Source organism: Lissotriton vulgaris, chromosome 8, assembly GCF_964263255.1.
Source record: "Lissotriton vulgaris chromosome 8, aLisVul1.2, whole genome shotgun sequence".
Lineage (NCBI taxonomy): Eukaryota > Metazoa > Chordata > Amphibia > Caudata > Salamandridae > Lissotriton > Lissotriton vulgaris.
Window position 1 is genome coordinate 561,298,424 of NC_141696.1, and position 72,089 is coordinate 561,370,512.

Below are 72,089 nucleotides of genomic sequence, written 5' to 3' on the forward strand. Positions count from 1 at the left end.
GCACTGGGTAGAGCTAAAGGAGGCTTCCAGTAGTAAGGACTCCAGGCTTTTTTGGAAGATTATAAAGTGGGGTAGAGGCGGTACCCCTGATAGGCCTGACAATAACGTAGCTGAAGAAGCCTGGGTTGAGTACTTTAGACCACAATATGCAGAAGTAAGGGAGGACGGGATAGGGAAGGTGTTATCGCCAGTTTTTGCTACTGATAACCTGTTTTCCCTTAAGGAAGTTGAACTAGCAATTTGCTCTGTTCAAGGGGGGAGGGCACCAGGGTTAGACGGGATACCCTCGGATGTCTTTAAACATGACATGAAAAGGTGGGCGAGGTATGTCTTACTATTGGGTAACACCATTGCCAAGGGAGGGGTGGTCCCTGAGCTGTGGCAAGGTGCCATTATCATACCCATCTACAAAAAAGGAGATCGGTCTCTCCCAGCTAACTACAGGCCAATAAGCTTGATTGCAACCATACAAAAAGTTATGGGAAAAATGGTTGTAAATCAGCTTATGGACTGGGTGGACGATAATAATGCTCTTTCCCCCTACCAAGCAGGATTAATGCGGGCCACCAGTACAATCGACCAAGTTTTTCGCTTCACCATTTTCCACTGCAGGGCGGTATTGCTTGGCAAAGGCTGCCTGTATGTTGCATTTGTCGACTTGCGGGCAGCCTTTGATTTGGTCCCAAGGTGTAAGCTATGGATGGTCTTACACAAACTAGCCATCCCAGCTGAACTCCTTACCCTAATCATGCGATTGCATGAATGTAATTTTGCCAGGGTCCAGTGGGGTGGGAATGGCGAGTCATCATCGGACTTCCCGGTAGAAAGGGGGGTCCGTCAAGGTTGTGCAATGGCACCCCTACTCTTCTAACTATTTATTAATGGGATTGTGGTGAGGATGTTAGATGTTAGTGTAGATGCACCTTCGTTAGCGGGCGTCAGGGTCCCGATCCTGATGTTCGCTGACGATACACTAATTATGTCAAAGACTCCTGCAGGTCTACAGCGTGCCCTAAATATATTTGATGATTTTTGTAAAGAGCACGGCCTTGAAGTAAATGTGGGCAAGACTAAGTTAATGGTCTTTTCCCCACGCCATAAAGCCCACCCTAGGGTATTTTTGAATAACACCAAGCTAGAGGTGGTTAGGGAATTCACATACCTAGGGGTCCAAATAGCAGATGGTCTAGGCTGGTCACATCATCTGGAAAAAACGGCACTAAAACATCAGCAAATCTCAGGGGCACTGCGGGGGGAACATAGAAAATCTAAAACCAAACCTATTGAGCCTGTCCTTATTGTGTATGATGCAAAGGCTCTAGGTGCGGCCCTATATGGTGCAGAGTTGTGGGCCTGGGGAAAGTTATCTACCTTACAGACATCAGAAAATAGGTTTCTTAGAGGAATTACGGGTGTACCCCAGAGCACCCCCCTAATTCCACTGCTCCTTGACCTAGGCAGACGATCAATCAGTGATAGAGCGCGATTGCGCCCCATTCTTTACTGGAGACGTCTTTGGACAACTCCAGAGATTAAGCATTACGCAGATGGATTCCTGGCAATAATCAAGGAAGACAATTTCCAGAAGATCAACTGGCTAAAAAATTTAAGGGCCATGTTAATTAAACTGGGCCTTTTTAATCTTTGGACCAATCCCCAGGGGGAAGTCTTTCCAAGTAAAGAAGCCATCAAGTCCCAATACTGGGATTGGGTAGATAGCAGCCTTTTGAGGGGCACGAGATCTGATTCTATGGCTGGCCGCTTTCTGGAAGTCAAAATCTGTCCTATCTTAGAAAACTATTGGGACAGTATTACTGCCCCAATGGATAGGAAGTTATTCTTCCAGTTAAGGTCTGGATTACTTCCCTTAAAAATATTAACTGCAGGATGGCAGAGTTCGACCTCTACATGTTGCCCAGCGTGCAATGCTGCTTCTGAAAGTCTAGGCCATTTCTTATTTGTCTGTGATGCTTATTCGTTACCAAGGAGGGTATGGCTAACCCCAGTTTGCAAAAATCTTGGGACACGACGCAGTGTAGTGGCTATGAGAATCCTATGTACATCCACTGATGAGCCGATTGTTCTTGGAGTGGCCAAATATTTGGGGTGGGCTTGGTCAATCCGGCGGAGGTTGATAGGTAGGGTTTTTTAATGTAATTTTAATGCAATCTGGTTTTATATGTGTGTAATTCTTTCTTATTACTTAGTATTGTATGAGCTCGTACAACTGCTTTTAGAATATGTATATGTATATGATGAATGAATTAACTGTTTTTATCTGTATTGTACTTGATTATATGTTGTGCTTTTATGAGAAGTTCTCGAATAAAGCTTATACTACTACTATAAACACAGTTTATGAACAATTCTAGTTTTTCAAATGGAAATGTAAAAATATTAGATTATGTCAAAAAACGATTTCACTGTAAATTATATATTCAAACACATGGGTGTATGTTAAAAAGCACATTTTTATCATAAACAAAAATAGAGAAAGGGTACTGGTTCATTTAAAACACAATGGAACAAGAAGATATTATACGATCCATGTGTTATAGGCTTCACAGTTCCAATTGTGTACACGTTTTTCAAATACAAATCCGGTGAATCAATTGATTGATACAGAAGAATTCAATTTATGTTGTACTTAAACAGAAAAAAGTGCAATTGTTGACGTTTCGGTCTGTATGCTGTTGTAAGACCATCTTCATGACTAAACAAATGAAAATGATTGACCCTTAAGAGTCAGTGAAGTCCTCACTGTCACTGTACTATCCACAAACCTTTTATAGTGGACAGAGATTGCAGAAAAACAATCTGTCCTGGTCTGGAACTTATGCCAATCCTTTGGCTCTTTATCGCAGTAATGTGTCCAGGGCTCGACTCAGGCAGCCATGCGGGTAGACAGCGTCCCCCCACTTATTTTACCGGGAGCTCAATAACTAGAGCAGGAAGAGCAAATGGCGCCACACATTTACTCTTTGGCCTCTCTGGGGCGAAATCTTGCCCCAGAGTGGCCAAAGAGTGAATGTGTGGCTCCATTTGCTAAGGGGTGAGTGAGGGGAGGCAATGAGTCTGATGGTGCAAGCCACCTTTCGTGACCTCACTTCCTGTCGTGTCCTCAGCGTCTCCCCACTTCGTTTCTTAGGACTTGTGCCCTGAATGTGTCGAATTCATACAGGCCAATATCGTATAATCATCAGAAATAACCCTGAAATATCGTGGTATGATCGTGTAAATGTCTCCGAACAGGGAAAAACGTTCGCTCGAAGTCGTCGGGGGTTGATAGGGTTACCCATTTTATCGTACACACACACAGCCAAGGAGGCGGGCACAGTGGTTTAGTAAAGGTTTCATAATGTACAATGGTGCCTTTCCCACTATTTAACTTAGCTTATATGAAGAATAAATTAAATGCAAGTTATGTTTTTTGTATGTAGTGAAAGACCGAAAAACCTCAAAACAATAAACCCTTCAGAAGATATATATCCAATCTAGCGGGTCGTGGTCTGCAGTGAGGGATTGCATGTATATGGTTTTAACCAATTTCCCAAATGCCCCCACCCCCCCTCCCGGGGCTTTGAGTACTTTAGAGTTAAATGTGCCCCAATGTCCTCGATCAATCGAAAGATTCAAAAAAGAAAACTAGTGTTATGTATTCTTGTAAGAGCTCCTTTCCTATCTGCTACCAATTCCAGGATGTGATGGGAGGAACCGTGTACTTCAAATTACCGTTGAATGAGAAGCGTAATAAAATCTGGAATTTTCCACGTGGGCAGAGGCTCCAGTTGACAGTGTCCGCAACGTAGGACCGCGAAAGGATTTTGTACCGCGAATTCTCCAAAACAAAACATGTTATAGTTATCTGAAAAAGGGGATATGCATAAATGCGAGTACGGTGTATTTCCCGTCTCCTGCAGACATGAAAATGATTGTTGATCGAGAGACCAGAGAGAGAATTGTTTTGGCAGGGATGGGCGGGTAGTGAAGTGTTAACTCCCTAATGTTTCAGACCTTTCCAGTCGGACTTATTTACCTTAAGTGTGACAAGTCTGGCCCTTCACCCCTAACATAGCCGCCAACCTATAGGTTCATAATAGCCACCGTTATTATAGACGCACCGAAATGGCAAAAAACGTCAGGGCCAGGAGGGGGTAAGTTCAAAATAAGTAGTCATTTTTAAGAAGAGTGCGGCTCCAGCAGGCGGCGCTGTCCGCCTTGAAGCAGGGTTTCTGCTTTGGCGATTGAAGGCAGTAGTCTCAGCCAGGCCCATTTATACGCGTTATAAGAGGGCAGGTCGTTTGATTGTGAATTCATGGGGCGCTCTCTTGGTAGAATCGAAGTGAGTTAAAGCGAACAAAAACGGAGTTTAAACTAACTTTACCTTATGTAAACATGTGCACGATTCCGGTTCTCCCCCTGGTGGGCACGGCAGACCTGGCCTCTTTTATTGTACTAAATTATGCTTTATATTTTCCTTGGAGCTAGCGGTTTCTCGTGTGGTTCGAGGAACTTGGGCCATCTTACCTATACTCTGTCCCTAGAAAGCCCACCTCTCTCCTGCCGTCTGCCGACCCCATTCTTATTGGTCGCCACTACATTCTGTTACACTTAGTCATCCTTGTTGAGGTCGACACCCAGGTGTTGACTATGTCGGAAGGCCTTCTGGGCCGTATCTGCAATGTAAACATTGGACTGGCCTGCCTGGCCTAAGAAAATACATTTTTAAAAACGCGTTTTACGCGTGGGCGCGTTAAAAGAAAGAAAGGGGTTACTGTAAGGCCACGTAAAGACCCCGCTGTTGTGGTGGCAGCGAAAAGAGGTCGTTCTCACGCCCGTTTGTTGTGTGGGACGCGGGTGTTTTATTGAAGTAGTGGCACTTGTCGCCTTCCACTACTATGTAGGAAGGCTTGTAAGAGCTCAGCTGGAGATCTTACCTTCGTTCACTAGACTTCTTCCTACCGGAGGAAGGCTCCCCGTTCTTCCGGGATGGAAGCGGGAAGAAGCGCCCACTCCTCTCAGCAGCCGCGGCGCCCCCTCCTAACAAGGACGCCTGGGAGGGAGGGGGATGGGGGAGGGTCACCTGGGACAGGCCTTAAACTTGAGGCTTCGAGATTCCACGGGACGCCGCCCCCTCCAGTTCCCACTTGGTCAACTGAAGGGAGTTATTACTTCACCCTTGAAGAAAAGGGACAGCTTCCGGCAGAGGGCACCAGCAAGGCAAAATTAGCGATGAGGCACAACCTTGCCAGGCAGGGCGGGAGGCAACGCTCTGGTACCCATGGGCGTCCTAGTGTCACCTCTGGGCCCAGCAGGCGAATAGCGCTAGATAGAAGTTGTTTTTTGATTGTACTCTTATAAACTGCAAGAAATACCCAATTGTAAGTAATAAGTCTGCAACTCTCTTCCCCCCCCCCTCCCCAAAAAAATAAAAGCAACAGTCGTGTTATGGGGGAGTATAGGTGTCCAATCAGGAGTCACATTTCAACATGGCAAGATTATTAGGAATTTGAAGTCTACATAGAGTAATGACTGACTGATGGTATTTCTAAAGCACACTATTGCCGAGGCGTCTTGGCGTTATGTGAGGTAACTAAGCAAGCGCTAAACCGATATTTCATTGGGTAAAAAGCAGGTCTTCATTTCCTTCCTGAATAGCCTCCAGTTAGAGATCTGTCTGAGCTGTAACGGGATGGAGTTTGAGAACCTTGAGGCCTGATGGAAGAAATCCTTGCCTCCCCATCATTGTCTTTTGATCTTAGAGACAGTGACCAAACCCTGCATAGTAGACCTCAGAGAGAGAGTTGGCAGATAACCAGTGAATAGATGTTGGCGGTTGGAGGCCCGGCCCCCCGGTTCCCACCCCACCCCTCAGCAGTCATTGGGCGGGCGGATCGCCGCAAGGCCTCGGGTCGCCCAAGTCCTTCCGGGTCACGGCGTGACGTACTTCCGTTGGGGGTGGAGGGGGGCGGAGACCGAGGCCTATTTAGGGGCTGGGGTCAGTGACCTCAGTCTTTGTCCCCCTTCTCCCGCCGGACTGCTGGCTCGCCCGTGACCTGCGCCTCCACCCTATCCCTAGCGTAACTTTAAACTTCCACCCACCCCTGAGATTAGTGGTTTGAGGGTGGAGTTCCAGTAAAGAGAACTGCGAACATTGACATTTACTCACACAATGGATGGGAGTCCGCCCTAGGCCAGCATGGAGATGGGGGGGGGTAAGCTCTCCGCTGGGAGAAAGTTGACCACCGGCTGGGGAGGCTAGGGCGAAAGGTTCCGAGCCTCCTGGGTAGCCAGGTCGGGGGTGGGCCCCTGAATGGCAGACAAGACTTGGGGGTGGGGCCCACCATTCTAGGGCACAGGTGGGGTGCACCTTGCGCAGGTTGACTCTTCCCCCCCCCCCCCCCCCCTAGTGCTGGGGGGTTGGTGATAATTTGGATTGTCAATTATTAAATAGTTTTCTAGGTTACGCTAAATATGCAATTTAACTTCTTGTCATGTTTATGTGGTATGTTGATTAAACATGGTCGTTTTAAACCCACACAAATCTCTGTCATTGATATGTATGTGGGTCTTGGGGTTGTAGGGCAGGGACATTCGGGGGGGGGGGGGGGGGAATCCGGGTCCTATTGATCTTAGAGACCGTGACCAAAACCTGCATAGTAGACCTCAGAGAGCGAGTTGACAGATAACCAGTGAATAGATGTTGGAGGTTGGTGGTCTGAGGCACCATCTCCAGACAGTGCCTTATGGACCAAGTAATGGCTTCAACACTCAAAATAACTTGAATACTATAAATATGGTAAAACATTTTGGATACGGTTGCTGAGATGTTCAAGTTACATGGGTTACTGTTTTTTTTGGTGTTTTTTTTTTTTAAATATCTTTATTGAATAAGCACGGCTGGAGAAGATTCTCAAACCCCAAGTTCCAATTGTGGTGGGGTGGTTATTATAATTCTTGCACTTCCAAGCTTTATGTGTAGCACTGACGTTTAATGTCAAACATTATATACAAAAAGTTATGTAATTCGACGGCTAGATATGACACATAATGGATAACGCAGTATTGTCCAAAAGCTTTCCAGGCCTTTTGGGGTAATCATACGTTCATGCGTTTGCGTGACTGTGGGGAGAGCCCCAGGAGGATATCTTCGGATCATGTTGTGCATTAACCATTGTGTGTTCTGATATCACGTTCAGCTTGGAACAGTCAGTTGAAAATGGTGTTGTCCCAAACATGTGTAGGCTTCTTGTAAATTAATTGTTAATGAAATACTGGGCCATGCTGCTGTATTTAAGAGTAGAGAAAGCAAAAAAAAAAAAAAAAGCATCCAATGTCATTGTTCAACAACTGATGCTGTGTGGAGAAAGGAGATTGTCGAGGAGTTTCCCCTTCAAGATGCAGATAACTATGGACACTGATGGACTGGAATGTTTAAGTTTTGTTTCGCTACCATAAACAGATTGTTGACAATGCAAATAATGATCAGGGCATGAAAAATGGAGTGCTGTTGTGGCTGCATTGTTTACTATATTATTATGAATTCATCCCACTTACCACATTATTCACAGGTTTCAACAAACATTTGTTTGTATAGCAATACTGCTAGAAAATTTACCAGATAGTTTAAAGAAAGTGGTCACACACTGTGGTCCTTCAGTGCCGCATAACCCGAATGGCCCTGGCAGAGGTATAGCCCTGCAGTTATTGGGTTGTCATTATGATAAAATCCATATTTGAGTGGTACTTGTGAAATATATTTCGTGAGTTTCAGTGAAACAAAGAGCTTTAAACCACCCCTTTCTGTGCAAACATGCAATGTATACGTACAGATATACAATACGAGTGTCTATACAGATGCAGATTGTCCGATGCTATCCCTAGAGAGGCCTACGACTTACAAGAGGCGAAGCCTGGAGTGGCTTCCGATGCCCAGCCACCCCCTTCCTACAACAATGTGCACAATTAGTCATGAGGAGGGGAGAAGAACTTTCCTGGTGGACGCAGTCGCACCCATTCCTCTGCCCACACTCCCCTGACCAATCACAATGCTGCCTTACAGCAGCGTCGTGATTGGTCTGAGCGCCATGGTTCAGCACTCAGGGATGGACTGGGCAGGTTCTCCACCCAGGCTGTGCAATACAGCTCGTGAAGAACAAACAAAGTGCCCATGACTGTTTGGCCGCCACAAATGTCAGCCAAACCGTCTTGGGCACCAGCAACCACTCCTCCTCTCTCCAAGTCAGAGGAGCCCAGCCTAACTTAACTGCACTGCAACACTAAAAATAAAATGCAAATGTTCCGTTATAATTTAATTTTTTCATTGCACTGCTTTAAAACAGTGGGGCGACACTCCTGCGCAGCCGATGCAATTAGCATACAATACATTATACAGCCGATTATATGGTTTTGTGCTATGGTATTTTTCAGAAATGTTTAAAAAGAAATCAGGTGTTTTTTTAACACAGTGGTCCCTAAACATGGACAATAATCGTAGGGAAAGATTAATATAGACTCAGAATCAATACTTTATTTAAAGCTGTCCAGCCGGACAGAATTGCTTTTAATTTGCAAAAGCAACACAAGAACAATAAAGTAGGACATAAACCTGCATCCCACTCCCCGTTTTTAGGTCTCGCCTGTCGATGCGCATGCGCATCGAGCTTGCGAGACTATGGGGGCTTATCCACTCTTTAACCAACTTGCAAGGAATCGTGGTGATTCCTTGCAGTGCACGAGAAATTTAAGCTCAATGCGCATGCGCATTGAGCTTAAAAGCGCGTGCACATGCCCCCAGCCGCCTGCCTTGCCTACTCTCTCTCTCACTGCCTCCCCCAGCTCCGCCCCCTCACTTCTTGATTGCACGGCCGCTAGGCCGTGCCTCCCCTACTCTCCTCCCCCCTCCTCCTCCTACTCTCCTCCCCTGCCTGCCGTGTCGCCCCTCTCCCCGCTCCGCCCCCTCCCCTGCCCGCCGTCTTACGGTCTTTGCAACTCCCCAGCCATATGTTAAAACCCCTCGCACTCCAGGCCCCCGCTCCGCCCCATCCCCTGCCCGCCGTGTCGCATTTCTCCTCCCCCCTCCCCTTATCTGGCTTCCCTCCGTCTGTTCCCTCTCCCCGCTCCGCCCCTGCCCTGCCCGCCGTGTCGCATTTTTCCTCCCCCCTCCCCTTATCTGCCTTCCCTCCTCGAGGTTCTCCGACGCCCCGCACCCTTCACTTTCCGGCCCACTGCTTGTGCTCTCGTCAGTCACTCTCTGCCGGCCTGTGTATGCCAGGCATGCCTCTGCTCTTTGGTAGCCTCGCTGGGCCCCTCTATGCCCGCTGGACCCCTCTATGCCCGAGCTTCCTCCATTCCTTCTGGATCGCTGCCTGTCCTGCCCCCCACCCCTTCGTCCCTCCCTGAGCCCCCCCTCCCTCCCAGCAGAGCCCCTAACCTTCGCACCCCGCAGCTGATGCGCCCTCCCTATTTTCCTTGTCTTACCAATTCCTTTACTCTGCCGACCCCCTTTTCCTACCACTTACCCCTTACGCCGGGTCTTCTGTGGCTGCCTGCGTTGGTGCCCCATCCCCCCAATCCCTTTGGCGCCCTTTCCTTCTACCACAGTTTCTCTTTTGCACCCTGCTATCACCCCGAGCCCAACCACCCGTACATTTCATTGGGACCGCTCTTAATAACATTCTATGCCTTAATCGCTCCATTTACTGGTCGCCTCTGCTGGGAGCCCCCACCAGCTCCGTACTCACAAATATATGCCTAATCCCTCCAGTATACCTTGCGTGCCTCTTCACCAACCAGTGACCTCCAACAATATGATGTTGCTACACATGTAATATCCGCCTCGTCCTTCCCTTTAAACGGTAACTTTCACAATTACTTGCCACCCCGCGATGTCCTTGCCTGCGTGCAGCACAAGACCCCTTGCCCCTACTCCGCCCATCACCAACCCACAAGCTAGCCTAGGACCGACCCCCACGGTCCCGGGCCAGTGAAGCCAGCACCAAGAACCCCAGCTGCCCCCCCTATCCTCCAACACCCCTTGCTGTGCTTCTCTCCCCTGCTGCACTCTCCTGCTCTCTAGAGATGTGGCCCAACGACCAGAGCTGCCATCTAAGTCACGTAAATACAAAACATGTTGCATTCCAAATGCTATAGGTGTCACATTCGCGAAAGTTATAACTATTGGCATTGTAAATGACAAAGATATCAATTTAGCTATTTTAAAAACTAACAAATAAATAAAATATTTGTCATTTACAAGACCAATAGCTCCAACTTTTCTAATGCGAGACCTATTGCATTTCCAATGCTTGTTTCTGTTTATGCTCTTTATACATGTTCAGTAAGATGCAGGCTTGTGTCCCACTTTGTGTTCGTGTTAATTTTACAAATTAAAAGTAATGCTGTCCAGCTTTAAATATAGTACTGATTCGGAGTCTATATTCATCTTGCCTTACGATTATTGTCCATGTTTAGGGACCACTGTGTTTAAAACTCTTAACTACCCAAGGCCCCTGGCCAATTGAATAGGTTTCCTTGTCCTTTAGAGCACGCATAATAAGAAAACATAGAATTTAACCAAAATGCAAGTGGTTAAGCTTGTAAAGTAAAATTGTGCTCAAGATGCAGACGACTGTTAGCAGTAATGTTTTTCTGAATCTTCATTTGAACAGACCAACTGTAAGCGTTAAACAAGGTTTTTAGAATGTCAGTTTCCCTGTAATGTGATGATAAATTGAAATTTGACCTTTTTGCACTCGTCATGCGTGATGGTAATGTATTAGCACACTGCTCTAAATAACGTTATTAGGTCACATTAATGCTCACTGACATGGTGTTTGTTTATGATGTTGAGTTTATGCACTTCTGTTTGGATTAGAGGGTTGATGGGCTATAAATATTACTCAGGGTGCATCGAATGATCTGCTAGATCCCTGCTTTGTCCAGTTGCTGGCTGCGACAGGTAGTAAGATTTCCCAAATTACTATTATTTACTGTGCTAACCTCAGGGGAATTAAGGGCCGAGTTGGCCCCATTGTATTCGAACTTGTGATCTAGTCCGGAGGAAAGCAGCAGCAAGCCAAATGGCCCAAGCCAACGCGGATATAGCCGGCTTTTGTCTGCCTATGACAAGGTGAGGCCGGAACCTGCACCCAGACTGTTCTCCGATCATAAAACCAGAAAGAATTAAGCCATAATGTATTCACAAACAATAAAGGGTGCTCTGTGCAGTCATCAGGACTCTAGATGTATCACGCATCTTATACTGCAGAACACGTCGGAGGTCTATCAGCAACATCAATAATACCCGGTCTTTATACAGTGATGCTGTTGGAGCGAACACACAGCGCTATAATTCCAGCTTTCTTTCAAAGCACTCTGGCTACTCATTTTGAGAATAAAAGTAAAGCCACCTGCTTTTTGAAAAGGTTTTTTTTTTTAGACAAACTTACAAAATGACTTTTGCCTTGATTGAAAGTTCTTGTTCTTTTGGAAAATAGCATTTAACAAATACCTATTTGCTGGCTTTAAAAAGCTAAGCACGTCGTTCTACATACAATTTTCTGAACGGGAAGCCTCCTCCTTAGACTGGAATACCGGGCTGAAGGCCACACGTGTTTTTCCAAAGCACTTAAACCATAGATGGCATTCCCACATGTATTTTTCCCAAGGAGGGGGGTGGGGGGGTGGGGGGGGGAGATACCGCTCCCTCCCAAAACGAAGTCCGTAATACTCCGAGCTTTACATACTTATAACAGCTCGGTTTCATTCCTTGTCAAACCGGATCCGTTTCCACGTGACTGGGGCCAGAGAACACTTATTATAATATACTATACACCACTGTGTAACAAGTCCTTGGCACCAGATATTGCAAATTTGGGGTTGCGCTTCAGTTAGAGGCCAGTACAGCGAGTCTGGGGAAATGGACCCTCTTTCTGAAGGCAGAACAGCCCACTGCCCGCATTACATGGTTGGCTTTCTTTTCAGTTTTATATAGCACGAACTCGACCCTAAGGTATTGGAGCGCTTTACATGAGCACCCCTTACGCTACAGAAGGATGCATTCATTTTTGTTAGACACAGGGAGATTAAGTGACTGGCCCAGAATCACAGGATGTTGAGCATCCATGTCGAGCCTGGCTGCACAGCTCCAAAGTGGGCAGCTCTGGCCTAACAAACCTTTTCCAAGCGGGCTGCTATGTTGTCTAGCAAGACACGAGATTACCGTATTTCTTATTAAATGTTATTGTGAAACTGCCAACCAGATTGTAACGCCTCACATTGGTTCAATCCACATAAAACATGAGCACAACGTGTCCGAGGGTGGGGTTAATGTTTCACGTGCAGCGACTGGTGGGCCTCTGGCCCAGACGTACTCCAGATTTCCAGAAGAGAGTCACCAGTTCGCTGTCAACACAACAGGTCTGTGTCTGTATCTGTATCTGTGCAGCGGCCGCCTTTGTGCACAACCACACTTTGTGGAAACACTAACCAGGTGTGTCCGAATATTCGCTACAAAAATATAAGTCCTTGCTGAACCACTGAAAGCTATTCTTGGCTCCAAACCAATGGACCTCGAAGATATGATCTATAATGCTACGGTAGGTATAAGTGAAGCTAGGTATAATAACCCTATAGTTCTATTTTCATAGAACATATTTAGTAGTTCACCATACATAGTTATGCATTAAACCAGATTCCCATCAGCTTGTCATCCTAGCACTGCATACCGTACTTTATCCTTTTCTAATGCACTACAATTTAAGACAAACATTGGCCATTTGATGGTGGTTCCTACCACGGAAGGGTGAAAGGCTTGGGATGAGATCAAGGACCTAACATTTGGTGGCCGTGAGTGTTCAGCTCACTGAGCTAGCCTTCGGGCTAGCCGTCTTTGACAGAGCACATTCAGTAGGTCAAAACCCATTTCAAGATCCACTGGCTTTGTGCCGACATCAGACTCCGCAGAGACCGGGTCAGTTTACACAGTACATCGAAAAATGACTACGTGTGAACTTCAAAGTAGAACATCCAGAATTCTGGAACATTGTGGTAAAGAAGGCAGCATTAGTAGACTCCATGATTACATACCCAAGTCTTAGCAGGGGGCTCCCTCCTTCCACACATTAAGTCGTATAACCGCCGAAAAATAACCTTAACGCGTGGAGACAGTGATTACCAGCAGTTCTCCATAAAATCGCACGTAGCCTACAAATATAGTTAGAAAACGCTGGCTACACTTAACTGTTGACGACCTTTATGCAAAGTTGTGGGTAAACATTCTGAACAAAACTAGCGCAAACCATGCCGTCGAACGCCGGATTTAGAAACACCTGGGCCGAACTTCACCCCATACACATCTTACTAATGCATTCAGACTGTGTACATACGTCCCCTCGCACGGGGAAGGATGGGACTATTAACATTTAGGAACCTAACCGTTTCAACTCGTGTAAACAAAAATAGAAATGCATTATTTAAAAGCTCACAGCAGTAGTGCGCTGCTTCGCCGAGGGGAGCCGCACATGCTACTATACTAAAGGAAGTCACAAGCAATTAAAATCTGGGCGCCCAGTTCGAGGCACATGATCCGGTCTTTCTGCTGGATCAATATCGGAGCAGGGGGCGGGGCACTGCGGGAGGCCGACCTTTCCTTTTCCCCCCACAGGTCAGATCATCTTCATCAAAAACAGGTCACGCCATCTTCATTAGAAGCGGTGCCAAGAGTAGACACTGAATTATACAGCACCCAACGCGGCGCCAATCGCTGCCCCTGGCTCCAAATAGTAGCGTAGCACCTAGTAAACGCGGTCTTAAAACGGAGAGCAATCCAGCGCCAAGAGCAGCCAATGCATTACATCAGTAGCAAATAGAACGCAAATACCATCCATGTTAAAATAGCACAACATTCGGCCCCAGTAGCAGCCCCAGGCTCAACACGGTACCCCCAACATACAGCCCAAGTGCAACCACTTGTTTAAACCCGCATTACATGCTTAGAGCCACCGTGTAAAAATAAAAAAGACTGTAGCTTCATTCGCTACAACGGGTACAATACTGCGCCAAGAGCTATCGTATTTAACAGCGCCCAAACGCCGCCATGTATTGAAAAACCAATGGCACCCTAGTCCAAGAGTAACAACCCTAGAGCTACCGGGATCCGAAAACAGGGTCGTGTGCAGGTGTATACATAAAAAGCGCCAAAAGTATATATATATATATATATATATATATATATATATACACACACACATTAACTGAGCCAGCGTTCCTCACACCGCCAGTCAGCGCTGCCACAGTAAGCGGCAGAGCCCGAGAAGAAAACTTAAGCACACAACAGAGACGCGTCCTCTGGTAAAACCGCGCAAGTGCCTCAAGCGTTAGGGGAAGAAGGGGTAATAACCACACAAAGTAAATCCGCGGCATAACTCGCCTGTTTGAAAGGTGAGACCCTGGTGTAGTCGTCCGTGCACAATGGCGGTTTCCCGTCCCAGAAGCGGGGGGCTGTATCCAAGGAGGACTGATGCAGGAGGCATGGCCTCGGTGCCAGCGCCCAAGGTCATCCGTGCAGGGCAAGGACAGGGGATGCGCCTGTTCCCGGCGAGGGTCTCTACTCTCTACGGGTTATACATTACGCAAGTGTGATGGCTGTGCCACACCACTCCTACCTTCCTAGAACAAAGAAGGACCGCAAACTTTTCTATACTCTCCCCAAGTAATTCAGTGCAGATGCGCGTCGTAGAGCATATTCAAGCCGCACCTTCGCGGTCCACGATTAATTTATCATGTAAAAACAGCCTTTTTAAATAAATTTCCCCTCACGGTGCAAAGTATTCGGGTGCTGGACCAAAAAAAAAAAAAAAAAAAAAAAAAAAAAAGGCAATGAAATCGCCAGTCCATTACCTCCTCGTCAGCCCTCCCCGTCCCAGTCCAAACTACATAACCTGGACTGGGACGGGAGGGCTACGACTCGGAGTAATAAATATTACCGGTGAGTAACCGGTCATTACCTCCTCGTCAGCCCTCCCCGTCCCAGTCCAGGTTATGTAGTTAGGACTGGGACGGCTACGACTCGGAGTAATGAATATTACCTGTGAGTAACCGGTCAATACCCCCTTCAACTCATTCTAGAAATAAGCAAGTAAGGTAGCTAAAAATCTCGAGTGCATTATGAAATGGGAGGACATCGCGCCTCAGTGCAAATACCTACCTTGGGCGCCCCTTTACCCGCTGAGAAATTAGACTTTTGATCTCCAGGTAAGGTGGTGGTATGTAGCCGGACTAGAGCACTAGAGGGTTTGCGATACCGACCCCCCACCGCCTGAACATAGGGGTGCATACGTCCTGGGGGGCGAGGGAGGGGGTGACGACACGAATATATATACATATACACACACCCCACCCATACACACGGTTCTTCATAAACCATTGGCGGTTTACCTGACCAGGCAGCCAGACATCAGTGGCTTTTCCCAGGCATCAGAACACTCCGACCCTGAGAGACCTTTATTTTGAAGTCGGCTCCCGAGCCAAAGAGTAAATAAATGATATAAAAAAAAATGGGGCTCTATGTGAATTGATGGATCTCCCACCTAGAATGGACTGAGCAGGGAGATTTTTTGGTATCAATTTTGAAAACCAAGGCGGAATAAGTGTTGAGTGCTCCCAGTAACATGCAGCCACCTAGAAAATCCCAGCTTCAGTCAAAAGCAAAAAAAAATACATACACACGTATAGACACACGTATAGACAGACACACACACACACATTACACCACCTCTGCATACAACCCTCCACCTGGGTCTGAAGACATTAACCACCAAAACACTACACGTCTTCAAGAACACCCGACAAAAGCAGCCTAAATTTCCCAGAGAGGACATTTGGAGTTTCCTCGTTTAAGTTGTCGGGTGTAAAACTCGTATAGCGGCAATGAAAACGCAACTAATCGCGTATGCATGCCACAGTCGGTGGCACTCCCTCAGGGCTCCACAATCACTCTATAGCCTATGTAGTTAACATGGGGGTTTCAGCCCCCCTCAATTTTGCTTTACAGCACTGCACGGAGTGGTAGGAGTTAATTCGACCATCTAACGCAGGCCTTCAGAAAAATACAAGTCACAAAGAAAGGGGTCGGCAGAGACAAAACCTGCCAAACCAAAAATTATATGGAAGGAAGGCAGTAGGTTATAAAGTAAGGGGCCGATGTGTGGGATTGTTTATGCCGAGTCTAAAAGTGAACCAGCTCAAAGTCCCATATTAGTCGGAAAGAGTAGAACATCTTCTGCAGGCACTGACTGCAGAGCTGTGCTCGGAAGGTTTGGGTGAACAAGTTTCGGCAAAAAGTGTCGACAAACGTTTTTGGTAGATCGCCTTTACCACGCTCGGGCACAGCCCATGTTGCATTTACAAGTACTCAACGTACCACACTTCGCATGGAAGGCACAATCTAACTTGCCAGGATGGTAACCCCTGATAAGTATAAGAGATGGGCTTTCAACCCGCTGGGGTACCCTGGGACTCCAACACGTGAGGTTGGGAGGGGGTTTGAACACATTAAGCTGTCTACACTTGCAAGGACCGGTCATACATTTTAACCTAGAAAGGAGCCACACATCCTTCAGCCTCCCTAGGTCGATAAACATGTGCACCGGTATTAACTTGTTCGGCATAGTACTTAAAAATAAGAACGGGAATTAAACATTTTTTTTAAAGTTATTGGTATTAGACGGGCTTACACTGCCAAAATACAAAAAAAAATGTTAATAAAAAAAAAAAAAAATCGCACAATGCCACGCATACAAGCTAGCCCCAGCTAAGAGGTACGGCTAGGTTTAACGTGTGTACAAAATAAGAAGTGATGGTCTAATCCATCGATCAGTACAAGTCCCTGAAACATAACTATGGTGCCAAAAATATAAGTAAACAATAGCCTATGGATTGGACATTCCAAGTGATACAAAATGGAAGAGTGCTTGCAGTTGCAACACATTTTATTATATTTTCTGGATGCAATACTCTCAAGACATCACGAGAAATATCAAACCACTTCGACCGCCAAATAAAAAAAGACATCTCCGACATTTTATGCTCACAATTGTACATATTTATAGTTAAGAAACATTCTTTTATAAATAGTTGTTTCCTCTGTAGCAAGTTAATACCATAATTTAATTACAAATGGATAAATATGGTAACGGATATTTACAGGAGGAAGGAATGTCCTTACAGGTAAAAGCGCGAACGGCACAACGTTTATATATTTTTCTCCCCACAATTTTTTGTAACAGGAACAAACTGAACTTGCAAAATGCACAAAAAACACCACATGGAAACCCAGCTAAATAGAAAAAAAATACATTCACAGGCGTTTGTAATACAACCGTGGGAGTTGTAATTTGGGGGTAAAGAAAACGTATACTTTGGCACTTCTTTTCCATTCCATACTTGCATGTAGGGTTACATTCAAGTTGCCTTTTGTAAAAAATAAAAAAGGAACACAATATTCAATCACAACATAAGAGGAAACATTGTAATCCTGCTGTCACGGATTACCGCGAATAAATGCGCCCACCACTCTTTTTCAAAGAAATATCCGTAGCTAGGAACCTCTACAACAAACAGTCCAATGAGAAGTGGCTTCCACCGATTAAAAGAGTCCATCTATGTACACAGTTCGCGGTGGGCACGGAAGAAGGGAGAGGGTCGTGTCAGCGTGCCTAGAATCGCTTTATTCCAATTTCCGCTGCTTGGGGGTAAAAGCGTTATTGAGAGGAGCCCCTGGGCCCATGAGTCACCCGATGGTGTCCCGGTGGGCGTCTTCATTAGAAGGGAACGGTCCCAATCCGTGCAGTTCGCCACCCCATGGGCTCGCGGCAGCTGGACAAGGAAGGGGAGAAAGGCTAATCAAGTGGGGGCTAATCAGGGGGCCACCTGCCTGAGTCCTGGACCGGGTTTAGGCGCCCCTCCATTCGCCCTAGACGTACCACTCGTTGAAGTTGGAGGAGAGGCCCCCGTGCCCCGCATTAGCCCCGCTGGCCGCCACGTTGTGCACCGCAGACACGGCGGTGGGGGACAGGGCGTTGGGGTTCTGGGTGTCTGTGCTGGGGGACACCAGGCCCGGGGGTGTGGACGATTCGTAGCCGGAACTGGCGGCCGGCGAGGACTCGGAGCCGCCCGGGGAGGACTCGTGCACCTGGAAGAGAAGAGGCAGGGTGAGGCCAACCACCAACGCACCACATACAGGAAAAGATAACGGCACCAGTCACACTCCCAACGCCAATCAGTTGTCCGAAAAAGATTTAGGTGACAGTAAACCTATTTGCAACGGGCTGTGTCCGCTGCACAGGGACCCAACCCCCTTGTTATACCCTTCTTTGAGTCCCGCCCTCAATCCTAGGAAGACCAACAGCAACCCGGTGGCATATGCTTAAAAGTAATAACGTTTAGTTAATCAACTCTAGCCTTCAATACATGGCACATTCAAATAATCGCTTTAACAAAAAACAAAAAAAACCGCTACCGAACAACAGGAACACAGCGGGGCATTAAAAGATCACCCACATAACCTTTGGTAGACGTGACCGCCAGTAAGCTGTGGCTACAGACTCCTGGCAGTAATACTTTTCGTTACCTGGTAGGCCAGAACTAACAAATTTAGGCCGGACATGGTTATACTGCGTTACCCAATATGTACATTTATCCTCAAAGTTCAAAAGGACTGAGACGATTAAGTTACATGCATACTATTCTTTAGGAAATAATATTTTACACAGTATTTATTGCTACCGGTTGTGGTTTAAACTCACTACTTGCTCAAATATGCAAGAGCCTTAGTGGATACCCCCTCACCCAAACCTCCACAGCCGTCGAGATCCCCTGGTAGGCCTCCTAACCCAAAGTGGTAGCCATGGCGCCCGACCTCCAAGGGAACAGACCCCCGCCCGATTAATATGCCCCTAACAGCTGAGACCTCCCGTGGCTCCCCTACCTCAAACAGGAGCCCTAGTGCCCGACCACACACCCCTCCCAACCCAAGAGTCCCCTTCACATCCAAGGCCTACAGTGTCCTTCCGATGCCATGAGAACTCCCACCCCCTGCCCTCACTGCTCCAGGTAGGGGTCATACCTCCCCTCAAATCCAAGGCCTGCATGCCCATCCCATAACAGCACACCCCACCACCCCAGGAGGGAGTTATACCCCTTTGCCATGCGAGACCCCACTGCCCCAGGCAGGAGTCATACCCCCCTCATCGGCCGCACAGCAGCTCCCCCCAGCAGTCAGAGGCCCGCACCTTCATGTGTTTCCGCAGGGAGCTGGGGTGCGTGTACGACTTGTCGCACATCTTGCACAGGTAGGGCTTGTCCGAGGTGTGCACGTGCATATGCTTCTTGCGGTCGCTGCTGTTGGCGAAGCGTCGGTCGCAGCCCTCGAACTCGCACTGGAAGGGCTTCTCCCCTGAGCAGGACGACAAGAAAAGGAGGGGTGTCAAGGATCCGCAGCAAGATGGCCGAAGCCTTCAAACCGAAACCACACAAGAACACAGCGGGAAAAAAACACACAATTCACAGCAGTTCAGAAACCGAGGCCTGGTCGCACCACAAACTTTTCAGATGTTAAAAGCAGCAGCAGCTGGTCATTAGGAGAGAACGGCGCGGCCGATGAGTCGCTAACTGTTCATGCACAAGTCATTGAAACACTCAAGACCGCTGTTTGGAAATCACCAGCGGCCCATCTCCCGTCCGGGGGGCCCTCTGGAGGAGCGATCGACCCCACCCTGTTTCCCAAAGGGTAATTCAGAGGTGCCATTGCTCAAACATCCGCCCGGTAGGGAGGGAAGCCGCTTAGCATTACGTGCCATTAGCACCCAAATTGTTTTTTAAAGGCAGCTGTTCAAACAGCGAGTCAGACGCGGGATCCCCTGCAAATGCGGCGCTTCATTTTTTTTTAACAGCGTTAAAGGCCTCGGTTGGCCAATACGGACTCGAGAGCCCATGGCATACTAAATATAAAGTTATTTCTTAAAGAAGCGTACTCAGCAATGCAATATATATATATATATATATATATATATATATATATATATATATATATATATATATATACATACAAATTATTTTATTCTTCAGCAACAGGAAGCTATATCACCCACTGTGAGATGTTTTTCAAAGTAAAGGTAGCCGATTGTGCTTTCAAAGAAAAATGCATCAACAACTAGTACCAAGAGCGCGGCGTAAAGTGGAGCAGGGTTTTACCAACAAAAAAATACGTGATCAGCAGACTTTAGGACTGTGCGCAAGACAAAAAAAAGCCAGTTTCTAACTATAAATCAGTAAAGCAAAATAAAGCAATACGCTGAAGATTGTATTTATACTGAAATTTAAGCAGCGGTGAAAAAGGCATCCTTTCTCCAGATCAGTTTCCCCCTTACCACACGAATATCATAGTTTCCCCCTTACCACACGAATATCATAAACACGTAAATCTTAAAACCATTTTTTTGTTTTAAAACGAGCCAGTCGTCGGTATGCGACAACACTCATGAAAAGGTGAAAAATAAAGCAGACTGCCTAATTGCTACTATAACACATCCTATGCCAAGATGACCTTCTGTAAGATAAACACGCGGATGGCTCGTTTTCAAAAAGGCATGGTTTCACATTAAACTGAAGGGCAGAAAACACAAAACACTTACATTGTAGACCAAAAACAAACAGGTTAAAACTGCGAGTCCCTGCTGCATGGACTATATTTAAACTCAAGTAAACTGATCAAAGAATACATTTTTTAAAAAATTACAGGCAACAGTAAAGGGAGGCATTGGTATACCTGTGTGCGTCCTCTTGTGGATCTTGAGGTTCTCGGAGCGGGCGAAGACCTTGCCACAGCCGGGGAAGGGGCAGGGGAAGGGCTTCTCGCCCGTGTGCACCCGGATGTGGTTGACCAGCTTGTACTTGGCCTTGAAGGGCTTGCCCTCCCGCGGGCACTCCTCCCAGAAGCAGACGTGGTTGCTCTGCTCGGGGCCCCCCACGTGCTCCACCGAGACGTGGGTCACCAGCTCGTGCATGGTGCTGAAAGTCTTGTTGCAGCTCTTCTTGGCGCTGGCCAGCTGCTCGGGGTCCACCCACTTGCAGATGAGCTCCTGCTTGATGCACTGCTGCCGCATGTAGCGGAAAAAGGCGCCCGGGTGGTGGTGATGGTGGTGCGCGGCCATGTTCATGCCCATGTTCATGGGTCCGTACTGGTTGTGCAGCTGGTAGGGATCTCCGCGGGGGCTGGCCACCTGGCGCGGGTGGTACTGCTCCGCGGAGCGGCCGTACAGGTCCCCGGGGAGCCCCAGGCGGTGGTGCGGGTGGTGGTGCATGGACACCCCCTGCTGCTCGGGGTGGATGGCCGGGAACAGCAGGTGGCCGGGCGCCTCTGCCGAGTGCGGGTGGTGCAGGGCGCTCTGGCCGGCGAAGAGCCCGTGGTGCTGGTGGTGGTGGCCGCCACCGGAACCTGCGCCGGGGGACCCCGTGTCCCCGAAGCCCCGGCTGCGGAAGAGGAAGTCCCGCGTGGAGTTGAAGCTGGAGGCGGAGTAGCCGGCCCCGGCCGGGCCTGGGTATCCGCCGGCCGCGGCCCCCTGCGCGCTGAAGGCCGAGCTCTGGCCCGGGGAGAGGTCGTGGGCGCCACCCCCGCCGCCCGCGTTCAGCTTGAAGGCGCCCATGTGCGCAGAGTCCACGAAGCCGCCCAGGCTCAGCTCCCGCTCCTGCATCTCTGCTGCGGCGGCGGCCGCGGCGGCTGCGGCGTGGTGCCGGGCGAAGGAGCCCACTCCCAGGCCGGGGAACTGCGGCCCGGCGTCCAGCAGCATGACGGCTAGGCGGCGGCGGGAGGCTGCGGTCCCGCGGGCGGACTCGGACTCTAGCAGACCCGCGGCCGGCTCCGCCGCGCGCCCGGGCTCATGCTGAGTGAGCGCTACCTCTGGCGCGGGACTAGGAGGGAGTCCGCAGCGGGGCGTGCGCCGGTCCGGGTAGTCTGCCGGCGCCGCTGCCTCTCTCACCGCGGCGCTGGGATCTGTGTAGGGCAGGAGAGGGGCGTGAAGAAGGTAACGGGGGGAGGCGAGGCGGTCAGAGCTGAAACATACACAATAACAGCCAAACGGGCTGCGGGTCCGAGTGCGCGCGGGCCCCTGCCTCGGACTATTTACTTTCGTTGAGTAGTGGCGGTGCGTGTGCGTCGCTCGCGTGGCCTCTGTCGTTGCTGTCTCCGTCCCCCCCTCGGCTGTTCTGGCTGCCTCCCTCCCTACGCCCCCTTTAACAGCTGCGGCGGACGCTCTCAGAGCGCGCTCCCATTGGTCGGCTCGGTGCCCGTGCGTCCCGGCCGGCCCCTGCGCGAGCCCAGCGCGCCCGGCGTTCTCAGAACTGCGCGCGCAGCCAGCCTTCGCTGTAGAAACACGAGGGGGAGGGGGCAGCGTGCAAAACAGCAGAGCCCTCGCATCTTTTAGGAAGGGTGGGCTGGGAAAGTGTATTTGCGTAAATAAATGCACCCTGTGAAATAAATGATAAATAAATAACAAGCAATAATTTAGACATGCATAAAGGGGGATAGAATTGGATGTTATTTTTTTGCTTTTTTTTAATTTAATGGCGCAATAATATTTTTACCCCCCTGTCACCGTGAGGGTACGGGTCAGGGTTTTGCAACCCTGAGAGCAGGTTGTTCAAATCACACGCCTGGGAGGGTTCGTCGGAGGAGGTCTGCTCCTATTTTTATTGACGTGCTTTCGACAAACGAGTTCTTTTTTTTCTCTCGAACATGGCCCACAAGGTTGAAACTGTAGTACAACAACAAAATAACGCCCATAATTTGTAAAAGTTCACTAGCCCTTGGAATGCTTTTGAAAGGTCAATAAAATACATATTTTCAGCAACTAAAGCAGTGGATTTGAAAGTGAAAGGAGGCAAGCGGGCTGTGTTGTGGCGAACAAATCGAAGAATAAAATTAACAAATTCCGTTGAGGAAAGCGGGTTTAAGAAGGCAATTATTTCCGGAAGGATCAAGGCAAAATTGTTGGAAATAGGGACGCTACTTCACGATAATGATGTTCTCTGACGTCTTCTGAACCGAGCTTTCCAATATGCAATTAACATTTGAAACTCAATATTTTATCGGAGACAACAAATAAAACAAAATAGGGAACCACTCTTCCTGCTATTAATATTTAATTCCACACTGAAATAAACTGTTTCCCGTTTTAGATTACGCCAAACTTGACACAAATGTATGGACATTTACAGCTTGCACTTGACAGTTTGCCAAAGTGTGATTGAAACAAGCTGCAGCTATTTAAATGGCTGTAATTTGATATACCAGCGTTCTCCATGTAGGAAGATATAACCACGCGCTGAGACTACCACGCACAATCACTGCTCGCTTCAGTGAAACTACAAAAAGATATATTCCAAACAGGACCCCCGGCGCTCTCTACATAGTTCCAATTTCCATGCATGCTTTACCTGGGAATGGTATGCGTGGCTTATTGCACACCTCAACACACACACAGCTCAACGCACACGTACATACGGTCCACCAGTGCGCCATTATAATTAACACAATGATCCTGCATGCATATAATATGTATATTAAAAAGTGTACACACAGTAGAACACACCAATACAGTGTCTTCATACGTATACTGCACCCAACACACGGTGTCAGGTGTGCATATTTCAATATGATGCTAAGTAGGTATATATAAATATACATATATATATATGTGTTTGTGTGTGATGTATGTATATATATGTGTGTGTGTGTGTGTGTGTGAGAGGGATGTATATATATGTGTGTGTAATATATATGTGTGTGACATATATATATTATATATATATGTACACACATACGCAGAAACGCACACACACCCTGTTGTCTTGACCATGACATCATACACCATCATACACTAACGCACACTTTCACACAATCATGGTCAGTGTGTTAAGTGTGGTGTTAAAATTCATCAATGCAGGTACAATCTTGAGTTCCAATGCGCAGGCGTTCACCCGACACTTCCGAGGAAAGCTAGAGAAGTGCCAGCCAGCGCCTCCTCGCCTGAAGGCCGCTCCTCGGCGCTTGCAGGGCTGCAGAGACGGCCCTCCCTCCCGCCTCCCTTTTCTTCTGCTCCGGTTCCCACAGGCCCTCGGTGCAGCCCCGGCTGGCAGGTTGCAGTGGGGGCCGAGGGAAGCCTTTCATGGACCCGGGACCCCGCCGGCTGGGATTCTGAGACTTTCTTCCGGGGCCCGTCCCTGCTCTCTCTGCAGGGAGCGGGGGAGCCGAGCCAAGTTCAAAGTCACGTCTGCCGGCCCCTCGGAAGGGGCTCCGCCGCGGCCTCAGTCCTGCCGCCTAGCAGAGGGAAGAAAGGAACCGCGGAGGCTTTTCAGAGGCACTGCCAGGAATGCAGAGCTCGGCTCATTCCTGGGAGCGAAGAAAGGGTCGTGGCGAGCCCCGGCGGGTCAGCCTAGCGCCCAGGTGCCGCGCTCTTCACGGCTTCCAGGCGCACGGGCCGCAGGACGCGCAGCAACCTCACCGGGCGACTCGGGCATCTTTCTGAACATTCCAGCCGGCAGAATGCAACCCGCACAAAGTCCGTGGACCTACCCCTTCTGGCGCACCTATACAGTGCGTACTGCCTCGTTTCATTATTTTTAATTTCAGGAAGCACGGTATGTACCCTTAGTTCGAAGGTCCAAACACTAGGTGCATGGCAGCCAGGGTTAGACGTGTGCTGTCATGGTCAAGACGACTATATATATATATATATATATATACACTGTACGGCCATTAGCACACAAAGTTCGTGGACTGTTATGACGTCTTGACTGACTGTTCACTTTGACGCCAGAATTTGAGGGAGTAGCACAGAAAGCAAAGTCAAGATCTGTGCCCATATGCAAAACTGTGTTGTGCACTTGAAGTGTGAGTGAGTCCACGTGGATGTGTAAATCTATCTACCTCGCAATAGACATTATATTTATGTGGCTGTAGATCTCGATGTGTGTGTATATATAATTGTTACTCTGTCCCACCATATTAATTGTAATGTGTTCATGTGACTAATTGTTGGCAAAGGGCACTGTAATATTTGCCTGCTAATGTTTTTCACTTTTTTCTGTACTTCCTGCTTTTATGACTATATTAGCCGAAATAAAGTTAATACTACTATATATATATATATATATATATATATATATATATATATATATAGTCATTTAGTTCAAGCTTCCTCTGTCTAGATATATAGACACAGATGGGTGTATATATGTGTGTGTATACACATATATGTGTGTGATTATATATATATATACACTCATGTGTCTATATATACATACATATATGTGTGAATATATATATGTGTGTGTGTGTGTATATATATATATATATGTGTGTGTATACGCACACACACATATATAAACGCATCTGTGTCTATATATATATATATATACACAGATATATATGTGTATATATATGTGTGTGTGTATATATATATATATATATATATATATATATATATATATATATATATATATATATACACACACACACATATATACACTCCACACACATATATGTTTGGGGAGGGTTCCTGCACCTCGCGCGATCTCTTAAAAGCACCCGGCTCTCCCTACCTTGTTCTGCAAAAAGAACCGCCGCGCTTCGGAGCCTGAGTCTGTGGGTCAATGCGAGGGTGTCTCGTCTTTGCCAACTCCTGACTCACAGGCGCTCATAAATCCGCCTGGGCCGTCAGCGGGGTGTTGGGTTGCAGGCCACCTTTGATTCCAGCGGCCGTGGCCACTCCTAGGCCCCCGACCTCTGACCCGTGGAAGACCACAGGAGTCGGGCCGTGTAAAGCATATCTGGGCACAGGGGTTCTTTGTGCGAGCTTTACGCACGTGCAACGCGGCGCGCTCACCAGCATCGCGGCCACGGGTGGAACATTTTATTGACGTCTGCCTTGCTTCAGTGACCAGATGGCCACTAGTGTTTTAAACCCGCAAGGTTTGTTGTAACCACCACAGCTGTGTGTGTATGACGCACACTGCACTTGGACGCGTGCCCGCCTGTTCTTTATTTCCTGTTTAAAAGTGCACCTATATGTTTAAACAAATACACGGCTTTCACATGCGCTATGGTAATCGAACATTTCCTGCAGCAGTGAAGTCTTAATCTGGTGTGACTTAAATTGTCTGCACACTTGAGAATATAAGGACACATGCACACTTACAAATGTATTTGTTCTGATAGTCAGCCATTAACATGTGTTTTTTCCACTTTGTGTGTGTTTTTGCCTAATTCACTAATAACATCTGATCCGCCTACTTTAACATGGGACATATTTCGATAGGGTTGCGTAATGCCGTTTCTGCTGTCAGTCACAAATTGAACTGCCATATGTTAACCATATTGCTTTTATAAGTAAAGCCATCAATGTGTCATCATTTGATTTATTGCAACCGCTCCTTTCAGATCCCGGTACTGAAAAGGAGAGCTGCGCCCAGGGGACCGCATCACAAAAGAGAGACACTAAAAACACACACATCAGAGTTTGTGTGAGCCAATATAGAAAGATTGAGCAGTCAGACAACCAGCGTGTGATAACAAATATTTGCCCATCGCTGTTCTTCGGTTATAAAGTCACTTTCAGGCATGCACGTGTCTATGTGTGTAGTGATAGCGGGGGCAGAGGTGGGTCTGTTCGTGAGGGGTTTGCAGGTAAGAAGCCCAACTGATTGTTGTCTATTTAAATAAATAAAAAAAGATACAAAAATTGCATTTTTCTTTCGAGGGGCTACCTTTTTAATGGGCACAAAGTTGTGGAAATATATGTATTGTTTGCCCAAGTTACCTTGGAGAACACACGGTTTAAGGTGTGGATGAAAGAGAGAAAGAGTGTGTGTGTCTGTGCATGTTTGTTCATCAGTAGCGTAATAGCATTTTTGTTTCAAATATTTGCTACCGCTGTGGATGTAATTTTGCTTCAAATAACAAGACTCCCATGGACCGAAACCATTTTATCAACCTCAGAAAGATGAAAGGTTGATTCAGTCGTGTACTCTACCCTTACTAGTAGGCATACAACAAATGCCATTGAATTGTGCTTTCATTAGTTCACCCGTATTTCCGTCCATGGATAGACCTTACCTGTCATTGGTAGTTGGGCGTCGAATATTCATTCCATAATTTTGTTATCCTTGTTTTAAGTACAGGCATTCGTAGTATAAACAAAATTTAATGTTGCCTATTCACAATTGGTAGGCATTTCTTAACAAGCAATAAACTGCAAAAAAAAAAAACAGAAAAGAAAAAGTCTGTTATGGCCATCTGGCGCTTGGAACCGCCCTCTCATGGTGTTTCAATGATTTGTCATTTTTAATTCAGAAAAGTTTCCTTTTTTAAACTGGCGAGTACTGTTTGGAGAAATGTCCACAACCGAATTAAACAAAACAAAATAAAAAACACTGGACTTAAATGAAACTACATGCATCTGGTCAAATTGAATTTACACAGGGCCTTGGCTTCAGCTCAGCAGGTGCCAGTAACACCGACGCTGCCCAACAGTAATTCCAAAACAACAACACCCACCTATGTAACCGGACAGGTCTGTCTGCAATGAAACTCGGCCCTTTATTCTCATTGCACGTCACATCCAGACATTCAAGACCCAGGATAAGAGTGACCTCCATCGCCTAAAAAAACAATAAACCAACATAAACAAGTAATTAGCCAACACCCTGTTGTTGTTTGATTTGATGTTTTTTTCCATTTCCCTCGAAATGTCTGGTTATCAACTTGCCAATCAAATGCAGTGTGTATTCAGTTCTGCACATTACTTTTAAAAACATCTCGGCTTGAGTAGAGATGGGGTTTAAGGGGGGGGGGGGGTGTACACATGCATCAATTTACATTAATAAAACAGGTAATATGGACTAGGTGAATTACTGTCCGCGGCAAAACCATTTCTGTTCAACGACTTAGTACACATAACCCGGCCTGGCACGTGGACACAAAATGGCGGATGGGCATCAGTGTGGCAATTTAGCACATTTAGGAGCGGCCAAGCAGGAACCGACGTCTTGTAACCTCCATGTGGTCACCGTGTGTGACTACATAGGGTTCTTCAGCCTGGTGTGAAACCATGCATTATATGCATACTTGTGCCAATAATGTGTTTGAATTGTATTGATTTGCAATTATATTTATATAACGCCTCCTACTCCTGGCGAGTTTGAAAGGTTATCATAGACACAATTAAATGTGACCATTTTGCATTCGAAATAAACAAAGTAGGGCGTATTGGGTGAAAGGTAGGTGCATGTTGAAAGGCAGGTACAATTTTAGCAATAATTGTCTATTTCGCTGGATACACTGGCTTTTGTCGAAACGCGTTGAAGAAAACCGTCAATTTGCTATATCAATCTGTATAACATGATATATATATACCATACAGCTTTGATCTTATGGACAGAGATATCTGTTTTTTAAGAAATATCAAGAACTATTTTAATCATTTTTTACCGAACTTATTAAATTTACTATTTTTGTAATTTAAAGTGTTTATTTGTATTTCTTGTTTTGCTTACACTGCCTATTGCTACATATTGCCTGGGCTAGATACTTGTCATAAATTGTTTTACCCTGACCCAGGAGTTTGATCTATTATCAGGGAGTCCTTGTTAACTTACACATTTACACTGGGCCTGGACCACATTCACATTCCACTGAATTAAACTTATAAAGCATTTTTCAAGCAAACATAATACATTGATGTGGGCACTCGTATATGTTTAATCACTTTTTTTTGTTAAAAGTACGTGTACTGGCCTTCTATTATTACCACCGATAATTGTAACTCGGAGAAGAGATGTTTTAGTGTCGATGTCGACAAAAAACGCGCAGTACTTCCGAAGAACGCACTTTCATCTAATATGCAATGAACGCTATCTTCAAAATATTCCAGGTTAGGTACCACGCACATACTTTACCTGAGTGGAACTTTCAGACCAGTAGGGTATATCTCAATATTTAGTGTTTCGTTTGACGGTTTTAATTGGATAATATACTGTCGAATGCACCTCCGATTTTCGTCAAAATCGAGTCGATAAAAGCACATGGCGCTAAATTTTCGATTTTCCCTCTGTGCACAAGGAGTAGCATTTTAAACGGGTGCAGCTGTAGGCTACACTTTCCACGTCAAATTGTGCCTTTTTCCCTTGTGCTAATAAAGTATTGTTACTTAAACGATAAAACAAAAACAAATGTACGTTACAGGTCACAATTTAGTGCATGCCTTTTCATTTTACAGGTGTTGAAAGGGCAAACACGAAACAACAAAACATATACTGTATAAGTCATCGGATTTCGGTGCATATTTTGCAGTTCATTTGTAGTTTATTGGGCGCAACATAATGTTTTCGAACATGTTCCACCAATTCCGTATTATTGATTCTAACGACAAACCACTACTTTGCAGGAACGAATTAGAAAAAAAGTCGCTTTTTAATAGCCAACTGTAACTATGCAATGCGAATATTAATTGTTAAAGTGTCGCCACAGCCCGGTCATTACTTAAGGTAATAAATACTAATATCTCACACTTTGCAATGCCGAATGAAACATGCCCACCTAAACAATTAACTGGATTTTTTCCCTACTCCTTCTTAAGTGGGCTCAATAAAAAGCCGCTAATTCCGATTAGCTGTTTCTGTGGGACGGATCGAGAACAAAGAACACATGCACACAAAAGGAAAGACAGAACACATTGAATATAGAATGCGTTCAAGATAAGCACCTCGTTTGCATTCTTGTTCGCGAAAACAAATTACACAAGCATTTGTTCTCAGTTCAGCCATTTAAAAAAAAGTTGTACACTAGCCTTTTCGAATCATCTCCGAATTGTCCACATATGGCTGTGTGCAAGTGACAGCTGAGATCAGCACACACCATTGGTTTGTCGTTTCATTGACGGTGCGTCTGTAAGTAACCAATTACTTCGTTTTATTCGATTCAAAAGTACGCAGTCCTGGGAAATGTAGCCAATATTTGTAAGAAGCGTGCCAATTAAAACGGGACACTAAATAAAAGGCCAACTTATGCCAAGGAGAGTCGAGTTATGTTTCATCCCTGTAACTTTATGTACAACACCATCTCTGTTTATAGTTTTTTTGTCCTAAAATATCTGCAGGATAGACGTCTCAATTTCTACCTTTACAGCAGTACCTTTTTAAACTTTCATTGATCGATATGTGAGCATCAAACTCACTCATTGTTTACGCACGAAGAGTGTGTGCATTACACCACAGGTGGCATTTTTTATTACCGAACGAAAGCTGTTTTTTCCCATGCCTCCTACACCTTTTATTTATTTAAGCCAGATATCCATTACGAAATGAAATACGTGACAGTATTACATACATTTCAAAGCAGTTCACACTTATCAGAATTTGCAGATTAGAAGAAAAATACACTTTGAAAAAATATATATACCTCAAACATTTTAGAAGTTGAGGACTGTTCACAAAACAGAGTACATAATGCGTGTCCGCGAGTGGTTTTCAGCCGAAAAAATGTAATGGTAAAGTGTTATAAGCATTCTATTTTTGCCAAATGAGTACTTTTCAATGTTTCTAAGGGAGTTTTGGCTGGCTTGAAGTGTTTAGGGGAGGCTTTTGGATATCGTGAGAATCACTGCTAGAAACTACTGGTGGAAGTCGAAAGATTCTCCTCTGATGTACAATACAGCCACAGATTGAAAACCACATAGGGTGTCGCTCTTTTTTCCCACCAGACATTTAAAAAGGTGTTAATATAAAACTCCTGCTTGCCCAGAGTGCCGGCTTCCTGCGGTCCGAGCTGTGATAGGTGGACTCCCCCCCCCCCCCCCCCCCCCCCCCCGAGCCCCGCCCCTGCGCCGGGAAAGTTGTGAGAGGAAAAAAACTTTTGCCAAGGCGGAAGCGGTGGAAGCGGCAGCTCAAGGGACCGGACCACGCCCCGCCCCCTGCCATGCCACCCGCTCCTTGACACCCAGCCAATCATCGCGCCTCTCGACCCTGCCAGTCAATGCCTCACCGGCCAATCCCCGACGGGCGCCCCGTGGTCGGAGTTCGCGCCCCCGCCGCGCGCTGCTCTCAGCCAATAGCAGGCTCGGGGGGAGCGGGGCCGCAGGCAGGGGGTTCTCTGGAGTTGGAGCCCAGACAAAAGAAGTTCCGGAGAGGGCTTCATCCGAGCGAACGGCCGGACGGGGCGACACTGACACGGGCGGCCGGCCCACATGGGCCCATGGAGCCCCCTCTGAGCCGCAGGCACCCCGCCTTCAGATTGGCCGACCTGGCGGCCGCCCAGCAGCAGCAGCACCCGGCGCTGGCCGGGTACCCGGGGCACCCGCATTACCGGCCCTCGGAGGCGGCTCCGGGGGAGCACTTCGCGGCCGAGCACATGGCGCTGAAGCTCAGTCCCTCCCAGGCGCAGCAGCTCCCGGAGGCGGCGGCCGCCTTCGCCTACCCGGGCGGCCGCGAGTTCCTGCTCCGCCGGGAGCTGGCGGCCGCCATGCAGGGGGCGCTGGGGGAGCCGCCACCGGGGGGCGCCTCGCCGCCCCGCCTGCAGCACCACGGCATGTTCATCTCGGCCGCCGGCACCTACGGGCTGCCCGAGGGCGGCCTCTTCCCCGGGGAGCTCTACGGCGCCCCTCGCGGGGACCCCTACGGCCTGCACGGCTACGGCGCCCTGGGCCTGGCCGGGCACCCCGGGGCCGCGGCGGCCGCTGCCTTCCTGCGCTACATGCGGCAGCCCGTCAAGCAGGAGCTGGTGTGCAAGTGGATCGAGCCGGAGCCGCGGCCGCCGGTGCCCGGGCCGCCCCCGTGCGGGAAGACGTTCAGCAGCATGCACGAGCTGGTGGGCCACGTCTCTGCCGAGCACGTGGGGGGCCCCGAGCAGAGCAGCCACGTCTGCTTCTGGGAGGAGTGCCCGCGGGAGGGCAAGCCCTTCAAGGCCAAGTACAAGCTCATCAACCACATTCGGGTGCACACGGGCGAGAAGCCCTTCCCCTGCCCCTTCCCCGGCTGTGGCAAGGTCTTCGCCCGCTCCGAGAACCTCAAGATCCACAAGAGGACGCACACAGGTGGGTTTCTGCTTCCTCATTCCCTATGATGTGTTTACTGACGTAAGTGTCTGACTCGTATTATTTCCCGAAAATGCTTTAAGTTTGTGAAACTAGTGCCTAGAGACGTCAGTTGTGAAGTGCTATGTAAATGTTGGACCTACTTCTGTCCTGTCTTCTAGGGCTGGTGTTTGACTTGTTTTCTTTCTCTTGTGTGCCGTGTGTTTTTGGGATGTCTAGCGACTAGAGACAACGTATGTAGTGCTACTTAAACGTTACTTTAACTTTGTGCACGGTGCATGCAGGTGGGTTATGGCTACAGTTCCACGTGACTTTGTAGCAACGAGGAAACGGAAAAAGTTCACCAGAGGGACATATAACAGACCCAAGGGTCGCCATCCCTTGCAACACAGAGTAGGAGAAAAGGTAGTGCTTTCTTGAGTACCACATCAAAGCTCCTTTGCGTTGAGGCAAGCTTATAGGTGACGATGTGCGACGTCGGAGCAGTGTTTCATTAAGAACCTGTCAGCCCCTAGAGAAACTTGAACTCTCTACACTGAACCGAGGCTCTGGTGTGAGAAGACGCTTTTTGTAAATAGCCTTTTTAAAAAAAATTTTTTTAAAAAAATGAATCCCCGAGACAGTGGTAAAGACCTACCGGCTCACGCCGCCACAAATCACACATGTAAACAAACACCACCCCCTGAGAGCTCGCCGGTTACTACAGCCCACGTGGTGGCTGAAAGACGAGCTCTACGCTTGAGAAGCATGTGTATGTATGAGGACGGACGGACCCCATACAACCTGCTTATTGGTGTTTTTGAAATACACATGAATTGGTTACAAGAGTAGAATTGTGTAGGTTTTATCAAATACATCTCACCATGCAGGTGTAGGTGGGTTTTAGGCTAAATTCTATTTATTGATTCCCTATATGTTTACTGTATTGATTTTTTTTTAAAATCATGTAATGTGGCTATACGTGTGTGTGTATGTATGTATATATATATATATATATATATATATATATATATATATATATATATATATATATATATATAATGCACATCCTTTTTTTAATTAGTCTGACTTCTCTAGTCATCTGTAATAAGGGAATGACTTAGCTGCTGAGTTGTGACCTACGAATGTCAGGAGCCAATGTGGTTACAGAGCATCATTACAATTGCAGTTTAGAAAACGACAACTGTCTCTACATTCTTCCAATCTATTTTTATACATTGATCTGTGTTCAGCAAAGAGGATTTTTTTGGGCACCATATATGCCATTACAGAAAAGATAAACTCTTATCTATGCAATCTGAAACATCACGAAACATCACTTTTTCAAACACCTATATTAAACCGATTCTAATGTATTTTTGCAACAAATCGCGACCTGGATTATTTTTTTATTGTTTCACGGATTAGAGTTACATTTATGTCTGTAACTGTACGAACAATTCCATTTGAAATTGCAAGACACCGAGGATGCAAGAGGTTTGTTTATGAGAAGTGAGGTGCGATGTGTATCAGGGGTAAGACACCCAATGCCTTATGTTGAAAGGATAATATCACAAGTGATCTCAAGTTCTATGGCCAACCTCTTTACTCTGTATGGCCATGGTGATTTTCAATGTGCTTATAATGTACATCAGTGGATTTTTTTTCTCTCTCTCAATATATATTCTCCAAAAAGTTGAAGATTGATAGAAAACCTGGCTTTGCTTTTTCTAACTCCAGTGCAGATGCTCATAACCTTTGGCACAGTGCTTACATTTTAAACTTATGGTTGCCAAATACGTGTTTATATATTAAGGTGCCTTCATTCATCGGATTTTGACAGCGTCAACATTCGTGTGCATGTTCACTGCTGGATGTAGCCGAGCCTGTAAAAATATTAAAGTACACACACCCGTTGCAGTTGAAGAGTGTGCTTTGTGTTTATGAAGGTGCACCGAGCGTTCCTGAAATGCGCATGTTGTAGGGTGAATTGATTTGTGAGGGAGCTCGGCCCGTTGCTCCCTGTTGTGCCGCGAGCAGGGTGAGAGCTCGGTGCACAGCTCCAGACAGTGCCCATGGGAGAGGTAAACAGTCCACGCACAGCGGCGGCCATTTCCTGCACTGGATGGCGCAAACACTCCCCAGCCCCCATCTCCGGGCGCAGGTGACGCATCCTTAGGACTTCATCCGATTAGTTCGCCCGTCTTTCCTGGGAGGGTGGAGAGGCTACGGTGTGAGGTAACAAGGGCTGTGCAGATACAGATGCTCTGCTCACGGGAAGGCTTCACATTGTATTTTGTAAAGCTTAGTACGCAGTTACGTTTTAGTGTATGATTCTTTAATGTTTATGATCTTAGTTTCACTTATGAGGTAAGCGCTCCGAAGCTTCCGGTGGCGCTGTACTGATCTGTATTTTGTCTGCATGTGTAAGACTGGCTTGACCTAGTGACCGCGGGGCAGGTCAGTTACTTGCAGCTTTCACTCTTGGCGATAAGAGTCTTGCCGGGGGGGGGGGGGGGGGGGGGTTCGATAGTACTGTTTGCGAAAACGCTTCAGGGTGCGTTTTCAAGTTCTTGGGAGCAGCTCAAAGAAGCATAAAAGTGCTCCGGACTTCACCATGCGTTCTTTATCTGCGCTGAATCAACATGCCCTTTTTACACTCTAGTGCAGTCTCGGTCATTGTCAAGTGACACTTGGGGCAGGTGTGTCTGCGCTTTGTTGAAAGGATACCGGGCCCTCGTTCATTCATGCCTACAGTCCGATTTACTTACAGATGTTTCGTTCTGAATGTGAGTTTTCACTTACTGGCTCTTTGCGCCCTCGGAGGGTATCAAAAACGCATTCGGTTGCACAGAACGTCTTTAGTGCAGAGGGAAACCACTCTCCCCACCAGAGCTCGTATCTTACAAACGTCGTACTAAACACGAGGCGCGTGCACGGCCACGTCACCCCCTGGCGTGTTCATTGTGAATTAACGTGTACTGTACGCACAACACGTGACACCAGAGGGACTTCCGTAGCAAGACTGGGATGACTCACGCGGAATACTTATTTGTGCAGCAAAAAAAAAACTCATTGTGGAGGGGGCAAAGGAGATTTGCTGTTTAAATGTAATGGTATTGCGGAGTTCGTAAGTAAGCGAAAACGAAGCGATGGATGACAGGATGCGCCCAGGGCGTTATGTAAATTGTCGGATCTCGTGACGAATACACAGGGGTTACAGGATATTATGGTGTTTAACGTGTGCCCGAGGGGTCCTTCCTCAGCCACGCTCACCTGTGAGTAACACACGGGCTGCGCCCGGTCCGTCTAGCGCCGGGATGCCAGGGTGGCGCGAGGGCCTTTCCTCAGCGCCTAGTGCGTGTCAGGATCCTGGCATGGCTGAGGGCCTGAAGTCTATCACCGATCGTGTTTGTAAACAAACCAAGTGAACACTGACGTTTAATGACCCTGGGGAAATCACTCTCGCAAGCCATGTTTGTGTGGGGGTTCGTGTGATCTGCATGCGGTTTGTCGGCCGCCACTGCCGCAGGCACTGCGCGGTGCGCGCATTACCCTTTATTTTAATGCTTAAGACGTGCCTGTCCACAGCACATTTGTAAATCTGCACGTTATTGTAATGCGCGTCGTTTTGCGTGTTTTACATGTAAATGGAGAAACACGTGTTTTTGAATTTAACTCTTGCAAGGCCATTTATGAAATTAAAGTAGGTCCCACCTTCAAGCCCTCATGGCACGTTTTAGTGAGTCCGGTCATGTGAGTGCGTGGAGAAAGGAGGGTGTGTAAATATGTTTTTTTGTTTCTTTTAGGGGCCGGTTCACTATTAAAAACTACAGTTCACCGGGTGCAAATGTCCCTACTGAATGACCCCAATGGTGAATTTTTTTGGGGGGCATTAGACAATGAGATGTGTAAGTTGTGTGCGGTGGAAACACCACAAATATGCATTTTAAGTTTAAAGCAATGAGTCCTCTTTCCCCCGGTTGAACCACTAGATGGATTTAGGATCCAATGGTAGTTACAAAATGTTTTCTCCTTATTAATTTCTGGAATTTCCAAAACTCATATGCATCCATTTAGTCAATTTTTAACTCGGCCTTTGAAATATGTCCACAATCGGAACCTAATTATTAGTTAAATATTTGTTAGAGGGTATCTTGATGTTTGCGCACTCGCTGGACTTTCAGACTACTTAATAACCCCTATTAATTCGTTTTTGTGTGTTTATTCTAGGCGAGAAGCCGTTCCAGTGCGAATTCGACGGCTGCGACCGGAAGTTTGCCAACAGCAGCGACAGGAAAAAACATTCTCACGTCCACACCAGTGACAAGCCTTACTACTGCAAAGTCAGGGGCTGTGACAAGTCCTACACGCACCCCAGCTCACTGCGGAAGCACATGAAAGTACACTGCAAGTCCCCGCCCCTTTCCCCCACTTCCGGGTACCAGTGTGCGGGCCCTCCTCTCTCCCCCGACCAGGACTCCGCCAGGGGGCGCTCTGCCAACATGTCACCCCCGGTGGCAAACCTCAACGAGTGGTACGTGTGCCAGGCGGGCGGGGCACCCAACCACCTGCACTCCCCCTCCAGCAACGCGGAGACGACAGACTCCGAGGAGGAAGACCTGTACATGAACTCTGACCCCAGGACTATGCGCTAGGAGACTGGCTCGTGAAACTCTTTCACCTGTCCTTGGACGGGGATAACCTCGAGGGGGGAGGGGGGCAGGGCCGGCCCAGCAATATTTATTCTGCCCAACGACACTTGTTACCCTGGGCTACATTTGGGAACACCAGAATGACCCCCTGAACTTTTCTGTTTACACTGTTTCATATTTGGTGTTCAGGGAGGTAAACGCACAAAGTTCGCACCTGGGCCTTGTTGCAGCCAACTGATCTGGAAGAGGGGTGCTGGAGGGGAGAGAGGCGCATAAAATGTTCTCCGGTGACCTCTTAACCCCAGCTTGATGCTTTTGCATTTTGATCCTGAACTTTCGAATGACAGGACATTAACACCCCCCACAGGATAGATCATGCATCGAGAGACTGCAAACTTGTGGCTACATTCTAGACGAAGAGTTGTCCTTTTTGTATGATCTTGATCTGAATCGGGTGTAGCATTTGCAATCGTTTCCCATTTTTATTCTAAGTAAAATTGTTTAAAAAAGATGCAGTACTTGAGTGGAGCACATTTTTATATTGTTATCGAAATAAAACTACAGCCAGAATCTTAATGTTCACGGAGGCTGTCCGCAGCAGGTGTGGCCTTTATGTTAAAAAAATACTTTTTATTTCAAACACCTGTTTGTTGTGTGATAAGAATACTGTGTTTATCCAGGTGTGGCACCCTAGTGACCTTAAACGAAAGGAGTCCCAGGCGGCCAGGCTGGCTCATCCAGTCCCAAAAACATATTGAGAGGGTTGATTCACTGTTCACCCTCGGGTCTGGGAGGGGCTTTGATTTCCATCAAGGCTTTGTAAGGATCATCACATGGGGGAGGGGGCGCATGTCAAGGGCTCTACACATTATGATGGTTCATCTTTAGTGGGAAACATTGATGGGGACCTGACCTCTGGCCTGGCTGTTAGCGCTTTGAAAGGAAAGGGGGCACCCAGAAAGGGTGGTGGGTGGGAGATAACTCTCAGTCAATTTATTTGTGGTTTGGGAAGCACATCTCGTATGCATGCTGCTTGTTCAGCAGACACATCCTGCACTCATGCTAAGGACTCCTAATGCACCCCCAGGGATACCCAGGCCTCAACAGAAAGAGACCCTCCCCCGAGATTTGTAGAAATGTGTGTGCAAGTGACTGCTGTAGTCCTGTCATTGTTAATGTCTTGCATATGAATTTTATTTTGTACAATAGAATTAATTTATTTCTTTTTTAAAAAAACACACAAAACTGCTGCAGGCACACCAAAGAATTGTAGCAATTCATTTTGGTGACATTTTACTGTTTGCTGTTTACAGAAAAAAAGCCTCCCCAATACACATCATTTTTCCTGAATGGACAGCATCGGATGAAAGGGAAATATACCTTAGTGTTTGAATGCTGCATTTTTTTTATCTAAAAATCGATATATTTTGTAAATATTCATATTTAAAGGGTTTGGGGTCCGTATGAACTGTATGTAACGCTTGTAGCAGGCAGTGCTCAAGGCGGTGCACAGCTTGACCTGAGCAGAGAGATGAATGTCAACTTGCAGTGTCTACTAAAATATACATCGTTTGTTTTACTTGATCCAAAACATCTGAATAAAAAAAGACTCCTGTAAATTACTTACGTTTCTGGCAATAATTAATGCAGCGGGTAACGTTTTCTTACCAGTAAGGCATGGACATCGTTCAACATTTTATTATCTCTGCCTTGTCGTATATTTTACTTCCTGCCTGTTTTATCTCTAGTAACAATAAGGTTTGAATGTTTTACAAGCCAGAATTAGGCCATACGGGTTTACACGTAACGAAGGTTTAAAACATTTTTTTTAAAATAAAAGGATTAATACCAATAAGTCAGGCCGGTGACTCGAGTTTCAGGACGCATGTTGTTTTTATAGCCACTGGTGCAGGCATTGTTTCTGGCCTGGTCCCTACACTGCACCGATGTTAGACGACAGTTCACGTGTGTTATAAGAATATTTCATTTGTTGTACGATTAAACAAAAACGTATTCGCCATAAGCCCAAAAAAGGTTGATTGTATTGGAAAATCGTTAAAATAAAAACGATGTAATTGTAAAATAAGGCACCGCCTTTTAGGAGACTCGTGATATTGACAGTTTTGTGCAATTAGACTATTCTGTTTCTTTTTTTTTATAGACATCCTCGTTACGCATTATAACCCCCCGCCCTCCACGTAAATGCTTATGGACAATATTCTCGAAATACGTACCAAGTGCTCTCGTCTTTTTAATGTTAGTCATGTTCTTGTGCTTAATGTAATGGATACCAACGCGCATCACTAACAGGCAGTGAGGTGAGATTATAAACTGTGACATCGTTCCCTTATAATGACGTACTTCCCTTCACGCAGTCCCCTCGTCGCACTTGGTATTCTGAGGACTGAACTGTAAAGAGGCCTGTACGTACGCGTGAGGGTCCCTGAAGGTTCCCCCCCACACACAGAATCGGGTGGGGGGCTTTATTTGAACGTTGTTGTTATGGAGCTCTATTCGGTCCCAACAATCAAACCCCTTTCTTGTGCAAGGCTCTCAACAAGAAAGGAAATATATGTATCAGCTGGGTACACCGACTGAAGTCTAACTTCCTAAAGTGGCATCGATAAAATAAATAAAAGAGCAACCTCTGGTTGACCGGTCACGTGCGAGTGCCAGACTGGACCCTTCCCAAGCCGATCAGAGATGGGTAATAACAAAAGCTTATTATTCAAGCGCCTAAAAGTGATTCCTTGTGCGCGGGGGGGGGAGGGGTGGTATGTTTATGCTCCTTTACAAATAGGGGGACGCTAAAACACGAGAACACTTAACTTAAGATATAACAAGCCCTCTAAAGGGGAGCTGTTTGTAAAGTGCCGGCGCCCGCATACGCACTCGAGACAGCAGGGCAGTCCGGGCTGTGCATTGTCAATGCTTGGAGCTGGAGGCGAGGGTCCGAGGCGCAGTGCCTGCCACAACTATGGACGCTGCGCAGGGGTGGGTCGGCTCCCACAGGTCATCAGCCGCCAGCGCCGAGTTGTCTTCTGTGTTCAGTGGTCAGATCACCAGCAGCCGAAGCTGGGATGTGTAAAGGTCTGCGGCTAACGTAAAACAGGTGGCCAAGAGCTGCGTCGCGCAGAGACAGCAACCAGCAGCGAGGAACTGGAGGATAAAACAAAAAAAAGAAAAAAACACACACTTCTCCGCGAGGGCTGCGATGAATGGGAAAACTTGGAGCTCCCTAATGAAGTTTCCTGTGAAAGGGAGGGCAGCGCGGAGGCAGCCAGGCATGAATCATGCCTGGGAAATATAAAAGATAAAAGCTGCTCCACAATGAGCCGGGCCGTGTATTGAGTGTATAAAACAAGCCCCCCCCCCTAAGTTTCTGTTCTGAGCCTGACGCGCCACCACCCTTCCTCTGTCAACCCCCCCTTCCTATAGAGGTAAAATTGACCGGTGCGCGCCCTACACCACTTCAAAGTAATTTGGCCCAGAACGGAAGGCCTGGCGCTCGGACGGCCTTCATGGCGCGTTAGGATTTCTTTGGCAATCCTGAATGCGGCTCAAAGAAAGCCACTTATTGACACTGGGCTGGCCCTCTTCAAAGAGGCGCTGTACGGCCGCCATCTTCCTGAGAAGGAGAGGACAAAACATGACGCATCTTTTTAACGTTGACTCATCTCAAGGGCCAAACAACCACCCGTCCGTGCGGTAAATACAGGGGGTCCAGTGTTTGTTAATCCAGCCTGAGTCTACAGCGTGTGTGTGTTAATGGAACGTCCAAACACACGCTGGAGGCGCAGTTCTAATATGTGCATTAACACAACATTCAAATACACCCTAGATTTTGAGATTCCAGCATGGATCCACATCCAACAGGCATAGGACCAGGACCCCCTAGTATGATCCCCCGCCTCGCTCCCTAGTTACCCACAAACACCACTTAATACGTTTAGAATGTGGGTATAAACGGCCATGTTTAATTTTCATAACCCATATAAACATGCCAAATAATAATGCATATTAATAACACATATTGCATCATAGTTTCATAAATCAAATATTGACAATTTTAATATCTACAATCAAATCTTAATCATATCTTCAACAATTCACATATTACTTGCTCCCAGCATCGAGGGGTCCTCTGGCTCGGCTCTCCCAAATTTAGAACCCCGCAAGGCGCTACCCACCTGCGTCCTTGAGAGGTAGGCCCGCCCTCTGGACCTTGTCTGCCAGTTTCTGGTGCCCACCCCTCTACCACCAGGCTGCCAAGGAGGTTATAAGGGGATAACCAGGGGCCGCTGCCCCCCTGCCCTAATTCGTGACCTGGCGCCCTTGCCTACCCAGCCGGTGTCCCCAGTCTCCCAGCGGAGAACTTACCTTCTCTCCCCTCAGTGCTGGCCTAGGGAGTATGTAAGGAGGACTCCCTTTAAAACCTTGCGAGTCAATGCTCTGTGGCCTCTTTACCACCACAAGGGTGACCAGGGCCCACAGGTCCTTTACCCTCCCTCTATCGAATAAGTTCTGTACAAAAGACCAGATTCCTCTGATCCACAAGTCTGTTCCCATGTCGATAAATGTACGCCATCATGATGAGAAAATCAGGGGTGTCCCACTTTTACAGGCCTGAGAGCCTATTGTGCAGTGGAAGTATTATTTGTACCTCTGAGTACTGTAAGATCTAATGGGACCGGGGTCTATCTTTCTCACAGGGTCTATCTTTCTCATGGGATTTACAACAACTGGCAACAAGTATCTGATGTAACGCTAATGCACCACGCATGAAATCAATTCAGCAGATATGTTCGTAATTATGCCAATATCTATTGTGGACACAGAGTGACAGTAATATAAACTAATGCAAATAATTTCTGGTAAAAACGTACAATTTTATTCTTATTTCATACAATCTGAGTGATTTTGTGATATTAAAAACAACAGTAAAAACAAACCTAGAAGTAATCATTCAACATAATCTTGTACAGTGCATCCTAATTAAAATAAGGCACATAACATAAAAAATAACAAATTCATTCTCCTAATTAAAATAAGGTACATATCATCAAGAATCACAGAAACATCATATCCCCAGTGATCAGTCGGTGTGGAATGTAGCACAGGCGGCCCTGGCCTGAGCACAGCCTAGCCAATTCCCCATTGTGGCGTCTTACCGAAACGTTCAATGCTCGCGATCATACCCATGCCCAAGTCCGGCGTGGTATCATGCAGGACCAGGCTATCCTTGCCTGTGGAAAAACTCGACCCAACCAGGCAAACTCGGTCAGCAATGTTTCTCTGACTGCCAGCCGCTCAAGATCCAGCATGTCGTTGCCATCCAAACACAAAATGATCAGATCCGGGGACTGCTGTCTCTTGTGCGCTCTTGTCTCCTCTACCAGCTTCCGCAGTTGTCTGATCCGCAGGCCCCTGATGCCTCGCTTTTAAGCCCGGCGGTTTCGACACTCCCTGCTGTTGTAACCGGACCATGGCGCTCCGCACAAACAAGTGTCCCAACACCCATACCACCTTTGCGGGCATACTAATGACGGAGAGAAATGGAAAAGTTGGAGTGATCCAGACAGTGTATCCATGCTTCAACCTATAATATTTTGGGCCGCACATAGCGTTTGAAAGAAGCTGAAGACCAACACCCTACCCTTTTCACTGCCTCAACTGGTAAGCCCGCGCCCGCCGCCAGGGTTGCTGCTCCAATCCTGAATGAGTGGGAGGAGTAGCCCTTAGTTTCCAATCCTAACCTAGTCATGGCCTGCTTGAACAATGCCCGGAATTGGTACTGGGACAAACCATCCCCCTGCTCGTGTATGAACAGGGCCCGCCCCTTCTCCGCTGGGGGAATCTGTAAATATGCTCCCATCCTGGTCACTGGGCATATTGATGACTGAGTGCTGGGTTAAGGCGAATGGGGTACCCTTTTCCCAAAGGATCTGTTTTAGACCTGCGCAGAACCAACCAGCGCTCCCTGCACTATTTTTGTGTCATGACACTGTAACCCCCTGCCTGGTCAGTCATGGAGGATCCCACTAACTCCCCTAGTCGGAAAGCCCCATAGAAGGCTAAGGAGTAGGTGGCACTAAATAAGACGCTCTCATAATTTGAGCAGCATACTGCTCGCAAGTTCCCTAATGTGTCCCCCAGTGTGTTAACATCTAGTGGCCTTCTGTGGGCCTTCTTTACCTCTTCAGGTCTGGCCCAACCAGAAAGCGCCTTCTTGACTAAAAATGTAGCGCATGGATCGCGACTGCCTGCTAATTTAGCAAAGAAACTCACTGCTGTAATATGTGCCCTGTTTGCCTATGCCTCCGAACTAGTTGAAGTACACACTGGTTCATGTACAAGTAAACCACAATTTATTAGTTTACCCAAAACAGTTTATGTTTTCAATTTGTATTCAATTTACAAGCAAAAAGGAAAAATTCAGAAAACACAGAACTAAGACCACTATCGACCTCAAGTCTTAGCCATATACAGTTTCAAAAACACTTTAAACATATATACAGTGAACCAAACATATATTTGACATTTTCAAAAGTGATTTTTTACCAAAAAACAAATATATCCATGAATCTATTAAAAAAGATGGACACAACTATCTAAAGTTGTACATTTGTGAATGAAAAAAGAACTATTGCGAACATTTACACAACACGGGGAGAAAAAAGAACACAGTGTATTCAAAAGCAATTCAACTCCCACGACCTGAACAAGAGACGTCAAAAAAGGCGTCAAAAAACGGGGAAGGTTGGCCATTGTGATTGACGCAGAAATGGGCAATATTCCTGAAATTTAATTGATTGTCTCTTGTTCAGGTCGTGGGAGTTGAATTGCTTTTGAATACACTGTGTTCTTTTTTCTCCCCGTGTTGTGTAAATGTTCGCAATAGTTCTTTTTTCATTCACAAATGTACAACTTTAGTTGTGTCCATCTTTTTTAATAGATTCATGGATATATTTGTTTTTTGGTAAAAAATCACTTTTGAAAATGTCAAATATATGTTTGGTTCACTGTATATATGTTTAAAGTGTTTTTGAAACTGTATATGGCTAAGACTTGAGGTCGATAGTGGTCTTAGTTCTGTGTTTTCTGAATTTTTCCTTTTTGCTTGTAAATTGAATACAAATTGAAAACATAAACTGTTTTGGGTAAACTAATAAATTGTGGTTTACTTGTACATGAACCAGTGTGTACTTCAACTAGTTCGGAGGCATAGGCAAACATTTCTATTTCATATTAGTGTGGCCCTGCCTACCCTCCTTCCCATTGGGCCCAGCCATCCCTGTTTTTTCTGGTAATATGTGCCCTAGCATAGGAAGCTGGCCTGCCCTGATCCTTTAACTCCAGCAAAAAACCGCCTATGGCTTCTGGACTAAACAGGCCCTCTAGTCCTACGCGCTGCACAAACATTCTGTAAGCCTTAAAATGCTGCCGGTAAGTTCTCCAGGTATGCTCGCTCAATGAGGCACCCACCAGCCCTGCTAAAGCTGGGCAACAATCCTCCACAGAAATGTCGGGAACACTGTCATCTGATCTTCTGCCTGTGGGTGGAAACTCCAGAAATCCTGCAACTTGGAGCGAGACAAAACGTCAGCAGCCTGATTCTCTACAACTGGAATATGCGCCGCCCTAAACAGCAGATTCAGCTTCAAGCAAGCTAACACTAAATGCTTCAACAGTCTTAGTAAGTGTCTGCAGGACGCCCCTTGCCTGTTGATGGCCTCCACCACTGCCATATTGTCAGACCAGAAGACTACTGATTTGTTTTAAAAAAATTTTGCCCACACTGTCACTGATACGGCAATAGGAAACCGCTTCAAAAAGGCTATGTTTCTGGTTAGACCGCTCTCACGCCAAGCTGCTGGCCAGTCCTCCCTGCACCAGTGTGACCCCAATATGGCTCCAAACTCTACACTACCTGCTGAGTCCATGAGTAAACCCAATTCTGTGTTAGAAATGGTCGGTGCTGGCCATACTTCTCTACTGTTAAACTCACTCAATAAGCTGTGCCACACCTTTAGGTCCTCTCGAACCTCGGCTCGCAGTCACACATGATGGTGCTTCTCAGTCAACCCTGCCATAGCCCTAGCTATTGACCTTGAGAAGGGGCGCCCTGTCGGGATGATGCGCAATGCAAAATTCAGCTGACCCACCAGCACTTGGAGCTGGTGCAATGTCACTTTCTGTCCAGCCAAGGCTGCCTCAATTGGCTGTGAAAACGCCTGCACCTTGTCTGGTGGCAACCTGCATTCCCCTACCACAGTGTCTATTTCGATGCCGAGGAAGGACATGCACCTTGCGGGACCTAGAGTCTTACCTGGAGCCAATGGCACCCCAAACTCCTGCAACATCTCCACTAGTTCCCCCAGCGCCTGACCACATTCATCGGATGCCGGGGGACTCATGACCATGAAATCATCCAAGTAGTGGACAATGTCCCCGCGACCTGTCCTAACGGTAAAGAGCCATTGGAGCATGGAGCTGAACATCTCATAGTACTTGCAAGACACTGCACAGCCTATCGGCATACATTTATCATAGTAGAACTGATGTTCCAGCTGAAAACCTAGCAAATGGTAATCATCAGGGTGTACAGGCATGAGCCGGAAGGCTGACTCCATGTCTGTTTTTGCCATGAAGGCGTTGGGCCCTAAATCACACAGCTTCTGTAATGCTGTGTCAAAGGAGGAATAAGTTACTGAGCACAGTGACAGATCTACCAAGGGCGAGGCTAGACGAGCCCGCCTTTAGGGGCCGGCCCCCCGGCCCACGCACCCCATTCGCTGAGTGTAGCCGGTCGTCCACCCTATGGGAGGCGACCGGGTGGAGGAAGTCCTTCCGGGTCTGCGGTGACGCATTTTCGGCGCGGGCGGGGTCAGAGGCCGTGACCTATTTAGGTCACACTCGCAACTCGGTCGGCCTCTTTCCTCGCCTGCGTCGTGACCTGCTCGCACCTACTGCCCCCCTTACCCCCAGGCTCGGTAGCCTGTTTTCTTTAAACTGAGTGTTGGCCGGTCCCCGATCTTGTAGCTTCCCCTGCCCCATAGTTGGCGCTGACCCTCACTTCCCTCGTGGTATCGAAGGAGTTGCGGCGGCTGTTCGTGAAGGCGTGGAGGAGTGCGGGCAGGACCGAGCAGAATCGTGGTCGGAGCGGAGTTGAGCAGCAGCGACCAGTGCGACAGGTAAGGGGTTGTGGCTCACGAGGCTGCGGGCGTGGGTGGGCTTCAGGGTTCGCCCTGCTTCTTAGACGTTCCGTGGGCGTCCCTGGGGCCTGCTCAGGCTGCGGCGTTTGTGTGTTGGTATCCGCTGAGCTGTGACTCCCCTTGCCTGCCGCCTGGGCGCGAGCTGCGAAGGCGGGAGGGGGTTGGCTGGAGCGGCGCTGCGTAGGGTATTCTGCGAGCGAGAGGTTCCGCGTTTTAAATTTTCCCGCGCGCAGACTCCGAGGGCACTATGCCACCCAAAGGCTTGAATCAGAAGCGAAAGGGTAAAGACCCTGAGGTAGCGCAGCTGCTCAAAGCGTTGCTAGCGAAATTTGATGGCGGCGAGGACAGCAGTGAGGGGGAGGGGGACGGGGAGCTTCCTGAACCCGAGGCGGAGCCTGAGGCGGTCGTTGAGCGCCCGCGGAGGCCGGGTCCCCCCCCCAGGGCCGCTTTCCCCCCTTTGAATAAAAAACCCAGAGTACAGAAGCAAGGCGGGCGGGGCAAGAACAAGAAAGCGGGCGGACGGGCGAAGGCTACCCCTAAGGTCTATTTAGTGGGGATACCAACCTATTGTGGGCGCACTACCATAACTTCAGGGTACAAGATTATAATCATTAACAATAATCAGAAGGTGCTTCTAGAGGAATGATGCGTATCCTACATCAATGGCTTCATATGAAGCGGCAATATGTACAATAACCTCTGAGCACACCCACAGTTCACTCATATAATTCAAACGTATATATGGCAAGCAACTCCAATCCTCAGGAGTCGGATCAATGAATATAGTTTCCAAGGTCAATGCAAAAAAAGTCCACTTTCAGTATAAGAAGTCCTTGTAATTTATTTCCAATGTTGATTACACCAGCCAACACGTGTTTCGTCGTGCATTAAATAATACCTCGACTTCTTCAGGGCTCTGTATTTGTCAGTATTCTCTCACTCTAATATGGTCCTCACAGCGTGAACTACTAATCAATCTTCGTATTCTCATCACATTTCATCCAGCATTTTGCCAACAATGTTTATCTCTCCATTCACCTATATTTTCCACCAGTAAATATCGTCTGGTGTGTTCTACTAAGTAATATCTTTAACTTCACTAGACGCCAATGCTTGGAAAAGTCGGACGATAGAAGATATGCTGCGAGTACGCTTAACACAGGTAGTCGTGATATTTGAAGAAACCAAAATTTGATAGCCGTATACTGGACCAAGAGAAGACAACGACCCTGTGTACAATATATTTGAATATTTACCGTGGAATACAGAGGACAAGTGAAGTCAAAGATATTACTTAGTAGAACACACCAGACGATATTTACTGGTGGAAAATATAGGTGAATGGAGAGATAAACATTGTTGGCAAAATGCTGGATGAAATGTGATGAGAATACGAAGATTGATTAGTAGTTCACACTGTGAGGACCATATTAGAGTGAGAGAATACTGACAAATACAGAGCCCTGAAGAAGTCGAGGTATTATTTAATGCACGACGAAACACGTGTTGGCTGGTGTAATCAACATTGGAAATAAATTACAAGGACTTCTTATACTGAAAGTGGACTTTTTTTGCATTGACCTTGGAAACTATATTCATTGATCCGACTCCTGAGGATTGGAGTTGCTTGCCATATATACGTTTGAATTATATGAGTGAACTGTGGGTGTGCTCAGAGGTTATTGTACATGCTACCCCTAAGGTGGTCCCGCTCGAACCCGATATTTTGATCGTACCGCCCCCTAGGCAGCCTGAATTACCGCCAGCAGCACCGGGCAGCCCCCAGGGTAGTCCGTTGACGCCCGCCCCTGTCGGCCCACCGGAGGACAGGACGGGGGCGATTTTGGAGGAGATTCGGGGAGCATTAGCGGCCCTTGCGCCGGTCCCGGTCACGGGGGAGGGGTGCATCCACCTGGCACGGTAGCACCAGTAGCGCCCCTACCAGCGGTCCCATTGGCGCCCCAACCTGCAGCACCAGTAACTCCTCTTCCAGGGGGTGCAGCTTCGGGGCCGCTCACAGAAATATTGGGGGCCCTTAAAGCATTGTCAACAGGTCCCAAGGTACAGGAAGTTGGGGGGGTGGGGACGACGCCGGTGGCGGTAGCCCCCACCCCCGTTTCAGGGGCAGTGGCTGCCACTGCAGCAGTCGCGCCATGGGCGCCAAGTGCATCTGATGATCCCACCCTTAGCGAGATTAGGGCCCAACTAGCGTTACTGGTCAAGGAGCGGGGAGCCAATAGGCAGTTAGGTCAACAGACCACCGCATCAGGGACGGTCGGTCCCGCGTCTTCAGGAGGTAAGCCTGAGGGCCCGAGTGTTTTACCTGCCAGTGGGCCAAAAACCGAGGGTGGGCAGGGTTATGTGCTGTCCAAACCTGGCCGCTTGGCTACTCATGTGTCACTTGAAATTAAGGAGAAGATCTGGAAAGGGGAATATGTGGATCTGTTTTCTCTCATTCGACCCAAAAGGTGGGAGGTAGAGTACAAGGATAAAGATGGTAAGGACAGTGCTTCCAAGGATAGGAGACCGAGAGTAGAGGAGTCCATTACAAACTGGCTTTTTGGTTTTCAGGTGTTCATGACAGTGATGATTGAAAAGAAACCAGAGCTAGCTGCATCCTTGGTTTATTATCAGCATAAGATTTTGAAGGCACACGCAACTCATGGTGGTTCTGCTTGGTTAGACTATGATAGGGACTTTAGATGGGAAAAAGTGCAGGATCCTGACATGGGGTGGGACCAAGTGGAGGTCAATGTTTGGCTGGAAAGTGTGAATGGCGGCAAGTCAGGGGGGTTTCAATCAGCTAGACAGCCCTTTCGGACTTCGCAGGGGGGGGGCGGTGAGAAAAGAGGAACCTGCTGGGCCTTTAATAGGAAGACATGCACCTGGCCCACGGATAAGTGCAAGTTCAAGCATGTGTGCTCCTACTGTGGGCATCACTCCCACCCAGAGTTCAAGTGCATTAAAAAATCCAAAGAGAAGGGAGGAGGGGGTAAGGATATCAAGCCCCCACAGCCTTGAGTTGCCCACTCCCGTAGACATTGGGAGACTGATTTATTGGCTGAATCAGTATCCTGACCGGTCAGCAGCCGAGTTATTGTACCTTGGTTTTTCTGAAGGTTTTCGCATTCCAGCGCAAGACGTTCCCCCTGTTGATTATTGCAATAATTTGCTTTCGGCACGGGCCCAGCCAGCAGTGGTCAAATCCAAAATTGACAAAGAACTGGGGTTGGGGCGGGTAGCGGGCCCCTTTTTGACTCCTCCCCTGCCTGGTTATGTGTGTTCTCCTTTAGGGGTGGTCCCCAAGAAAGACCCTGGTCAGTTTAGGATGATACATAATCTGTCGGCGCCTAGAGGGGCCTCAGTGAACGATGCAATTGACCCTGCCCTGTGTTCAGTGACTTATGCCTCATTTGATGCCGCTTTACAGAAATTGAGGGACCTAGGCCCGGGAGCCATCATGGCAAAAACAGACATAGAATCTGCCTTTCGCCTTTTGCCGGTACACCCGGAGGACTATCACCTATTAGGTTTCCAGTTGGATGGCAAGTTTTATTATGACCGGTGTATGCCTATGGGGTGTGCTGTATCTTGCAGATATTTTGAGACGTTTAGTTCAATGCTCCACTGGCTATTTTCATATAGGTCGGGTTACAAGGGGGTCGTGCATTACTTGGATGACTTTATGGTGATGGGGCCAGCGGCTTCTGCAGACTGTGAACATGCTTTGGAACAGTTAGTGGTCATGTTTCAGGAGTTTAAGATACCCCTGGCCCCTGGTAAGACGGTGGGCCCGGCGACATGTATGTCATTCTTAGGTATAGAGATTGACACAATGGCGGGTGAGTGCAGGTTGCCCCTTGATAAGGTTCAGGCCTTTTCTAGGGCCATTGAGGCGGCATTGTCTTCTGCTAAGGTGACTCTACATCAGTTACAGGTACTAGTTGGCCAGCTGAATTTCGCCCTGAGAATCATTCCTATGGGTCGCCCTTTCTCGAGGTCAATTGCAAGAGCTATGGTAGGCCTGTCCCAAAAGCACCACAGGGTTCGCCTCAGGGCGGAGGTGAAGAATGACTTGAAGGTGTGGCTGAGTTTCCTGACAAACTTTAATGGTTCTGTTGTCTGGCCGGCACCGGCGGTCTCTAGCAAAGAACTGGGATTGTTCACGGATGCGGCTGGGAGCATTGGTTTTGGGGCAATCCTGGGCCCGCGTTGGTGTGGGGCTGAGTGGCCACGCGAGTGGCATGAGAGTGGTCTGACTAGAAACATTGCATTCTTAGAATTGTTCCCGATCCTGGTAGCAGTGAGCATTTGGGCGGAGCACTTCAGGAACAGATGGGTGATCTTTTGGTCAGACAACATGGCTGTGGTGGAAGCTATCAACAGGCAGGGGGCTACATGTGCACACGTGTTGAGATTGCTGAAGCGGCTGGTGTTCGAGAGTCTGAGGTTGAATTTGACGTTCAGGGCTGCGCACATTCCGGGCGTTGACAACCACGCTGCTGATGCTTTGTCTCGTTCCAAGTTACAGGAGTTCAGGAAGTTCCACCCGGAAGCGGAGGACGAGATGACAGTGTTTCCCCCATCACTGTGGAAGATTGGAGCCCCGCTCTAGCGGGGCTGGTAAGTGCCTCACTGAGTGACCGCACTCGGGTTGGGTATCAACAGTGTTTTTTGACTTACAGGTCTCTGGTCCAGGAGGCGGGCATCACATACTGGTTCTCCGATCAAGCCATGTATTCTTTCTTGCAGCAAATCAGGGATCAGGGCAGGTCTCTCTCTTATGCTAGGGCTCATATTTCAGCGGTGGGGTTCTTCGCTAGATTGGCTGGTTCGCATGATCCTGGGTCATCTTTTGTAGTTAAGAAGGCTTTATCGGGTTGGGCCAGGCTGGAGGGGCCCAGGCGGGATTGCAGACGCCCTTTAGATGTGAGGACTTTGGGGGACATCCTGGGGGTATTGCCTCGGCTCTGCACCTCAGCATATGAGGCAGGCTCTTTGCAGCAGTGTTGTCCTTGGCATTTTATGGTGCCTTCCGCCTGGGCGAGATTGTAGGGTCTTCCCATAACAATCAGGATGGGGGGATTCAGTTTAGGGATACGAGGATTGAGCATGGTGACCTGGTGGTGATCCTTACGAAATCCAAGACCGACCAGGCGGGTAAGGGGGCGGTGATTCACCTGCGCCCCGCTCTGGGAGCCCCGGTATGCCCGGTTGCCTGCATGCAGGAGTATCTACCTTACGCCCTAGTGGGGGGTGGGCATCCTTGTTCATCCATGAGAGTGGGGAGTGCGTATCGCAGTTCCAATTCAAGGCGGTGTTGCAGAAGGCCTTAACACATCTGGGTCTAGGGGGCGCAGGTTACTCTTCCCATTCCTTCAGAATAGGGTCAGCAACTTTGACGGCAGGAGCAGGGTTGTCATCTGTGGCTGTGAAAAAGGTGGGCCGCTGGTCGTCCGATTGTTTTAAGCGTTACATTCGCCCTGAATTGCTTTGACAAAAAGTTTTTGCCACGATTTTGCTTAACTTTTCTATTTCCTCTCTGATTAGTATGCCGGGAATGGTGGTGTGGGTGTTGGGTCACTCAATTCGTGCGGCGGGCGGCTGAGCATCTGCGACGGCGCCGTCTGAGGAAACCACCGAGTTTGGTCGGGGCTGAATTTCTATGGCACGGTGTGGGAGGAATGCGCATCCGGCATCTGCGGCGGCTCGTGGAGGAGATTAAAGAACGCGAGGGACAGAAGTCCCCGGACCTAATCATAATCCATCTGGGCGGCAACGACATGGTGGACCGTGGACGCTTGGCAGTCAAGGAGGCGCTCCTCGCGGAATTTTCTTGGCTTGGTCACACCTTCCCACAGGCCAGGATTGCATGGTCATGTATGATTCCAAGGAAATGTTGGGGCAATGGCATCAGGGCTAGGGTTTTGAACATATCAGTGAGCCGTCTGAATGGTGAGTTGGCAAAGTTGTGCTCAGCGAAGGGCCGCTTGCTGCACTTACCCTATAAGATGATTTCTGGCCCGGCTATGTTTCACCAGGATGGAGTGCACTTGTCGGACATTGGCATGGACGCATGGATTAATGGAATCTGGTCTTTTGTGCTGCATCTGCTGGAAGGGGGGAAGGGCGACGGACCTATGGCCCCTAGTCGCCCTTGTGGCGGAAAAGAGACATTGGAACACTGATCTTGATAGATGGCATAGACGGGAGTCCACCTTGAGCATTCCCTTAGGCCAGCACTGAGGGGAGAGAGGGTAAGCTCTCCACAGGGGGATGGAGACCACCGGTTGGGGAGGCTAGGGCGACAGGTACGAGCCTCCTGGGTCCCTGGGCAACCTGGTGGAGGAGTGGTGGTGCCCTGGAAATGGCGGACAAGGTTACGAGGGCTGGGGCCCATCACTCTGTGACGCAGGTGGGTTGCACCTCGCGTGGGCATCGCTTCCTGGGGAGAGCCTAGCCAGAGGGCCTCTTGGTGCTGGGGGGATAATGACATTCTGTGTGAATATTAATAATGATAATGTACAGTTTAATTTTGTGTTCCGATTTGCAAGGTTTAATAACGTTTTGATAATTATGCATCGTCATGTTTATGTTGTGTTGATATTAAACATGGCCGTTCTTTACACCCACCTAAATCTCAAGTTTTAATTATTGGGTGGGTGATGGGAGGGCGTGGAGCATGCTGGGGGATCCGGTCCCTATATGGCGTCATTCACCGAGGCTCCCTTCAGTGCTGATAAGTTATGAATCATCCTGAACTGGCCTGGCTCCTTTTTGGGGACCACTCTCAGCGGTAAGCAAACCTAACCGGGCAACGGTGGAGCAGAGAATGGGCCTGCTATCCTTCCCAGTGCCCTCTCCTTACCAACCTTCAGGGACACAACTGAGGCATGCATGCGTGCTGATAATAGATTGTTACAATGTGCCACCAGGGGCACTCCCTGAGCTGGAATGCGAAAATCCCAGGCAAACCCTTGAAAAATCGTTCTGGCTACATTCCTGTCAGGATACTGATTCAGCCAGAAAATCAGCTTCCCTATTTTTACTGGGGTGGGTAACCTATTGTTGTGGTGGCTTGTGGTCCCTGCCCCTGGGTTTTGATTTTTTGTTACACTTAAACTCGGGGGTAGAGGGGTGTCCGCAAGACGCACACGCATGTTTGAAATTACATGCCCCTGCTGGTTATGTACACACTTTTCTGTAAAACGCCCATCAGGTCACTTTTTTCTCGCCTGCCCCTCCCTGTGATGTCCGAAAGGGCTGCTTCATTTGTGCCTTATTGTTTATACTTTAACCACACTTTGACTTCAGTCTGATCCCACTCCATGTCGGGGTCCTCTACCTTTGCCAAGGAACAAGCGGAGCAGCCGTGCGTAGTGAACGCTCACCCTGTCTAACCTTGTGGCATACGCTATTTTCTAATTCTCGCGCCACAGTCCAATAATGCAATCTCTGAATGGATTTCAAAGCCCTTATAACGAGTGCATGCAGTGCCCCCAAACGCCTAGCGCGGTCTCACATGATAATGCAGGAACTTTAAACTAACCCGCTCCCCACTGTGCGACTAATCCTAACTGCGCCAGTCCCCGCTTGCAGAGGAAACCTGGGCCAAGACCCAATACCAGTTGCGGGCAGCCTTCATGGGGCCGATGGCGCTCCCGATCCCCAAGAAGAATCACTGACAGAATTTCGATTTCACAAAAATCGACCTACTATAACATCGAGTCTCAAACATCGATATCACTAATATCGACACCCTATACTTAACATGAAAACGACTAAAATATCGATCAAACTATATCGATGCACAAAAATATCGTCTACACAAATATCGTTAACATTATTTTCGACTACCATAATATCGACACTCAATACTACATATAGCACACTACAATAATATCGAATACTAAAATTTCGATAGCACTATTTTCGTCTATATAAAAATATTGATTGCAAAATAATACTCAATTTTTAATATATAACACCAATAAATCTATTCTCTTAGTAATACACACATTTTAAAAGACTTCACTAATTTATTTTCAAATTATTAAGTAACATTTACTGAAAAAAATTGTGTTTTCGCGCACTAACGATATTTGGATATAAACTCTTTGTAAACATACTTTTTTTAAACTTAGTACTCATTGTACATATTCTATATTTATTACAAGAGTTTTTTATTACATAAATATATCATTTCAGTTCCTCTAGATAAACAATATAAGAAGATATATCTTAAATGTTTAAGTTAAAAAAAATTCAAACTAACCAATAGTAACTCGTCTTTACATATCTGACCAATCAGATAGCAAACTTAATTACACATAGACTATATAAACCAGTCACAAACAGCCATAAAACTTGCAGGGAATATTCTTCGTGACCACATACTGCCAATTTTGGGAGCACCATCTATATTCTTCTGTGCAAGAAAATTCGTCCTGAAACTACAAGTAAGTAATCATATAGCTCTGTTAATAAATTCTAATGTTTTTTTACTATTACTTATAGACCAAGATTTGTAACCTAAATTGTTGTTTCTTTATGTACTTTGCCTTTAAACAGACTCTACAAACAAATCAAGTTATACTTCAACTTCAAGATACTGGACACTTTAAATTTTAAAAAGGTATCTACATATTTTTTGTATTTACTTAACGTTATTTGACTATTAGTGTCCTAATTTCAAACTCTCTACTTTGTTTCTTAGCCTGTAACTCTTAATACATATTGTGAAGGCAGAATGTTTTGGGGGAAAACGTTACAATGCTGTGTAAAAAATTATTTATTCCTGTTCTTAAATATGTTTCTTTTGCTTTAAATCATAATACATGTGTCATCCCATGTTCTTTTCAGCAAATAAGTAACAATGCTTTATAACAAGTGTGTATTGTTTATGGAACATATAAACGCATTGGTAATTTTCATAAACTTTCTCTCTAAACAGACCTCAAAGCTACAGAAAACAGATAATTCACATCAAACAACAAACATTCTGCTACTACTCTAATTCTCTTGGTAAGTTCAGAAATAAAACATAACAAATCTTTATAAACTCTATAGCATATACTCGAACAAAAAATGACTCTTTTTATGCTTCTCTTAATATTATCTTGGAAATGTATCTTTTAAAATCCAAATAAACTAAAGTATTTTTAGAGACGTTATAAACTACCAAAAATGTAACCAAAATAAAAATTGTATCTTTTCCTATAACATACTTAATTGTTTTTCAACAGACCGTGGCAATAGGACCACAACATCGGACTGAACAAGCACCTACTTTCGATTCATAGAACATTACTGCTGGTAAGTAAATTACTAGAAGAGTACTTGCTTTATTTAAAATCTTTTATACATTTCATAATTTGTTAATATTTGTATATTAACTTTTCTAGATACCAGAACTCAAGAATGACTGATGATGCAAGATTTATTACATCTCAGAAAGGCGAATTTTTGTTATGCTATATGGGCTACATTTATACTCAGGAGAAACAAAAAGACCTTAAAGTGAATTGGAAGTGTACGAAATATTACTCCAATAAATGCTATGGCCGTGCTACAACAAGGGAAACTAGTGTTATTAATACCACTGAACATAATCACCCACCAAACATCTCGGAAATTGAAGTGAGATCCACTCTCGAGAATATCAAAGAATTAAGTACCAGATCAGAACTACCTACCAACGTAATTCTGAAAGAATTACTACCTAAAGTTCCCAGAGAAGCAAGAGGTCAGCTACCATCTATTGCTTCCATTAAAAGAACAATAGCAAGGACAAAGAAAGCAAGTAGACCCAATATACCAACTCCTAGAACTTTTGAGGAAGTCATAATTCCGCCTGAGCTTGTAATCACTCATAATGACGAGCCATTTATTTTTTATGATAATCATAGCAAGGAAAAAAGAATAATCATGTTTGCAACTAATAACAATATTAAAAAATTAACAGAAAGTGCTACTTGGATGATGGATGGAACTTTTTCTATATGCCCAAAACCTTTCTACCAATTATACACAATTCATGGGCAATATCATAATACCTGTATCCCCTTCATATACTGTTTATTACCGAACAAACAAGCCACAACTTACTCAGAAATTTTGCAAAAAATAAAAGAACAAACTTCTGACTACTTCCCAATGAAAATCATAGACTTCGAACAAGCTATGATTAATTCTATTTTGAAAAGTTACCCACACACATCCATTCAAGGATGTTATTTTCATTTCAATCAATGTCTCTGGAGACATTTACAAAAATCTGCCCTTAGTGTTGAGTATGCAACAAATATAACTTTTGCATACCAAATCTCATTGCTCTGGCATATGTACCAGTAACTGATGTGGCAGAACATTACAATCTATTAATTGAAAGTCCTTTCTACACCCAAAATGAGCAAAGACTCGCCCCACTTTTAGATTACTTTGAGGACAACTGGGTAGGAAGACTACATAGGTCAGGCCACAGACGCCAGCCTAAATTTTTAATTCCCTGGTGGAATTATATCTACCAACGCTGAACCAAGAGGCAAAAACGAACAATGCTGTTGAAGGTTGGCACAATGCCTTCCTCTCTTCTACTGGACATACAACACCCACATTACACAAGCTAGTCACAGCTATACAAAAAGAGCAAAGCTTTCAGGAACTACGTATGGAGCAATATGTCATACAACTAAAACCAAAAATCTCTAGACAAACTGCTCAAATGTATCTATATCTTCAACAGCAAGTCCAACTATATCCTACAACAAGAGGACTGGAATATCTAAAAATGATAGCCAAAACATTGAACTAATTGCAATAAGTAAATCAATGGATAAACATCAAACAATATCCTTAATCTGATAACACACAAATTCTAATATAATAAATCTATATTTATTTAGTCTAATTTATCTTTTTACACTATTATAAAAAGACTAAATAAATATATCATTATATCAAAAAAAAATTTAAAATACTGTTTCCATCCAAACAAAATAATAAAAATGAATAACTTACCTTTAAATAGAACATCATAAAGATTAATCCTTTACCGACAATACAATGTGTAAATCTCAAAGACTTAATCCAACAAATCATTAATTATTTTTCTATTAACTGTGCTAAAACTATCCATCATCCAAATAAAACGACTCTTTAAATGCCATTGAAAATGACGACTGTTCTCTTAAACTGTGATAAATATTTCAGAGAACTCAAAATATAAAGGAAGAATGTTATACATCTCCGTTCTAACAACTGAAACACACTTCCTTTCCCAAAAAAAAGAGTAATCGGAAACGTTAATAGCTGTTTCAAAATACGAGACAAAAAAATTCTAAACAATCCCACCGACATAACACTAACGAGTATACCATAATATATAAACATAACATTCCTATTATTTTAAATTTTAATTAAATCATACCACATACTCATTAACTCCAACTATTTCAAATGGCCCAAAAACTCGTGAACGGAAATACGTATTGAGTCCACTCCATTATATGTAAATAGTCATACTTTAATTACCAACCCCAAAATAACAAAGGACTACCTTTAATTTTTAGTTACAATACTTTAAAAAGATAAAAGTAGAATCGTACCTACTCAAACGTGAACCTGCTTCCAACCGCGACTTTCCCTTTCCCAAAATAACGCAAAAAGACAAAGAGTGGTTACAAAATAAAAGAACCAAATTATATGTAACTGTGAAAAGTACTACTATAAATGTCCATTATTGTTATATATATGTTCGAAATTATGTGTAATGTACAAAAAATTGTATAGTACATTGTGAAATGAAAATCTTTTTTACTGTATATTAATTATATTTTACATACTTCTAATATTTATTACATTAAGTATGAAAATGTTGAAATATTTAATGTAATATTTATTACAATTATTATATAACTAAATGTGTAATATTGTATTTGTTTTTCTGATTTACTTGTTTACAATATGACTAATATGTGAAAATTATTATTATTAAAACGTATTTATTAATAATAATAATTATACATAACAATATTGTATTGTTAAAACAATCATTGATGATGATGTAAATGTTCTAATCAAGATCTTTATATTATATTATACATTTAAAAGTGTTAATATGTTAATATTTATTGAAATTTTGTGATTTATGTTTTTCATTACACATGTTTGTTTTATTAAGAAACAATATTTTTATTATGTATGTATAATATCATACATTGCATTATGTTAACTAACCATTTTTTCTCTACAAATTAAAAGTACTTTTCAAGAAAAGTACTCAAAAATGTGATTATTAAAAGAACATTGTCCTTCTTTTTTTAAATATTTATACCAAACATAGCTTGATAAAATGTATATGTGATCGTAATTTTCAATTGTTGAATAAAAAAAATTATTGTCAACAAAAATTGTGTCATTATTTTCTATTACCTATTACAAAATCATTTTTATGTCTTTTTGCAAATGTATTATAACTGTAATGTTCTATCTATTTCTATATAACACATGTAATTAGAGTACATACTATACACAGAACCTATAACTGTTATTATTCATACACCCATATACATATAATATCAATATTTGAAGGACACAGAATTAATAATTTTAATATTCCGACTCCAATCACCATTTACTTTAGGTAATTGCTTGTCAAAAAACTTTAATAATTTACAATTACAACTGCAATCACCATTTAATTAGGGTAAGTGCAGTACACAGAACCTATTTAATTTACTATTCCAACTCCAATCACCAATTAATTTGAGTAAGTGCAGGACATTAATTCATAATAAATTACTATCGTAAATTAAATGTAAAAGAAAAATTAATGTAATATAATTTAATGTAATTTCATTTAATTAATTTAATTTAAATGTAATCATAATTTATTTTTTCCCTGTCCCCTGTACCCCTATAACTAAAAACTGACCCAGAACCCCAAAATACCCCTTTACCCACAAACTAAAAACTGACCCTGAAACCTAAAAATACCCCTTTACCCACAAACTAAAAACTGACCCTGAAACCTTACAAAACCCCTTCACCCACAAACTAAAAACTGACCCTGAAACCTAAAAATACCCCTTTACCCACAAACTAAAAACTGACCCTGAAACCTAAAAATACCCCTTTACCCACAAACTAAAAACTGACCCTGAAACCTAAAAATACCCCTTTACCCACAAACTAAAAACTGACCCTGAACCCTAAAAAACCCCTTTACCCACAAACTAAAAACTGACCCTGAAACCTAAAAATACCCCTTAACCCACAAACTAAAAACGGACCCTGAACTCTAACAAAACCCCTTTACCCACAAACTAAAAACTGACCCTGAAACATAAAAATACCCCTTTACCCACAGACTAAAAACTGACCCTGAAACCTAAAAATACCCCTTTACCCACAAACTAAAAACTGACCCTGAACCCTAAAAAAACCCCTTTACCCACAAACTAAAAACTTACCCTGAAACCTAAAAATACCCCTTTACCCACAAACTATAAACTGACTCTGAAACCAAAAAATACCCCTTTACCCACAAACTAAAAACTGACCCTGAAACCTAAAAATACCCCTTTACCCACAAACTAAAAACTGACCCTGAAACCTAAAAATACCCCTTTACCCACAAACTTAAAACTGACCCTGAACCCTAAAAAAAACCCTTTACCCACAAACTAAAAACTTACCCTGAAACCTAAAAATACCCCTTTACCCACAAACTATAAACTGACTCTGAAACCAAAAAATACCCCTTTACCCACAAACTAAAAACTGACCCTGAAACCTAAAAATACCCCTTTACCCAAAATCTAAAAACTGACTCTGAAACCTAAAAATACCCCTTTACCCACAAACTAAAAACTGACCCTGAAACCTAAAAATACCCCTTTACCCAAAAACTAAAAACTGCCCCTGAACCCTAAAAATACCCCTTTGCCCACAAACAAAAAACTGACCCAGAACCCTACAAATTTCCCTTTTAAAACACTAGCCACCCTTATCCACTATAAACTCGACATCCCGCTACTAAAATTATAATACATTTCTTTTTTAAATATCTACGAAAATATATATTTATAATACTTTTCACTACATACACAAAATCCCAAAATTAAAAAAATATAACATAATTGTGTGTGAAATTTCGCATTTAACAAATATGTATTTTAAAATTCGAAATGTAGAAATAATTTAATAAAATACGAAATGTATTCTTCTATGATTACAGTATACTTTTTTTATACACTACCCACCCTTATCCCCTTTAAACTCTACATCCCACTCTTAAAATAATTAGACTAATATTTATTAAAAATATATAAAAATTTTATATTTACCATTCTTTTTAGTACATACACAAAAGCAAACGAAAAAATGTTGCACTATACTCCATAAAAATCGATATAATTTCGACTTGTTCAAATATTTATATCAAATTTTGAAATTTCGAAATTTAAATGAAAATGCGAAATGTTAATTTCTATAATTGCACTATATTTTATAAAACACTACCCACCCTTATCCCCTATAAACTCTACATCCTGCTCCTAAAATTATATTAGAAATATTTAAAAAATATATAATAAATATTTTATATTTACAATACTTTTTAGAACATACACAAAAGAAAAATATATATTTTTTAATATATTCCCTCAATTTCGATAAAATTTCGACTAGTTCAAATATTTATTTCAATTATCGAAATTTAGAAATTTAAATGAAAATTCGAAATTTTTAATTGTATAATTACACTATACTTTTTTAAAACACTACCCACCCTTATCCCCTATAAACTCTACATCCCGCTCCTAAAATTATTATACAATTATTTCGTAAATATTTAAATATAAATATATATTTACAAAATTGTTTACTACATACACAAAAGCAAACTACAATGAAATTAAAAATACTCCATAAATTTATATAAAATTTCGCCTTTTACAAATATTTAATTCAAATTTCGAAAATGTAAAATTTTACTTAAAATTCGAAATTTATTATTACATAATTACACTATACTTTTTTAAAACACTACCCACCCTTATCCCCTATAAACTCTACATTCCGCTCCTACACTTATAACTAAAATTATTGAAATTATATGTATAAATTACCTTATATATAGACAACATTTGACTATATCATTACTTAACATACTTTAAAACATCACTTTTACATATCGATATTTTTGCATATCGATATTTTAATCTTCGATATTACTGATTTCGAAATTCATGTCTTCGATATTATTGACACACACATAAATCGATATTTTCTACAACGATATTTTGGTTGTCGATATTTCTTACCATCGACTTTTAGGACTCGATAATATGGTACTTCGACATTAACAACTCGATATTTTGACTGTCTACCCCCCAAGAACACCGGAAAACCACCAACGGGCTGACCAGACAGGCTGCCCGAAACCCGCCCAAGTCGCCGACACTGTACCTCCGTCCACAAGGGGGACCCGCCTAACAAGGACGTCCGCAACGGCACAGCCCGTCCGCCCGAATTCCAAACGCGATGCATCACTCCAATTGACGCAGCGAGTCTGCCTCTCCACCGAACTCTCGCTGGACAGTCAGAAACCGCAGCAGCAGCACACACTCCTGGGACCCGGCACGGAAAAGAGAGGGCTAACCTTGAGACTCAGAGGCCTAAATAGGACATTGCTCCTCCCTCTCTCCCGCGCCGAGCCCCAGGCTGGAAACACGCCACCGGGCCTTGACCTGGAAGTACTTCCTCCTCCTAGGCCCTGACGCCATTGGGCTACCCCGGCCGAGCTGATTTTGGGCGTGGCGTGTATCCCGGGGGCCGGGCCCTAATGGCGCGCTTTGCTACAACTTGCGCTTTGCCAAACACAAACAGGAGGGGGCATTTCCAGTGTGCATAAATGGGATGTGAAAACACACCGTGATGCGCATTTCTAATACGTGCATTAACACAACACGCAAACACCCTAGATTGTGAGTTTGGGAAAGCGCATACAAGGCAGTGCGCCATTAGAATACGCCCCCCCCGGGATCCCAGTCTCAAACTTTCACAAACTTTATTCGACAATTAAGTCATAAAAGTATACATACATATATTACACGAATAATGGTAAAAAGACGTTAAAAATCCATACAATAAATATTTTTTAAAAGTATTAAACTAGAGTAGTCTGTCGAATTACAATTTAAAAGTGGGATAAAAACAATTTCATCAACATACATTAATCCAGAGGAATATTGCACAAAGATTCACAAGGGTTAACCCATGAATGCATGGACAAATACAGCATAATCTTCACATATTTACTGCTATGTATTTTGTGCGGATTACCCAAGCCCATTTCAAGAATTTAGCCACGGCAACAGCAATTGTAGGCGTCGGTCTGAAGTTAAAATTCTCAGAGCCTCAGCAGGTCTGTGTATCCCTATCAGTTTACATAAAGGCTTGATCCACATCGTTCTGGGGGCAGTGTACAGGGGACAACAAAAAAAATGTGGCTTATTGACTCTTGTTCCTCCCCGCAATTGGGACATCTGTCGATTCCACTTTTATCTGTCCATTTAACCGTAAAAGATCTTACTGGGAGTGATCCTACCCTAAGCTGGAAATAGAGCTTGCGATCCTGTTGTTTACCAATAATATCCCAATATTGTTCCAGTTTTGGTAGGGCTTTAATGTCCATGAAACGACTAGTTAGATGAGCGGAGAGACCCTCTGACCTTAATTCAGGGATCACCATCTCCCAATATTTTTCTTTTAGGAATTTTTTAGAGGGAAAATTAGCGTTTTCCGGGTCCTCCCATAAGTCAGTCATTCCTAATTTGAAGAGTATCGACTTGATGTTCTTGAGCCGATGAATTCTTTGGCACATGTCCTTAACCATTATCTCTTTTAGACCATGGGCATAATGCTGTAGTTCTTCTGTTGTCCATAAACGGCGCCAGTAAAGAACTGGACACAAAAAGGCAAGATCCTGGACCGCCTTTTTTCCAAGGTCCCACATTAGCCGTTTTAACGGGGTACTTATAGGGACGCTAGTAGCTTTTCGAAGAAATTCATTTTCAGCTAGCGTTAGTTTTCTATGGTCTTCAAAACCCCAGAGTTCGGCTCCATATAGGGACCTTCATCCCGTATACTTCCAATAAGGGGCTAATGGGCTTAGTTGTTGAGGCTCGTGGCTCCTGGAAGAGTGACTGGTCACTGCGATCGAGGAGAAGTACTTCTGGGTCAACTCAGACGTAACTTCCTGCCAGGGCCGGTAATGGGGGCGGGGGGGGGGGAATGGGCGGTTGGCCTATTTAGGGCGCATTGCCCTGTCCCTCGCCCTCTCTTCCTTACTGCGCCAGCCCCGTGTGCTATAGACTGCGTGAATTTGGACTTCGGGAAGTTGAAAGCGGGTGCTGGAGAAGAGATGTCGCGCAAATCGGTCAGAAGAGGTCTGGAAGAGGACTGCAGTTTCCAGTGTGTGCATAAGTGGGATGTGCAAACACACCCGGGAGGCGCAGTTCTGATATGTGCATTAACAAAACACACAAACCTACCCTAGATTGTGAGTTTCTAGCATGGGTCGTGTCCACATACAACACACAAACACAGACAGGAGGGGGTGTGTCCAATGTGTTTATTAATGGGACGTGAAAACCCACTGGGAGGCGCAGTTCTAATACAAGCATCAACACAACACGCCAACGCACCCTAGATTGTGAGTTTCAGCGTGGGTTCACATACAACACATAAACAGGAGGGGAGCTTTTCAATTGTTTGTATTAATGGAAGGTGCAAACACCCCCGGGAGTCGCAGTTCTAATAGTGCATGAATACAACATACATACAAACAAACACACCCTAGATTGTGAGTTTCCAGCATGGATAAACAAACACAGACAGGAGGGGACGTTTCCTGTGTGTGTATTAATGGAGAGTGCGAACACCCCCAGGAAGCGCAGTTCTAAAACGTGCTTCAACACAACATGTAAACACACCCTAGAATGTGAGTTTCCAGCATAGATACACAAACCCAGAAAGGAGGGGGTGTGCAAACACACCCGGGAAGCGCAGTTCTATCACGTGCAATAACATAACCTATCCGGTGGGACTGCGAGCTTCCGGAGTCTGTATTACCATACAACACACACCGAATAGTGTGCGTTTAACATATAACCACATACCCGTAGTATGCATTTTAAGATGTGTATTAAAACACCTGAGCGCCCACATGGCACTGCTCCCACCCTGATTGTCACACACGTTGACATCCATCAGCCACAAACGGCTAGTATACCTTCATTGCAGGGGGGATCCACACCAAAACCCACACACTCCCCACAACTTCATCTGGGTGAAACTGCTGAGCAAAAGAAGGAAGCCGAGGTAGGCCTATCCTCTACAGCGATAATCAACAACGCAATGCCACCAAAAGGAGGTAATTCCCCCACGCCACAAAATGGACTACATAACAAAAGGAAGCGCAAAAACACCTCGGCATATTCAAGGAAAAAGGCCAAAATAGCAAAGGCCCAGCTTCTAACTAAGGCACCACCTCAGGCTCCCCCAGTTCCCTCCCCAGTGACCACTACTCACTCCTCTGTAACGAGCCCAGAAAATATTCCCCCATACTCGGTAGTCATCCAAGAAAATAATGATCTCACAATAGAAAGTGACACCACCGGAGCTCCGCTCTGTACCATCAGAGGGAAGGACGTTGAGTTTCTAACAATTGTCTGGGAAACACTTAAAAAACTTCTCTCCCCCCTTGAAGTGAGATTCACACATATAGAAACACAGCTCCTGGAAATCGAAAAAAGCATTTTAAATTTGGCAACTATTACCATGCAGAACATAAATCCACTTGCCCGCACGGAACTTCGCCCCTCACAGCACCACCCATTCCTGCAATCCCAGCTGTTGTTAACTCGCTGGCCCCCGCGAAGGCTAAGTCCCTGGGATCTACCAATGCTATCCCGCTTCCCTCACCTACTGTACCTTCATCTGCCACTCCCACTGCTATTTTAAAGGCCAAACCTATTCCAAAACCTCGGCGCAAGGTAAATACTAATGTTCCAACTAATAGGGTAACGATGACCACCAACCAACCGGCGGCTGAAAATCCACCGCCATCCCCATCAGCCACGCCAGGTCAAATGGTATCATCCTCGATAGGTCAGCTAAATTCGAGGCAAAATGGCCATAATTCTAACCATCTCTCATCACAGAGAGCCAGTACTAACTACATACGCTCAAGGGGCTATGTAGATCTTCCCCCAGAGGTTAGCTCCTATGTTGTAGTGCTGACAGGGGTTACAGAATTGACGTATAACCAGCAGGAAAACTTTGCTTCCTTAAAGAACAAGGTGATCCACTGGTTCAACGTCAATAAGCCAATACCCAACCACCTAAGGAGTAAAATCCTCATGGTCCGTAGGGTACCATGGGTAGGCACCACGCAAAAGTCCAGCAGTGGCGATTGCGTGATTGTCTCCTTTGAGGATCCAAATACTGCGCATGCCATCTACTCCTGGAATAATCATAGCACAAATTCAACAATAGCAGCAAGACCCCTCACCTATTTTTACCCACCCCGTCCCCATTCAAACCAGGGGAGGAACTGGAGAAGGTTTCCGGAGAGGAATGGCACATGGGGAGGGCAAAGTCACCACTGGGCGGACACACTTGGCGGCTGGAATGGGGTACCGATTTCCAATAGATACAGGTGTCTTGAGGAAGTGGATTGACGTCCACATCTGCCAATCACCGCACCCTCAACACCCGTCCCAATAAGCTGCCAGTTCCATTTAATGGATCAATCATTAACTCTCACTACACTAAATGTACACACGGGTTGTCTAACTCCTCCTCCACCACCAAACCAGTCGGAGGCTCACAAATTTACAGCAGGGCCAGGTAGGCGTGACACCACGCCACCAAAGTTAGCAAAAACTGAATCCCATACAATTGACAAAGATAGCCCTCCTATATCGTATAGCCCAAAACTGAATAGTGTCCTATCGGACACTCCTCCACCTAAACAACAAGGCATACTCTCCCTACATGAATGTTCTCAGCCACCAGCTACCAATAACACACCAGAGGCTCCGGGAGTAATTTCCATTCTCTCCTGGAATGTCGCTGGGTTAGCCAACAAAGTAGACACGCCTGATTGGGGGAACTCACTGAAGGGTACGATATATGCCTTTTTCAAGAGACATGGGCAAGAGAAAAATATTCTCGGCCGGGTTTTGCTACCTTTGACATCCAAGCAAAATGGGGAGGAAAGGGCCGCCCATCAGGAGGACTTTCGACCTGGGTTGGGTCCCACTTAGGTTGCAGGGCCATACACCTGGAAACCAACTCCTTGGACTTCCAGTGTGTCTCTCTTGAATGGCCAGGTGGAGGAAAAGTAACACTGATCAATATATACTCAAGACCAGTGGGGGTTGCAGCCACCTCGGGACCAGTCGAGGACCTAGCGCAGTTTCTCGACTCACTTAATCTCTGCTCCCCACTAATTGTAGGTGGAGACTTTAATCATCAGTATGAACCGCTTCCCGAGCACCTGGTGGGTATATCTAGTGAAGGGGACGAATTGTGGAACATCCCCACCCTGACAGACCGATTGGTCAGGGCTTGGACTCCACTTGCCACCCAAATAATGTCCCTCACGCTTAGTCACTCCCTGAGGGCTTGCAACGGACGGATTAAAGGTGACATCCCGCCTAAACATACTTTTAATAGATTGGGCTATGAGTCACGAATTGACTACATAATGGTCTCAACCAGGGACTGGGGGAAAGTGAAAGATTTTGGCGTAATTCCCAGACTCGATAGTGACCACAATTTGCTTTCACTAAAATTTGAGCTACAGGGGCCACAAATAGTCAAGGTTGACGATAATTCCGCACTACAGGTAGACCTTGCACTATCTAGCAATAGGCGCAGAATTAAATGGGCTAAACTGCTGGAAAACCAAAGTAACATCGGGAGACTTTATGCACTAGTCGTCCCGCCTTGGAAAAAGTTGAGCGCTGCATGCACCACTCAGCCAGTGAATCTGAATTCGATCCCACAGGTAATCCTGGGGTATCCAATCCCCCCTTATATAAGCCGGCACAAATGATCGAACTTGGTACCATTCACTCCGAGTTATGCACTAACCTTGCAGAGGTGCTGAACCCAGTGGCCAGGTCAAGTAAGTCTAAGCAGAAAAGAGACACTTGGTTCAACGCTTCCTGCGGGGCAGCAAAAGCTGCGCTACTGAAATCACTCAAAGCGCGAGACACTACAAGTGTAATCAGGGAGAAACGATTAGCCTATAAATTAGCCCTCCGTGCTGCCAAAGTAGATTGAGATGAGGGGAATTGGACCAAAATGACAGCTGCCCTTGCATGTCGAGACGCACGGACTTTCTGGCAGATCGTCAAACACGGCTCAGCTGAACCACTTGTAGCAGTGGAGGCCAATATAGCACCCTCTGTCTGGGAGGAACATTTTAAAAATCTATATAAATCACATAGTAGCGATCAGGCGACGACCTTACCCGTAGAAGTGTCATACTCCTCCAATGACTGTGTAACCGACATGGATGGATTTAGCTTGGAGGAGATCACCATGGCAATTACGTCCTTGGCTGCTGGAAAGGCGCCGGGCCTGCGCAGGCTCCCAGGCGACCTTTACAAACACGAACCAAAGATATGGGCTCCTTATCTTAGGGTGCTATTTAACCCGATCCTGAAAGGCATGCCAATCCCCCCGACCTGGCAGGGGGCGGAGATAGTCCCAATTTTTAAGAAGGGATCTCCTCTGCTCCCGGCCAACTACAGGCCAATAAGCTTGATTGACGTGTCCCAAAAACTCTTTGCAAAGCTACTGTTAAATCACCTACACGAGTGGATCAGGGATTTTAATGTCCTGAGCCCTTTCCAGGCAGGTTTCAGGGAGAAGGTCTCTACCATTGACCAGGTCTTTCGGCTTGTCCTCATCTATTGGAAAACGGTGCAGTTGGAGGGTGGCAGCCTCTATACTGTATTTGTGGACCTGAGGGCGGCGTTCGACCTGGTCCCCCGGACCAAGCTGTGGGAGGTCCTGGCCAAACTGGAGGTTCCTGAAGGCTTGTTGAAAATGCTAGTTCGCCTTCACAGCGCCAATTTCGCGCAGGTGAGATGTGGCAGGATGGGTGCACTGTCCGAGAGGTTCCCCGTGGGCAGGGGGGTAAGACAGGGTTGTGTGCTTGCACCGACCCTGTTTTGCCTCTATGTCAAAGGGGTTATCTCTCACTTAGAGGGGGTACCCAACTCTGATGCCCCAAAACTCGCCGCCGAAAGGGTGCCGGCCATCATGTTTGCCAACGATACTCTGTTGCTATTAAAGTCGGCAACGGGTATCCAGCGCATCCTTGATGGCTTCGTGGATTTCTGTGAGGCCCATGGATTGGAAATTAACGCCATCAAAACTAAATTCTTGGTCCTCAATCCCCCACAGAAATTCCATTTAGCCCCTGCATTGCACACAACAGGCTTGAGAGAGTGAAAACCTTTGAATATCTGGGCATTATGTTAAATGATAAACTAACCTGGAATACGCACCTGGGCATCATGAAGCTTTTGGCGAACAATAAATCCACAATCAGGCCCATTGGTCCTCCGATGCAGATCTACAAATCCCAGGCCACGGGGGCTGCCATCTACGGGTCTGAACTTTGGGGCCACGTTGGAACATCAGACCTCTTGAAAGTGGAAAATAAATTCATCCGAAATCTTGTTGGATTACCACCTAGCACTCCCCTTGTCCCCCTCAGGATGGATCTAGGTTTATGCCCGCTAGATGATGACCTGGCTTTCCGCCCGCTGGCCTTCTGGCGCAGACTATGGACAACCCCAGAATTGGCCAGTTACAGACAGGGACTTCAGGAGGTCCTTGCTATGCCGGGTGCTGGAAAAATCAAATGGCTCAATTTCATTAAATTGGAACTGGAGGGTTTGGGACTTTCTAAAATGTGGTCCGATCCTTTGCCTACTTGCCAACTCATTTCCAAAAAAGACCTAGCCAAGACACACCGTGACAGTAAATTATCCCTGCTTTTCAATCAACCTAAACTTGGGACTCTGACAGACTCTTTCATGTCCTTCAAGGCCATTTACAACTTTTAACCGATTCTGGATAAAGTTTACCCTCCTCTACTTAGGAAATTATACCTACAGTGGAGACATGGGTCCTTCCCTATCAGATCATTCACAACTAAATGGAGTGATGACGCAAACAGTACCTGCCCAGCATGTAGAATCTCGGATGAAACTGAACTTCACATTCTCTTTTTTTGTCCCGCCTACCGAGAGATCCGCAAGTACTGGATTGTTCCTCTATGCAGGAATCTGGGCTTTGTGAAGTGCATGGCCGCTTTCAGAGTCCTGAAAACTGATTTGACCGATTACATTGTGTTTGCGGTGGCTAAGTACCTGGGCGCTCTCTGGCCCATCAGAAGGAAATGCCTTAGGGCTGGTAACTGACCTCTCTGTACTCATGTCATCCCTGTGCAACATGGGATTGTGTAAAAGCTTGATTTTATAAATTTTATATTTCACTGTATAACTCTTTATCAAACATCAGTTTTAAAATGTATGTTTTAAACGTCTTTTATGGTAAAATCTTACCGAAATAAAGATATTTTTTAATTGAATTGTATTAATATAGCATGCAGGCAGACACGTAGGCCTATCCGTTTCCGGTGAGGGTCTTAGTACGGCATTCAAGCTCATCCAGAAAGGTGTATTGCCAGTATGTGTACTAATTACATTGTGTGTTTTAATGCCAGCATACATACACACTCGGTGTGTAATTCTGTGTGCTTCCATACTCATACTCAGGAGTGGATTATTCCAGTTTGCACATTGATTTATTCATGCGTACATACACTTGGGTGTGTACTATACATTTATGCACACAGTTGCGTAATTCCAGTGCATTCACATGTTCGGGTGTAATATTCCACGGAGTGTATTTACACATGCACACATAACTGGAGTGTGTGATGCCAGTCTGCACATTCATTCATACACCCCTACACTCGCAGTTGTGTACTTCGAATCCATACATACACATGTCGGAATTATTCCATACATATGGTTTTATATAGAGGATCTTGCGATGCAATTGCAATGTATATGTTTGTTTCACTATGCATAGCAACATATGGTGTACAGGGATATTCACATTTTAATGGAATATGAACAAGCAGTGGCAAACACAATAGGTTCAAGATGATGTATGTGGTACGATTTCTTTCAACGATGTGCAAGGCACATTCAATAAAAAAAATGGTGAAATGGCCTCACAAAAACGCAGCAGCGTAAGCTTGCGATTGAACAAATAGGCAAAAATTAAACATTGGGGGCGGGCGTCCTTGCATAGCTTTTGCATCACGCAACGTAGTGCATGCGCGATGCAACCATAAAATGCTATTTATTAAGTCACGCATGGCAATTTGGCACGGCTTGATACATCCAGAGCAACACAACGTAGGAACCACAGCTAAACTCCAGAAAAGACTCCAATGCATGCCTCATCCTCGACATACCCCGCTACACCCACATCACCGCCCACCGGAAAGACCTGCGCTGGCTCCCAGTCAACCAGAGGATCAGCTTCAAGCTCCGCACCCACGCTCAGAAAGCACTCTACTACGCCGGACCAGCATACCTCTACAAACGTCTCACCTTCTACACCCTGAACCGCAAGCTTCGCTCTGCCAACCTCACCACCGTCTCACGCATCCACAGGACCTCCACCTGCGACAGATCCTTCTCCTACCTCGCTGCCAAAACATGGAACACCTTACCCACACAGCTTCGACAGACCCAGGACCTGGTGACCTTCAGGAGACTTCTCAAGACCGGGCTGTTTGAGCAGTAGCTGCCCCCCTACAGCGCCTTGAGACCCTCACAGGTGATTAGTACACTCTACAAATGAATGATTGAGTGATTAAACGCAGTGCAAATTGCTGCCTTGCGTTACCCTGCCCTAAGATTGGCGTTCCATGGGTATTACTTGCATGTTCCCAAGCAAAACCTATTGATTTTTTATGAATTCCCAGATTTACCATTACTGGTAGACTTGGGAATGCCTCAAAAGAAAAAGAGAGGGGTCCAACAATCCAAAAGGATGGGACACCAAAAAGACGGTTATGTCTAACAACAACTCCCTTTGGGGTATTAAATTTGCATACCATTCAAACATTCACACCTCACATACCATTCAAAATTAACTAGGGTCCATATCTTAGTTACCAGGAAGTCAACTCCCACTCAAGATTTAGAAAAAGAAATATATATATATATATATATATATATCACGCTCCTTGCTTGTTCCAGTTATTGAAAGGCACACGAACACACACAAGGCTTCAAGCATAAGCCTTTAATCACTGGTACAGAAGCGTCTGGCTGCCCACCTTTCACAGTCAGAGTCCCACTGCCTGACGCGTTTCGAAATAACTTCTTCCTCAGAGGCTTGTGTGGAAAATGAAAAGAGCACCAGCTGGTTCAAACACTCCCTTTTTCTTCTGCATGATAGCACGCCCCCTGATTGGGCTGTTCTGAATGAATCCTGCGCTGTGCATTGAGGGAAATGTAGTGCCATGTTATTAAGGTGCTCTGTGCAAAATGTTCTGTTGGATCAGGAAGCGCCAGCTGCCGGGACCTATCTGAAGGTCTTTTATCCAACAGAACATTTTGCACAGAGCACCTTAATAACATGGCACTACATTTCCCTCAATGCACAGCGCAGGATTCATTCAGAACAGCCCAATCAGGGGGCGTGCTATCATGCAGAAGAAAAAGGGAGTGTTTGAACCAGCTGGTGCTCTTTTCATTTTCCACACAAGCCTCTGAGGAAGAAGTTATTTCGAAACGCGTCAGGCAGTGGGACTCTGACTGTGAAAGGTGGGCAGCCAGACGCTTCTGTACCAGTGATTAAAGGCTTATGCTTGAAGCCTTGTGTGTGTTCGTGTGCCTTTCAATAACTGGAACAAGCAAGGAGCGTGATATATATATATATATATATATATATATATATATATATATAATCATTTA

At 45.6% G+C, this 72,089-nt stretch overlaps 2 protein-coding genes across 2 annotated transcripts; one reads left to right on the top strand and one right to left on the bottom strand.

The window, feature by feature from the left end:
- Positions 1-16,973: 16,973 nt before the first annotated feature.
- On the bottom strand, positions 16,974-21,979 carry ZIC2 (Zic family zinc finger 2). The gene is made up of 3 exons (XM_086934375.1): positions 20,828-21,979; positions 19,293-19,456; positions 16,974-18,193 (listed from the first exon to the last, which is right to left on the bottom strand). The coding sequence occupies exons 1-3, from the start codon at positions 21,846-21,848 to the stop codon at positions 17,975-17,977; spliced, it is 1,404 nt and encodes a 467-aa protein (XP_086790501.1). The 5' UTR covers positions 21,849-21,979; the 3' UTR covers positions 16,974-17,974.
- A 9,120-nt stretch (positions 21,980-31,099) lies between these two features.
- On the top strand, positions 31,100-38,380 carry ZIC5 (Zic family zinc finger 5). Its single transcript, XM_086933332.1, has 2 exons — positions 31,100-32,144; positions 36,357-38,380. The coding sequence occupies exons 1-2, from the start codon at positions 31,307-31,309 to the stop codon at positions 36,779-36,781; spliced, it is 1,263 nt and encodes a 420-aa protein (XP_086789458.1). The 5' UTR covers positions 31,100-31,306; the 3' UTR covers positions 36,782-38,380.
- Positions 38,381-72,089: the final 33,709 nt, after the last annotated feature.

Coding starts and splice junctions, on each gene's coding strand:
- ZIC2 (XM_086934375.1), bottom strand. CDS start 21,848: ATGCTGCTGGACGCCGGGCCGCAGTTCCCCGGCCTGGGAGTGGGCTCC. Junction 19,457..20,827: donor CCACAAGAGGACGCACACAG/GTATACCAATGC, acceptor CGTCCTGCTCAG/GGGAGAAGCCCTTCCAGTGC. Junction 18,194..19,292: donor CCCTGCGGAAACACATGAAG/GTGCGGGCCTCT, acceptor CTTCTCTTCCAG/GTGCACGAGTCCTCCCCGGG.
- ZIC5 (XM_086933332.1), top strand. CDS start 31,307: ATGGAGCCCCCTCTGAGCCGCAGGCACCCCGCCTTCAGATTGGCCGAC. Junction 32,145..36,356: donor CCACAAGAGGACGCACACAG/GTGGGTTTCTGC, acceptor TGTTTATTCTAG/GCGAGAAGCCGTTCCAGTGC.